The sequence below is a fragment of the Somniosus microcephalus genome, unplaced genomic scaffold (genome assembly GCF_052327205.1).
Source record: "Somniosus microcephalus isolate GS21.2 unplaced genomic scaffold, FLI_Smic_1.0 unresolved_chr6, whole genome shotgun sequence".
NCBI classification, from domain to species: Eukaryota; Metazoa; Chordata; class Chondrichthyes; order Squaliformes; family Somniosidae; genus Somniosus; species Somniosus microcephalus.
The window spans coordinates 14,331,914-14,404,002 of NW_028225184.1; positions in this window are offsets into that span (position 1 = coordinate 14,331,914).

Sequence of the window (72,089 nt, forward strand, 5' to 3'; positions counted from 1 at the left end):
GAGCCTGCCTCTGCCTTTAACCCTTGCAGCGCCGGGACAGTGTCGAGGGAGCCTGCCTCTCTCTTTAACCCTTGCAGCGCCGGGACAGTGTCGAGGGAGCCTGCCTCTGCCTTTAACCCTTGCAGCGCCAGGACAGTGTCGAGGGAGCCTGCCTCTCTCTTTAACCCTTGCAGCGACGGGACAGTGTCGAGGGAGCCTGCCTCTCTCTATAACCCTTGCAGCGCCGGGACAGTGTCGAGGGAGCCTGCCTCTCTCTTTAACCTTTACATCGCCGGGACAGTGTCGAGGGAGCCTGCCTCTGCCTTTAACCCTTGCAGCGCCGGGACAGTGTCGAGGGAGCCTGCCTCTCTCTTTAACCCTTGCAGTGCCGGGACAGTGTCGAGGGAGCCTGCCTCTGCCTTTAACCCTTGCAGCGCCAGGACAGTGTCGAGGGAGCCTGCCTCTCTCTTCAACCCTTGCAGCGCCGGGACAGTGTCGAGGGAGCCTGCCTCTCTCTTTAACCCTTGCAGCGCCGGGACAGTGTCGAGGGAGCCTGCCTCTCTCTTTAACTCTTGCAGTGCCGGGACAGTGTCGAGGGAGCCTGCCTCTCTCTTTAACCCTTGCAGTGCCGGGACAGTGTCGAGGGAGCCTGCCTCTGCCTTTAACCCTTGCAGCGCCGGGACAGTGTCGAGGGAGCCTGCTTCTCTCTTTAACCCTTGCAGCGCCGGGACAGTGTCGAGGGAGCCTGCCTCTCTCTTTAACCCTTGCAGCGCCGGGACAGTGTCGAGGGAGCCTGCCTCTCTCTTTAACCCTTGCAGCGCCGGGACAGTGTCGAGGGAGCCTGCCTCTCTCTTTAACCCTTGCAGCGCCGGGACAGTGTCGCGGGAGCCTGCCTCTGCCTTTAACCCTTGCAGTGCCGGGACAGTGTCGAGGGAGCCCCCCTCTCTCTTTAACACTGGCAGCGCCAGGACAGTGTCGAGGGAGCCTGCCTCTCTCTTTAACCCTTGCAGTGCGGGGCAGTGTCGAGGGAGCCTGCCTCTCTCTTTAACCCTTGCAGCGCCGGGACAGTGTCGAGGGAGCCTGCCTCTGCCTTTAACCCTTGCAGCGCCGGGACAGTGTCAAGGGAGCCTGCCTCTGCCTTTAACCCTTGCAGCACCGGGACAGTGTCGAGGGAGCCTGCCTCTCTCTTTAACCCTTGCAGCGCTGGGACAGTGTTGAGGGAGCCCCCCTCTCTCTTTAACACTTGCAGTGCCGGGACAGTGCCGAGGGAGCCCCCCTCTGCCTTTAACCCTTGCAGCGCCGGGACAGTGTCGAGGGAGCCCCCCTCTCTCTTTAACCCTTGCAGTGCCGGGACAGTGCCGAGGGAGCCCCCCTCTGCCTTTAACCCTTGCAGCGCCGGGACAGTATCGATGGAGCCCCCCTCTCTCTTTAACCCTTGCAGCGCCGGGACAGTGTCGAGGGAGCCTGCCTCTGCCTTTAACCCTTGCAGCGCCGGGACAGTGTCGAGGGAGCCCCCCTCTCTCTTTAACCCTTGCAGCGCCGGGACAGTGTCGAGGGAGCCTGCCTCTCTCTTTAACCCTTGCAGCGCCGGGACAGTGTCGAGGGAGCCTGCCTCTCTCTTTAACCCTTGCAGCGCCGGGACAGCCTTAATGAACAAATTACGTAGCTCGTCCATTCGGTCTTTGAATGTTTGCCATCGCCTATCCACCGTCAACCCTTTGAGTGCCATTCCCCAATCAATCCTACCCAACTCGCAACTCAGACCATTGTAGTTTCCTTTATTTAAATCGAGGACCCTAGTCTCGGAGTTAAATTCCATCAGTCGCTTGTGTTCCCATTCTGCGAGCTTTTCTATGCCCTGTTGCAGTCGATTGGTATCATCCTCACTCTTTGCCACAGATTTGGTGTTATCGACAAATTGAGGAATTTTACTTTGTCTTCCAATATCCAGGTCATTTAAATGTATCATAAAAGCAGTGGCCCCGTCACTGACTACCGGGGAACACCACTGTCTAACATCCTCCAGTCTGAAAAGCAGCCATTTGATAAAACTCGCTGTTTTCTGTCATTAAGCCAGTTCCATACCCAAGATGCCACTGATCCACCTAGTCCACGAACCTCGATTTGGTTAACCAGCCTTCTACACGGTACTTTGTCAAACGCCTTCCTAAAACGCATACAGGCAGTATCCATTCCAATTCCTTTCGTCGATCTTCCCTGTCACTTCCTCAAAACATTCAATTCGATCAGTCAAACACGATCTGCCTTTTACAAATCCGTGTTGGCTTTCCTGAATTAGCTTAAACCTCACCGAGCACCCATTAATTTCTTCCTCGATTATTGTTTCTAATATTTGACCCATCCCTGATGTTAAACTGACCGGCCTGTAGTTACTTGGATTGCCCTTACACCATCTCTTGAAACACGCCGTCACATTTGGTACTTTCCAATCCTCGGCCATCTCCCCCGCGTCTCATAGAACCCTAGAAACATAGAAAGTTACAGCAGGGAAGGAGGCCATTTCACCCATTCTGTCTGTGCCAGCCAACTAAGAACTATCCTGCCCAATCCCACTTCCCAGCTCTCGGTACAAGTAATTTTAAAATGTAGTTAGGGTTCCTGCCTATACCAGCCTTTCAGGCAGTAGGTTTCAGACCCCCACAGCCATCTGGGTGAAGAAATGTCCCCTCGAATCCCCTCTAAAGCTTCCTACGATTACTTTAAATCTGCACCCCCTGGTTTCTGACCACGCTGCTGAGGGAAATAGACCCTTTCTATCCAATTTATCGAGGCACTTATAATTTTATTCACTTCGATAAGGTCTCCCCTCAGCCAAGGAAAACAGACCCAGCCTATCCAGTCTTTCCCCGTAGCGAAGATTCTCTCCTCCCGGCAACATCTTTGTAAATCTCCTCTGCACCCTCTCTAGTGCAATCACATCTTTCCTCTAATGTGGTGACCAGAACTGCAGGCAGTACTCTAGCCGAGGCCAAAATAGTGTTTTATACAGTTGAAGCACGACCCCCACCTCCCCCCCCCCCGCTCTATATATTCTAAGCCACGGATAATAAAGTCTAGCATTTCGTATGCCTTCTTAACAACATTATCTACCCGACCTGTTACCTTCAGGGATCTGTGGACATGCTCTCCAAGGTCACTTTGTTCCACGACGCTACTCAGTGTTCTAAAATTTCAGGTCCATTCCCTTCCTCGTTAGCCCTCACCAAATGCAAGACCTCACACTGCTCCAGATTGCATTCCAATTGGCACTGCTCTGCCCACCTGACCAATTTATTGATAACTTCCTGCAGTCTACAGCTTCCTTCTTCAGTATCAACCACACAGCCGATTTGAGTATCACCTGCAAGCTTCTTAATCATTCCCCCTATATTCCAATCTAGATCATTGATGTATGCCACAGTAAGCAAGGGACCCAGTACCGAGCCCTGCGGAACCCCACTGGAAACAACCTTCCAGTCACAGAAACACCCATCGACCATGACCCTCTGCTTCCTGTCTCCGAGCCAGTTTGGAATCAATCTTGACACTTTGCCTTGGATCCCACGCACATTTAACTTTGTGACCCGTCTGCCATGTGGAACATTATCCAAAGCCTTGCTAAAGCCCATAGAAACTACATCAAACGCACTTCCCTCATCGACCCTCCTTGTGACCTCCTCCAAAAACTCGATCAAGTTTGTCAGACACGACCTTCCCTTAACAAATCCGTGCTGACTATCATTGTTTAATCCGTGGCTTTCTAAATGAAGATTTATCCTGTCCTTTAGAATTCGTTCCAATAATTTCCCCACCACCGAGGTTAGGCTGACTGGCCTGTAATTACTCGGTCTATCCATATCTCCCTTTTTAAACAAGGGCACCAGATTAACAATCCTCCAGTTCTCCGGCACCACACCTGAAGTCAGAAAGTATTGAAAAATGATGGTCAGTGCCTCTGCTATTTCCTCTTTTGCTTCGCTTAACAGCGTGGGGTACATTTCATCCGCGCCTGGGGAATTATCCACTTTTGAAGCTGTAAACAACTTAATACTTCCTCTCTCACTATGGTTATGTCATCTAATATCTCACACTCCTCCCCCCCCGATAGCAATGCCTGCTTCAGCCATCTCCTTTCTGAAAACAAGGTATTCATTAGGAAACCAACATACGTCTCCCGCCTCCACACACAGATTACCCGCATGATCGCTAATAGGCCCTACAATTTCTTTAGTTATCCTCTTAATATATTTATAGAACATCTCTGGGTTTTCATTGATATTACTTGCCTAGAGTTTTTGATGCACTCTCTCTCTTAGCTTTCCAAATATCCTTTTAAATTTTACCCCTGCACTTTCTGTACTCCTTAAATTATCTGGACTATTTACCCCGCGGTATCTGTCATACTCCCCCCATTTTTTTCATTATCTTATCCTCAATGTCCTTAGACATCTAGTGGGATCTAGGTTTGCAAGTCCAACCTTTTTATCTTTAATGGAACATATTTTATCTGAGCCCTCCGGAATTCTGCCTTGAATGCCTCCCACTGCTCTGACACTGATTTACCTTCAAGTAGCAGTTTCCTGTCCACTATTGCTTATTCCCCTCTGAGCTTAGCACCATTTGCTTTTCATCAAATTTCCCCAAATTTCCCCAAATTTCAAACATTCCAGCCAAATCGAATTGTACGTTATCACTTTAATCAAAGTATTTTCTGTGTCTCTCTCAATAAACAAAGAGTGGTTTCTTCTAAAGCAGCTTCCTGCAATTTTTGGTTGGGGTTTGATACAGGGCTATGGGGAGAGAGCAGGGCAGTGGGATTAGTTTGGATATAACACAGGGCTATGGGGAGAAAGCGGGGCAGTGGGCTTACGTTGGGGATTGATGCAGGGCTATGGGGAGAGAGCGGGGCAGTGGGATTTGTTTGGGGATTGATACAGGGCTATGGGGAGAGCGCGGGGCAGTGGGATAGTTTGCAATTGATACAGGGCTATCGGGAGGAAGTGGGTGATGTAAGAAAAAGGAGACTTACCATCAAGTAACTTTAAAGTAAGCTTTAAGTAACTTATAAACACACTATATACACGAGAGGTCTTTACCATGCCTCTGCTAGAAGCCTCTTACAATACTGAACAGACCAGTATTTATACCAGTCCAACAGGAAGTGACATATGACAGGAAGTGAGGTATGTACACAGTTCATAGTTCATAGTTCATAGTTCACAGGAAGTGATGACATTACTTTCCGGAAGTTATCATTTTTATCACATTCTTCCCTCCTGCAGGATTCGGAGGCTGTGGTCTACCTTTTGGTCCGCAGCCGCCGAACAAGGAAGAGTCGCACCCGTTTGGATTCCCGTCGTAGAGGGTCGCTGGTCCGCTTACATGCGGTTGGCCATTGGTCAGAGTCTGTGTGGCCTGGATTGCCCTGTGAAGGGTCGGGGAGATCATGGCTTCGAGTACGAGCCCCAATAGGTTCAAAGTCGGACTGCCTCTGTTCAGAGGGAGGTGCAGAGCTGGTCTGTGGCAGATCAGTACTTTCATGCGCGGTACTGGGAGGGTCGCAACCTTGAGCACGGGGTTCTACCGGCACCAAGCTAGTTGGTATCCGATCAGGATCCTGGAGAGGGGTACCCGATAGGTCCCAAGAGTTTCCTGGTGAAATGCCATCACCCGATGTCCCACTAGGTCCTGGTGGGCAGGGAGCCAGATCCCGTAATGATACGGTAGATTCTCAGCCGTCGGAATATCGTATGTTTGCATAGGTGGGGTTGGCATCGGTTAGTTCGACCTCGTCTACAAGAGGGTCATTTTTAGACGTCCGAACGTAACTTCGGTGTAATACAGGTCCAGGAGTAGTTAGCCATGATGGGAGTGATGTCCCATGAGATGAGCGACGCTGGAATCCAAAGAACCGCTCATGAGGTGTAGTATTTGTGGCTGTAGAAAGCAGGGACCGTATAGAGTGCAATGCATCCGGAAGCACTGTTTCCCATTGCTGGTCTGGTAGGCCCCGAGATCTTAAAACGAGACGTACGGAATTCCAGATGATACCGTTATACCTCTCTACCTGCCCATTTCCGATGGGATGGTATGGTGTTGTTTTGCTTGTAGCAATTCCCCGTTCTGAGAGGTAGTCCTTGAGTTCCCTTGACATAAAGGATGGACCCCGATCTGAGTGAATATAAGCCGGCATGCCACAGAGAGAAAATACCTGCTCAAGGCAGCAGATTACTGTGGACGCCAGCATATTGGAGCAGGGGAAGGCAAACGGAAAACGTGAATATTCGTCGATCATGGTGAGCAAATATGTGTTCCGAGTTGAAGAGGGCACTGGGCCCTTAAAATCGATGCTAAGTCGTTGCATCGGTTGGGTTGCATGTATGATTATACCATCTGAGGGGCGGAAGAACTGAGGTTTTAATTCCGCACAAAGCCGGCATTCTGAGCATATTTTCTTCACATCTCCAGTGGAAAAAGGGAGATTCCGTGATCGTACGAAATGTAGCATGCGCGTAACGCCAGGATGACACAAACCATTGTGGACATCCATGAGAGTGGAGGATGACATAGTGGAGCAGAATGCCCGTGTGAGGGTGTCCGGGGCCACATTCTCCTTGCCAGGCCGATAGAGAATGGTATAACCAAAAGAGGCCAGTTCCATCCTCCAAAGTTGTATTTTATTATTCTTAATTTTGGTTCGTTTTCGATTATCGAGCATGAAGGCGACTGATCATTGGTCCGTGATCAATGTAAAGTGCTGGCGAGCTAGAAAATGGTTCCACTTCCGTACTGCCTCTATGATGGCTGTGGCTTCTTTCTCAACCGGAGGATAATGTAGCTCGGCACCTTGTAAGGTCCTGGACATAAATGCTACAGGACGACCTTCCTGATTCAGAGTAGCCGAGATCGCCACCTCCGAGGCATCACATTCAACCACGAAAGGGAGATTCTCATCAATGGAGTGAAGAGCCGCTTTCTCCAACTGTTTTTTGAGAAGGTTAAAGGCTGCAACAGCCGCTGTTCCCAGTGGAAATGATCTAGCATGCAGCAAGGTTTGGATTTTGTCCAAAAAATGAGGAATCCATTTAGCGTAGTATGCAAACAGACCGAGAGCCCGACGTAAAGAAGCCGGATTCTTAGGTGACGGGAGCTCTTGGTGCGGGCGAAGTCTTTCTGGGTCTGGCTTAATGATACCATTGCCTACGCAGTAGCCAAGGATGTTGATGGTCGGTTGCGACTCAACAGATTTGAATTCATTCAGGGTCAAATTACGGCGATGGAGGGCATCCCGAAATTTTTGGAGGTTGGAGTCGTGTTCCTGTTGATCGTGACCTGCAATGGTAATGTTATCAAGATAGGGAAAAGTGTCCCTTAGGTTTTCCTGCTTAACCAGGCCATCCATTGCCCGTTGAATGACAGCCACTCCATTAGTAACCCCAAATGGGAGGTGACGAAATTGGTACAGCCGTCCATTGGCCTCAAAGGCTGTGTACTGTTTATCGGAGACCTTCAAGGGTAACTAATGATAGGCACTTTTTAAATCGTAAGTTGAGAACACTTTGTATTCGGCCAGTTTATTAACCATATCATCAATGCGTGGCAATGGGTAGGCGTCCAAGTCGGTATATTGATTGATGGTTTGCGAATAATCGATGCATAGTCGCTGTTTGTGAGGTTTTAGAGGGTTCTTGACCATGACGACTTGAGCCCGCCAGGGCGACGAACATGGTTCAATGATATCCTCTGCTAGAAGTCGAGAGATTTCAGCCGCAATAAAAGATTGGTCTTCCTGATTAAAGCGCCGCGATTTTGTTATTATCGGTTTGCATTGAGGCGGAATACTGGCAAATAATGAGGGTTCATCAAGTGAAGCTGCTGATAATGCACAAAATGGTAATTTAGACGGTATATTAGAAATAGTAAGTCCGGGTTTGGATCCACCAAACTCAATGGTGAGTTTCTTATGCTGTTTTTGGAAGTCCAGCCCTAAGAGGAGATCACTACATAAGTCCTTGAGCACCGAAAGTCGGGTGGAGGGATACATACGACCATGAAGTGTCATATCAACAACACAAAAGCCGGAGATTCTGCTATTAAGTGATGACTGGGCCATCGCAATTGCCTGGTCCGAAGGGAAGACATGTAGTTTCAATTTCGCAACAATCTGTTCCTTAATGAAACTATCAGTACTTCCTGAGTCAATTAAGGCATCTAAGGTATGCCCTTTAATTGAAATTTTTGTGGCTGCATGAGACAGGTTCTGTGGGCAAGCAGCTGTAATTGGTGTCGTTGCACAGAGAGTGGCAAAAACTCTCGGTGTGCTTCTTCGGGAGAGAGCTCGAGAGGAAGCTTGATAGGTCCTAGCTGGAGCATCTTGATAGGCCCTAATTTGGGCAGTTCGGTAGGCCTTAGCTGGATTGGCCCTCGTAGAGGCCGTTGATAGGCAAACTTTAGCAAAGTGTCCTTTTTTCCCGCAATAACTGCAGATTGCATTGCGAGCAGGGCAGGTTTTCCTAGGGTGAAAAGCATCTCCACAAAAGAAGCATTCCTTCCTAGATTGCCAAGAGGCTGCTAAAGTGGGGTCGTCCTCCTCTTCTTCATCAGAATTATCAGAATTAGATTCCCCCATGATAGGGTTCACCTGAGACCGCTTGAATTGTCTGGTTGCAGCTACAGCAGCAGATCGAGATCTGGGCAGCTGATAGAGGTCTGCATTTCTCTTTGCCAAATCCAGTGAACAAGCTAGGTCATAAGCTTTTTGTAGCTCAAGTGTTTTACTTTCTAGTAGACGCTGGCGTATAAATGGAGAGGCAATCCCGCAGATGAAAGCATCACGAATCATTTCTTGGCGGTACAGCTCAGCTGAGGCTGCCTGAAAGTTACAATCTACGCTGAGCCTGCGAAGTTCTTGCAGGAATTCGTCAATTGATTCCCCGGGCCCTTGTCGGGCTGTGGCCAGTAGATGTCTAGCATAGACCTCATTTGGGGTCTTCGCATACAGTTTCTTAAGTGCCCGAATCACCTCTTCGTAATTATCCCATTCATCAACATATTCGAACACTTTTGGGGTCACATAATTGACAAGTATCTTCAATTTAGCAGGAGCATCCGCTTTACATTCAGCCAGAAAATTCTCAAAAGTACGATACCAATGCTTCCATACCCTGCCAGCTGCTGGTGTATTCGGGTCCAAGTCCAGACGAATAGGTCTAAGGATTTTCTCCATGATGGGTGGTTCCCTGGATCCTTAACTTCCGAGTTTGTCTGAAGGTCTAGTATTTGTCAGTGTAAATACTAAGTTACTTAAATTGATGTAAGAAAAAGGAGACTTACCATCAAGTAACTTTAAAGTAAGCTTTAAGTAACTTATAAACACACTATATACACGAGAGGTCTTTACCATGCCTCTGGTAGAAGCCTCTTACAATACTGAACAGACCAGTATTTATACGAGTCCAACAGGAAGTGACATATGACAGGAAGTGAGGTATGTACACAGTTCATAGTTCATAGTTCATAGTTCACAGGAAGTGATGACATAACTTTCCGGAAGTTATCATTTTTATCACAGTGGGTCTTTGGGATTAGTTTGGGATTGATACAGGGCTATCGGGAGAGAGCAGGACAGTGGGATTAGTTTGGGATTGATACAGGGCTATCGGGAGAGATCGGGGTAGTGTGATTAGTTTGGGATTCATACAGCGCTATGGGTAGAGAGTGGGGCTGTGGGATTAGTTTGGGGATTGATACAGGGCTATGGGGAGAGAGCGGGGCAGTGGGATTAGTTTGGGGATTGATACAGGGCCATCGGGAGAGATCGGGGCAGTGGGATTAGTTTGAAATTGACACAGGGCTATCAGGAGAGAGCAAGGCATTGGGAATAGTTTGGGAGAGATACAGGGCTATCGGGAGAGATCGGGGCAGTGTGATTCGTTTGGGATTGATACAGGGCTATGGGGAGAGAACGGGGTTTTGGAATTAGTTTGGGATTGATACAGGGCTATCGGGAGAGAGCGGGGCAGTGGGATTAGTTTGGGGATTGATGCAGGGCTATGGGGAGAGAGCGGGGCAGTGTGATTAGTTTGGGGATTGATACAGGGCTATGGGGAGAGAGCGGGGCAGTGGGATTAGTTTAGGATTGATACAAGTCTATGGGGAGAGAGCGGGGCAGTGGGATTAGTTTAGGATTGATACAGGACTATGCAGAGAGATCGGGGCAGTGCGATGAGTTTGGGGATTGATACAGGGCTTTGGGGAGAGAGTGGGGCAGAGGGATTAGCTTGGGATTGATGCAGGACTATGGGGAGAGATCGGGGCAGTGGGATTAGTTTGGGATTGATGCAGGCCTATGGGGAGAGAGCGGGGCAGTGGGATTAGTTTGGGATTGATACAGGGCTACAGGGAGAGAGCGGGGCAGTAGGATTAGTTTGGGATTGATACAGGGCTATCGGGAGAGAGCGGGACAGTGGGATTAGTTTGAGAGTGATACAGGGCTATCAGGAGAGAGAGAGCCATTTGGAATAGTTTGGGATTGAAACAGGACTATCGGGAGAGATCGGGGCAGTGTGATTATTTTGGGATTGATACAGGACTATGGGGAGAGAGCGGGCCAGTGGGATTAGTTTGGGATTGATACAAGGCTATGGGGAGTGAGCAGGGCAGTGGGATTTGTTTGGGGATTGATACAGGGCTATGGGGAGTGAGCGGGGCAGTGGGATTAGTTTGGGATTGATACAGGGCTATGGGGAGTGACCGGGGCAATGTGATTAGTTTGGGATTGATACAGGGCTATGGGGAGAGAGCGGGGCAGTGGAATTAGTTTGGGATTGATACAGGGCTATGGGTTAAGAGCAGGGCAGTGTGATTTGTTTGGGATTGATACAGGGCTATGGGGAGAGGGCGGGGAAGTGGGATTAGTTTGGGATTGATACAGGACTATGGGGAGAGAGCGGGGCAGTGGGATTAGTTTGGGGATTGATACTGGGTTTTGAGGAGAATGCGGGGCAGTGGGATTAGTTTGGGGATTGATACAGGGCGATGGGGTGAGAGCGGGGCAGTGTGATTAGTTTGGGATACAGGGCTATGGGAAGAGAGCGGGGCAGTGTGATTAGCTTGGGATTGCTACAGGGATATCGGGAGAGATCGGGGCAGTGTGATTCATTTGGGATTAATGCAGGGCTATGGGGAGAGAGCGTGGCAGTGGAATTAGTTTGGGATTTATACAGGGCTATGGGGAGAGAGCGGGGCAGTGGGATTATTTTGGAGATTGGTACAGGGCTATGGGGGGAGAGTGGGGCAGTGGGATTAGTTTGGGATTGATACAGGCCTATCGGGGGAGAGCGAGGCAGTGTGATTAGTTTGGGATTGATACAGGACTATGGGGAGAGAGCGGGGTAGTGGGATTAATTTGGGATTGATACACAGAAATGGGGAGAGTGCGGGGCAGTGGGAATAGTTTGGGATTGATACAGGGCTATGGGGAGAGAGCGGGGCAGTGGGATTAGTTTGGGACTGATACAGGGCTATGGGGAGAGAGCAGGGCAGTGTGATTAGTTTGGGATTGATACAGGGCTATGGGGAGACACGGGGGCAGTGGGATTAGTTTGGGATTGATGCAGGACTATCGGGAGAACGAGGCAGTGGTATCAGTTTGGGATTGATGCAGGACTATGGGAAGGGAGCAGGGCAGTGGGATTAGTTTGGAATTGATGCAGGGCTATGGGGGGAGAGCGGGGCAGTGGGATTAATTTGGGGTTGATACAGGGCTATGGGGAGAGAGCGGTGCAGTAAGATTAGTTTGGGATTGATACAGGGCAATCAGGATAGATCGGGGCAGTGGGATTATGTTTGAGATTGATACAGGGCTATCGGGAGAGAGCGAGGCATTGGGAATAGTTTGGGATTGATACAGGGCTACCGGGAGAGATCGGGGAAGTGTGATTAGTTTGGAATTGATACAGGGCTATCGGGAGAGATCGGGGCAGTGGGATTCGTTTGAAATTGACACAGGGCTATCAGGATCTCTCCTTGCTCTCGCAAGGCATTGGGAATAGTTTGGGAGAGATACAGGGCTATCGGGAGAGATCGGGACAGTGTGATTAGTTTGGGGATTGATGCAGGGCTATGGGGAGAGAGCGGGGCAGTGGGATTAGTTTGGGGATTGATGCAGGGCTATGGGGAGAGAGCGGGGCAGTGTGATTAGTTTGGGATTGATACAGGGCTATGGGGAGAGAGCGGCGCAGTGGGATTAGTTTAGGATTGATACAGGGCTATGCAGAGAGATTGGGGCAGTGCGATTAGTTTGGGGATTGATACAGGGCTTTGGGGAGAGAGTGAGGCAGTGGGATTAGCTTGGGATTGATGCAGGACTATGGGGAGAGATCGGGGCAGTGGGATTAGTTTGGGATTGATGCAGGCCTATGGGGAGAGAGCGGGGCAGTGGGATTAGTTTGGGATTGATACAGAGCTACAGGGAGAGAGCGGGGCAGTAGGATTAGTTTGGGATTGATACAGGGCTATGGGGAGAGAGCGGGGCAGTGTGATTAGTTTGGGATTGATACAGGGCTATCGGGAGAGAGCGGGACAGTGGGATTAGTTTGAGAGTGATACAGGGCTATCAGGAGAGAGAGAGCCATTTGGAATAGTTTGGGATTGAAACAGGACTCTAGGGAGAGATCGGGGCAGTGTGATTAGTTTGGGATTGATACAGGACTATGGGGAGAGAGTGGGCCAGTGGGATTAGTTTGGGATTGATACAAGGCTATGGGGAGTGAGCAGGGCAGTGGGATTTGTTTGGGGATTGCTACAGGGCTATGGGGAGTGAGCGGGGCAGTGGGAATAGTTTGGGATTGATACAGGGCTATGGGGAGAGAGCGGGGCAATGTGATTAGTTTGGGATTGATACAGGGCTATGGGGAGAGAGCGGGGCAGTGGAATTAGTTTGTGATTGATACAGGGCTATGGGTTAAGAGCGGGGCAGTGTGATTTGTTTGGGATTGATACAGGGCTATGGGCAGAGGGCGGGGAAGTGGGATTAGTTTGGGATTGATACAGGACTATGGGAAGAGAGTGGGGCAGTGGGATTAGTTTGGGGACTGCTACTGGGCTATGGGGAGAATGCGGGGCAGTGGGATTAGTTTGGGGATTGATACAGGGCGATGGGGTGAGAGCGGGGCAGTGTGATTAGTTTGGGATACAGGGATATGGCAAGAGAGCGGGGCAGTGTGATTAGCTTGGGATTGCTACAGGGCTATCGGGAGAGATCGGGGCAGTGTGATTCATTTGGGATTAATGAAGGCTATGGGGAGAGAGCGTGGCAGTGGAATTAGTTTGGGATTTATACAGGGCTATGGGGAGAGAGCGGGGCAGTGGGATTATTTTGGGGATTGGTACAGGGCTATGGGGGGAGAGTGGGGCAATGGGATTAGTTTGGGATTGATACAGGCCTATCGGGAGAGAGCGAGGCAGTGTGATTAGTTTGGGATTGATACAGGACTATGGGGAGAGAGCGGGGTAGTGTGATTAATTTGGAATTGATACACGGATATGGGGAGAGTGCGGGGCAGTGAGAATAGTTTGGGATTGATACAGGGCTATGGGGAGAGAGCGGGGCAGTGGGATTAGTTTGGGACTGATACAGGGCTATGGGGAGAGAGCGGGGCAGTGTGATTAGTTTGGGATTGATACAGGACTATGGGGAGAGAGCGACGCAGTGGGAGTAGTTTGGGATTGATACAGGGCTATCGGGAGAGATTGGGGCAGTGTGATTAGTTTGGAGATTGATACAGGGCTATGGGGAGAGAGCGGGGCAGTGGGATTAGTTTCAGATTGATACAGGGCTATCGGGAGAGAGCGAGGCATTGGGAATAGTTTGGGGATTGATACAGGGCTATGGGGAGAGAGCGGGGCAGTGTGATTAGTTTGGGATTCATACAGGGCTATGGGGAGACACGGGGGCAGTGGGATCAGTTTGGGATTGATGCAGGACTATCAGGAGAACGAGGCAGTGGGATTAGTTTGGGATTGATGCAGGACTATGGGAAGAGAGCAGGGCAGTGGGATTAGTTTGGAATTGATGCAGGGCTATGGGGGGAGAGCGGGGCAGTGGGATTAATTTGGGGTTGATACAGGGCTATGGGGAGAGAGCGGTGCAGTAAGATTAGTTTGGGATTGATACAGGGCAATCAGGATAGATCGGGGCAGTGGGATTATGTTTGAGATTGATACAGGGCTATCGGGAGAGAGCGAGGCTTTGGGAATAGTTTGGGATTGATACAGGGCTATCGGGAGAGATCGGGGAAGTGTGATTAGTTTGGGATTGATACAGGGCTATGGGGAGAGAGCGGGGCAGTGGGATTAGTTTGGGATTGATACAGGGCTATGGGGAGAGAGCGGGGCAGTGGGATTAGTTTGGGGATTGATACAGGGCTATGGGGAGAGAGCGGGGCAGTGTGATTAGTTTGGGATTGATACAGGGCTATGGGGAGAGATCGGGGCATTGGGATTAGTTTGTGATTGATACAGGGCTATCGGGAGAAAGCGGGCATTTGGGTTTAGTTTGGGATTGATACAGGGCTATCACGAGAGAGCGGGACAGTGGGATTAGTTTGGGATAGATACAGGGCTATCGGGAGTGAGCGGGGCAGTGGCATTAGTTTGTGAATTGATACAGGGCTATCGGGAGAGAGCGAGGCTTTGGGAATAGTTTGGGGATTGATACAGGGCTTTGGGGTGAGAGCGGGGCAATGGGATTAGTTTGGGAATTAATACAGGGATATGGGGAGAGAGCGAGGCAGTGTGATTAGTTTGGGATTGATACAGGGTTATAGGGAGACACGGGGGCATTGGGATTAGTTTGGGATTGATGCAGGACTCTGGGGAGAGCGAGGCAGTGGGATTAGTTTGGGATTGATGCAGGACTATGGGAAGAGAGCAGGGCAGTGGGATTAATTTGGGATTGATACAGGGCTATCAGGAGAGAGCAAGGCATTGGGAATAGTTTGGGATTGATACAGGGCTATGGGGTTTTGTTTTTTCCACATGTCCTGTGCTTGAAGTCTCTGACATTGGCCAGACATTGTTTCAGCATTTCATTGTCTTGGTCTGTTTACTATGAACACCTTTACCTGTTTCTGATCAACACAGGATGCAACAGTTCAGAAAAACCTCCATTCAACAATGCCTCTGCAAAGACATCATACTGTTCCACAATGCAGGAATGTCGCAAACAGTCTTTGATCCCATAAGCTGAGATCAACTTTAAACATTCAAATCTTTCAGGTAAAGAAGCTTCTAGATTCCGAGCCACAAATTGAATCATTTAAGACAGAAAGAATGTCACAGAAATGTGATTTATTGCTGTTATTTTACAATTTACAAATATACACACAATTTGTGTCACTGAATTATAAACAAAAAGCAGGCAAAGCTATGACTTAACAGAAATAAACACTTGTTTTTCTTCCTGGACAGCAAAATCAGTCAGACTGACTTGCAAATGTTTACTGATATGTTGACGTAAAGATTTATAATTTACCAATTTCGCTTCTAATGTTTTTCTCTCAAACATTCTCCACAATATTAATCCCTGCTCTTGTCACAAGGAGTGTTGAATTATTTTAGGTACTTCGCAATTAAAAGCAGGAAACAAACGTCATTATACTCACAAATTTTAATCTCCTATTTCAAACATTCAAACCAAATCGAATTGTACGTTATCACTTTAATCAAAGTATTTTCTTTGTCTCTCTCAATAAACAAAGAGTGGTTTCTTCTAAAGTAGCTTCCTGCAATTTTTATACATCATTACATAACTCTTGCTTCAATTAACACTCCACTAAATGTTTAAGAGGAAATGTATATTTACATTATTCCTGCGACTTGTTAGGACTATCGAACGACAGACATTATAAAATGGTTTGTGTTTTTCCCCTCTCGTGGTTCTCTTCCAAAATGTCTTAATGGTGTATTTTTTAAAGCAATTAAAAAGTAATATGTAACTCCTACAAATCCTCCCCTACCTTCCCCCTCCTCAACACCATGGTTGCGTGTTTGTGTAAAGCTACTCACTTCAGTCAATCACTCAAAATCAAATCTTGAGATATTTCAATTTTAAAACATTTTAACCATTTCAGAGCTCTTTAAAAGCATTTGAACTTCAAGACCTGGTTGAAATTGTTTAGGTGAGGGGAAAATTGGCTTTTGCTTCAGTCTCTTCCAAAATCATGTTCGAAACATAGGGGGAAAAAGTGTTTTTTACGCTCATTTATGGTGAAAGGTTCATTAAAAATCTTTAAATTCTTTCAAGTCTCACTGGAGCTTTGACAAAAGAAGTTGCTCCAAGTTTCTCCTTCCCCCTTCAATGCTGTCGTCAAACATCCGACAAAATGAAGTCTAATTCCAAACGGAGCTCCAATCAGAAAGTGAATAAAGTGGTTAAACTTCCTAAGAAGGCGGCGAGGTTATCTATCCGCAGCCTTGGCGATGAGTTGGGATCAGTTTTTGGAGATGTTGTTTCCTCTTTTTCTGTTGCCGTTCCCTCCGTCTCTCAGACTCTGAGGTACAAACGGAGGACAAACTATTTCCATTTCTCGCAACATGATTTAAATAACCCTGGCTGATTTCCCTCTCTCTCTAACCCAGGGGTCACTGGACAGTAATCAGGAGCAGGAACCCTGGCTGATTTCCCCTCTCTCTCTAACCCAGGGGTCACTGGGCACTGATCAGGAGCAGGAACCCTGGCTGATTTCCCTCTCTCTCTAACCCAGGGGTCACTGGACAGTGATCAGGAGCAGGAACCCTGGCTGATTTCCCCTCTATCTAACCCAGGGGTCACTGGGCAGTGATCAGGAGCAGGAACGCTCGCTGATTTCCCCTCTCTCTAACCCAGGGGTCACTGGGCACTGATCAGGAGCATGAACCATGGCTGATTTCCCCTCTCTCTCTAACCCAGGGGTCACTGGACAGTGATCAGGAGCAGGAACCCTATCTGATTTCCCCTCTCTCTCTAACCCAGGGGTCACTGGACTGTGATCAGGAGCAGGAACCCTGGCTGATTTCCTTCTCTCTCTAACCCAGGATCACTGGGCAGTGATCAGGAGCAGGAACCCTGGCTGATTTCCCTCTCTCTCTAACCCAGGGGTCACTGGGCAGTGATCAGGAGCAGGAACCCTGGCTGATTTCCCCTCTCTCTAACCCAGGGTCACTGGACAGTGATCAGGAGCAGGAACCCTGGCTGATTTCCCCTCTCTCTAACCCAGGGGTAACTGGGCAGTGATCAGGAGCAGGAACCCTGGCTGATTTCCCCTCTCGAAGGGGAGAGAGCGGGGCAGTGGAATTAGTTTGGGATTGATACAGGGCTAATCGGGAGAGAGCGAGGCATTGGGAAAAGTTTGGGATTGATGCAGGGCTATGGGGTGAGAGCGGGGGTGTGGGATTAGTTTGGGATTGATGAAGGGCTATGGGGGAGATCGAGGCAGTGGGATTAATTTGGGACTGAGACAGAGGGTTGTCAAGTAGCTTTTCCCAGTCCACTTTGGACAGATCCTGCCTTATCATATTAAAATCGGCCTGTTGTTTGCTAAATTTCCCCACTAAACTCATTGTTAATCTGCTTTATCAGAACGTGCCTGGATCTCCTGGTATATTTCAATACTGAACCTCGGTAGATTAAATAAAAGTGTTACCGTGATTTGATTTAAATGCAGAGGAGGGATTCACATGCGGTTGAATGTTGGTCTGCAGATATCTGGGTTCACCTTAGAAAAATGAAGCAAATAAAAGACAATTAAAGTCTGTTCTGGGCATTCTTACTGAGATTTGAATGAATTTTAGGCCGTGAGACTCACTGTCTTATATACAGGAGTGAAGGATTACATCAAACAAAGATAATGGCCCTGAAATCATGGTCTCCATAATGACGACTTAGGCCTTGGTAGAGGCCCCGCAAGTTCCGTGTTTCCGTCTGCGCTGTGTATGCGCTGAATCCCCGGACTTCCAATCTGTCAAGGTTTGCTACAGAATCGATAGAGTAAAGCTCTCTTTAAACCAGCCCATCGAAAACTCACAGGGTAGGAAAAACACGGGTTAGATACAGAGTGAAGCTCCCTCTACACTGTCCCATCAAACACTCCCAAGGCAAGTACAGCACGGGTTAGATACAGAGTAAAGCTCCCTCTACACTGTCCCATCAAACACTCCCAGGGCAGGTACAGCACGGGTTAGATACAGAGTAAAGCTCCCTCTACACTGTCCCATCAAACACTCCCAGGGCAGATACAGCACGGGTTAGATACAGAGTAAAGCTCCCTCTACACTGTCCCATCAAACACTCCCAGGTAAGGTACAGCACGGGTTAGATACAGAGTAAAGCTCCCTCTACACTGTCCCATCAAACACTCCCAGGGCAGGTACAGCACGGGTTAGATACAGAGTAAAGCTCCCTCTACACTGTCCCATCAAACACTCCCAGGGCAGATACAGCACGGGTTAGATACAGAGTAAAGCTCCCTCTACACTGTCCCATCAAACACTCCCAGGGCAGGTACAGCACGGGTTAGATACAGAGTAAAGCTCCCTCTACACTGTCCCATCAAACACTCCCAGGGCAGGTACAGCGCGGGGTTAGATACAGAGTAAAGCTCCCTCTACACTGTTCCATCAAACACTCCCAGGGCAGGTACAGGGCAGCCAGGGTATCCCTGCATCAGCCAGAGTCGGCCAATCGGCCCCTCGAGCCTGCTCCGCCATTCAATAAGATCATGGCTGATCTGATCCTAACCGCCAATCCACTATCACAGAACCATCTCCTGAATCTAACAGAATTAGACACACAAAATAGGAGCAGGATCAGGCTACACGACCCCTGGGCCTGCTCCGCTACCCACAGGGCCATGACCGATCCGAACCTAGACTCATGCCAAATTCCTGCCCGCTCCCCGTAACCCTTAATTCCCTTTACTTCTAGGAAACTTTCTATTTCTGTTTTAAATTTATGTAATGATGTAGCTTCTACAGCTTTTTGGGGCAGCATCTTCCATGGACCTACCACCCTCTGAGTGAAGTAGTTCCTCCTCATCTCAGTTTTGAAAGAGCAGCCCCTTATTCTAAGACTATGCCCCCTAGCTCTAGTTTCACCCATCATCGAGAACATCTTCCCCGCATCCACCCGATCCAACCCCTTCACAATCTTATATGTTTCAATAAGATCGCCTCTCATTCTTCTGAACTCCAATGAGTAGAGTCCCAATCTACTCAACCTCTCCTCATATGTCCAACCCCCATCCCCGGGATTAACCGAGTGAACCTTCTTTGTACTGACTCGAGAGCAAGTATGTCCTTTCTTAAGTATGGACACCTCTCTCCTGAGGTTTATATCCATCAATGTTAAAATAGGGAGAGCTGTGAAATGGGAGGCTGATTCACAATCACCCGGTTTGTTCTATAGCGCCAAGTCAAAACCTACACCAGTGTTATTTCCCTCTATGTCTCTGCCTCTGTCCTGTGGGTAAATGGAGTCGAGGTGCAGATCAGCCACAATCCAACATTGTTGGGACAGGCTCGATGGGCTGAATGGCCTCCTATGTCAACCAATGTTTGTCTCTTTTCTCTGTTCAGGGTTCAGGGACACACAGCTCAGGTTTTGTTTCCCAGTACACTGATGGGGGTTGGAGGGGGGGGGGGGGAACATCTTCCTGCAGTGAGGAATACGGCTGGAGCTGGGATCGTACTGTGCGTAAAGGTTGGGAATGCCAGTCAACCTCGGCATGTCTCCATGTCTGACCCTCTGATCTCTAATGTCACCCATCTCACTCACCATCCTGTATCCCCAGGCTTCTCAATCTCTCTCCAATTAGGTTCCAGACACTCATTATACAGTGAGCGGCGGCAGCCATTTTGTGCTCGGTGCGGGGTGGTGTGGAGTGTTACAGAGTTTGTGTTTGTCTGGACATGAATTAAACTAAATTAAAGAGTGTCATGAGTTGGATCCACACCAGGTAAGTGAGCCACACGAGGGGCAAAATAAAGTTTCACCAGCAGTGGGGAGGGAGATTGACAGGGCGGGGCGGGGGGATTATACAGGGATGGAGATATATGGGGGTCTTATACAGTGGGGGGGCTGTGGAGTTTCACCAAGGGGAGGAGGGAAGGAGTTTCACAGAGGAGAGAGATACAGGGGGGAGTGTACAGGGAGATGGGTGAATTATACAGGGGGGAGTTATTGTACAGGAGTGGCGTACGGGTGGATTATACAGCAGGTGGGGGCAGGAGAGTTTCAAGGTGGGGGAGCTTCACGAAGGTTTAGTAGGCAGGGTTATTTAGGGGGGTTGGGGGATTTTAATGGTGCGGGGGGGGAAACAGCGGGGGGGAAACAGCGGGGGGGGAACAGCGGGGGGGGAACAGTGGGGTTTCTTTGATGTAATGTTTTCCTGACTAACCTGTTTGGACACCATTCACACCTTGATTGCTGTGATTATCTCTCTGCCGAGGTGTGATAAATGGCAGTTCGAAAGGTTACCTGTAAACATCTGACATTATTCTCTGACTATATAAGCTGTGTTTTTATGCATATCTCCACTTCACCTGACGAAGGAGCAGCGCTCTGAAAGCTTGTGATTTCAAATAAAACTGTTGGACTATAACCTGGTGTTGTGTTACTTCTTACCTCTGCTAAGGGAAATAGATCCTTCCTAACTACTCTCACTCGGCCCCTCATAATTTTATACACCTCAATTAAATTTTTCCTCAGCCTTCACTGTTCCGAGGAAAACTACCCCAGCCTATTCAATCCTTCCACATAGCTAAGTTTTTCCATTCCTGGCAAGATCCTCGTAAATCTCCTCTGCACCCTCTCCAGTGCAACCACATCCTTCCTGTAATATGGTGACCAGAACTGCACGTAGTATTCAAGCTGTGGCCTAAACATTGTTGTATGCAGTTTTAGCATAACATGCCTGCTCTTATATTCTATGCCTCCGCTAATGAAGGAAATATTCTGTACAACTTTTTAACTACTTTTTTGACATATCAACGTACCTTTAAGGATCTGTGGACATACATTCCAAGGTCCGCCTGTTCCTCTTCACGTCTCAGTATCCTCCCATTAATTGTGAATTCCCTTGCCTCGTTGCCCCTCCCCAAATGCATTACCTCACACTTTTCCGGATTGAATTCCATTTGCCACTTTTCTGCCCAACTGACCAGTTCATCGATATCTCCCTGCAGTCTAAAGCCTTCCTCCTCACTGTCAACCAGACGGCCAATTATTGTATCATCTGCAAATTTCTTTATTATCCCATCTGCAATTAACTCTATATAGAAACATAGAAAATAGGAGCAGGAGTAGGCCATTCGTCCCCTCTAGCCTGCTCCGCCATTCAATGCAATCATGGCTGATCATCCAAGTTCAGTACCCGGTCCCTGATTTCTCCCCATACCCCTTGATCTCTTTAGCCTCAAGAAATATATCCAACTCCTTCTTGAATATATTTAATGAATTGGCCTCTACTGCCTTCTGTGGTAGAGAATTCCACAGGTTCACCACTCTCTGGGTGAAGAAATTCCTCCTCATTTCTGTCCTAAATGGCTTACCCCTTATCCTTAGACTGTGACCCCTGGTTCTGGATTCCCCGACCATCGGGAACATCCTCCCTGCATCTAGTCTGTCCAGTCCTGCCAGTATTTTATAAGTTTCAACGAGATCCCCTCTCAATCTTCTAAACTCCAGCGAGTACAAGCCCAATCGACACAATCTCTCCTCATACTTCATTCCTGCCATCCCAGGTATCAGCCTGGTGAATCTTCACTGAACTCCTTCCATGGAAAGAGTATCCTTCCTCAGATAGGGCGGCCAAAACTGCACACAATACTCAAGATGTGGCCTCACCAAGGCCCTGTACAACTGCAGCAAAGCATCCTTGTTCCTGTACTCAAACCCTCTCGCTACAAAGGCCAACATACCATTTGCCTTCTTAACCGCCTGCTGCACCTGCATGCTTACCTTCAGCGACTGGTGCACAAGGACACCCAGGTCTCGTTGCACTTCCCCTTCTCCCAATCTATTGCCATTCAGATAATAATCTGCTTTCCTGTTTTTGAAACCAAAGTGGATAACCTCATATTTATCCACGTTATATTGCATCTGCCATGCGTCTGCCCAATCACCCAACCTGTCCAAATCACCCTATATTTTCTCAGCATCCTCCTCACAGCACACAAGCCCACCCAGCTTTGTGCCGTCTGCAAATTTGGAGATATTACATCTGGTTCCCTTGTATAGATCATTAATATATATTGTGAATAGCTGGGGTCCAAGGACTGATCCCTGCGGTAACCCACTAGTCACTGCCTGCCACTCGGAAAATGACCCATTTATTCCAACTCTTTGCTTTCTATCTGCCAACCAGTTCTCTATCCAAGTCAATACCTTGCCCCCAATCCCATGTGCATTAATTTTACACGCTAATCTCTTATGCGGGACCTTATCGAAAGCCTTCTGAAAGTCCAAATACACCACATCCACTGGTTCTCCCTTACCTATTTTACGAGTTATATCCTCAAAAAATTCCAGTAGATTAGTCAAGCACGATTTACTTTTTGTAAATCCATGTTGACTTTGTCCGATCCTGTCACTGTTTTCCAAGTGCTCTGCTATTATATCTTTTATAATGGACTCTAGCATTTTCCCCACTATTGATGTCAGGCTTACTGGTCTGTAATTCCCTGTTTTCTCTCGACCACCTTTTTTGAATAGTGGGGTAACATTAGCTACCCTCCAATCCATGGGTACTGTTCCAGATTCCATCGAATGTTGGAAGATCATCAGCAATGCATCTACTATTTCTTGGGGCACTTCCTTAAGTACCCTAGGATGTAGATTATCAGGCTCTGGGGATTTATCGGCCTTCAATCCCATCAATTTCCCTAACACCATTTCCCTACAAATATTAATATATAATACAAAAGAATGGGACCATGTAGTGAGCCCTTTGGAGCACCACTGGAAACAGCCGTCCAGTCGCAAAAGCTTCCCTCAACTATGAGTATATCATTTAATTGTAGTGTAATTAGTGGTATTGAATTGATTTAAATTAATTTGAATTAATTAAAGGGTAATTCATGGCAGGACAGCTCGGCGCCATGGCATGCTCTTCCTGCGCTATGTGGGAAGTCAGGGACACTTCCTGTGTCCCTGACGACCATGTGTGCGGGAAGTGTATCCAGCTGCAGCTACGGACAGACCGCATTGCGGCGCTGGAGCTGCCGTTGGATACATACTGGAGATTTCGCAATGCTGAGGACATCATGGATAGCTGGTTTAGGGATTTGGATACACTGCAGGTAAAGTTTGCACAGGCAGAAACGGAATGCGTGACCACCAGTCAGATTAGTAGGTGCAGGTGGGGTGTGCAGGGGACCCCTGTGGCCATCCCCCTCTCAAACAGATATACCACTGGGAGAGCGATAGTGATAGGGGAACTATTGTAAGTGTAATAGATAGGATTTTCTGCGGCCACCAAGGAGACTCCCAGCATGTTATGTTGCCTCCCTGGTGCAATGGTCAATGATGTCTCGGGGCGGCTGCAGGGCATTCTGGAGGGGGAGGGTGAACAGCCAGTTGTCGTGGTGCATATAGGTACCAAAGAAATAGGTAACAAACGGGATGAGTTATTAAAGCTGAAAATAGTGAGTAAGGAGGTAAATTAAAAAATAGAACCTCAAAGGTAGTAATCTCAGGATTGCGACTAGTGCCACGAGCAAGTCAGAGCAGAAATAGAAGGATATTTCAGATGAATACGTGGCTAGAGGAATGGAGCAAGGGGGAGTGATTCAATTTCCTGGGACATTGGAACCGGTTCTGGGGGACTTGGGACCAGTACAATATGGAAAGTTTGCACCTGGGCGGTAACGGGACCAATGTTATAGGGGGAGTGTTTGCTAGTGCCGTTGTTGAGGTTTTAAACTAAGAGAGCAGGTGTGTGGGAACATCTGTAGGGAGACAGAGGGAAGTGAAGCAAGGATAGAAACAAAATGCAGCAAGGAGCAAAGCAAAAGTGGAAGGCAGAGAAATCAAGGGTGTAAATCAAACAGGGCGACAGTAAATAATAATTCTAAAAGGATTAAGAGTGTTATAAAATCAAGCCTGAAGGTGTGTCTTAATGCGAGGAGCGTTCCTAATAAGGTGGATGATTTAGCTGCGCAAATAGATGTAAACGGATATGATGTAATTGGAATTACGGAGACATGGCTCCAGGGTTACACAGGCTGGAAATGCAACATCTAGGGTTATTCAATATTCAGGAAGGACAGGCAAAAATCTAAAGTAGGTGGGGTAGCATTGCTGGTTAAAGAGCAGTATAACACAATAGTAAGGAAGGATGTTAGCTCTGATGATGTGGAATCTGTATGGGTAGAGCTGAGAAGTACCAAGGGGCAGAAAACGCTAGTGGGAGATGCATACAGACCTCCAAACAGTAATGCTGAGTTTGGGGATGGCATTAAATGGGAAATTAGAGATGTACAATAAGGGCAAAGCAGTTATCATGGGTGACTTTAATGTACATATAGATTGGGCTAACCAAATAAGTAACAATACTGTGGAGGAGGAATTTCTAGAGTATAGATGGCTCCCGGGACCAATATGTCGAGGAACCAACTAGAGATCAGGCCATCTTAGACTGGGTATTATGTAATGAGAAAGGATTAATTAGCAATGTTTTTGTGTGAAGCCCCTTGGGTCGGAGAGATCATAACATGAAATAATTCGTCATTAAGATGGAGAGTGAAGTAGTTGAATCAGAGACTAGGGTCCTGAATTTAAATAAAGGAATGTACGATGGTATGAGGCCCAAGTTGGCTAGGATGGATTGGGTAACGTTACGTAAAGGGTTGACGGTCGATTGGCAATGGCAATCATTTAAAGATCGCATGGATAAACTACAGAATTTCTTCATCCCTGTTTGGCATGAAAATAAAACAAAAATGTGACTCAACCGTGGCTAACAAGGGAAATTAGGGATAGCATAACATCCAAGTAGAGGACATATAAATTGGACAGGAAAAGCAGCAGAATCGAGGATTGGGAAGAGTTAGGGATTCAGCAAAGGAGGACAATGGGATTAATTAAGAGGGGGGAAATAAAATATGAGACTAAGCTTGCAGGGAACAGAAAAACTGACTGTAAAAGCTTCTATATATATGTGGAGGGTAAAAGATTGGTGAAGTCAAGCGTAGGTCCCTTGCAGTCAGAATCAGGAGACTTTATAAAGGGGAACAAAGAAATGGCAGGCCAATTAAATACATACTTTGGATCTGTCTTCACAAAGGAGGACACAAATAACCTTCCAGAGATTTCGGGGAACATCGGGTCTAATTAGAGGGAGGAATTGAATGAAATCATTATTTGTAGGGAAATGGTGTTAGGGAAATTGACGGGATTGAAGGCCGATAAATCCCCAGGGCCTGATAATCTACATCCTAGGGTACTTAGGGAATTGGCCCAGAAATGGTAGATGCATTGCTGGTCATCTTCCAGAATTCGATAGACTCTAGAATAGTACCAATGGATTGGAGGGTAGCTAATGTTACCCCACTATTCAAAAAAGGTGGTCAAGAGAAAAGCCTCACATTGGTATTGGGGTAAATGCTAGAGCCATTATAAAAGATGTAATAGCAGAGCACTTGGAAAACAGTGACAAGATCGGACAAAGTCAACATGGATTTTCAAAAGGTAAAGCATGCTTGACTAATCTACTGGAATTTTTTGATGATGTAACTCGTAGAATAGATAAGGGAGAACCAGTGGATGTGGTGTATTTGGACTTTCAGAAGGCATTCGATATGATCCCGCATAAGGGATTAGACTGTAAAGTTAAAGCACATGGGATTGGGGGTAAGGTACTGACTTGGATAGATTACTGGTTGGCAGATAGGAAGCAAATAATTGGAATAAAAGTGTCTTTTTCCCGAGTGGCAGGCAGTGACTAGTGGGGTACCGCAGGGATCAGTGCTAGGACCCCAGCTATTCACAATATATATTATTGATCTAGACGAGGGAACTAGATGTAATATCTCCAAATGTGCAGACGACACACAGCTGGGTGGGTGTGTATGTGGTGAGGAGCATGCAGAGAAACTCCATTATGATTTGGACAGGTTGGGTGATTGGGCAGATGCAAGGCAGATGCAGTATAATGTGGATAAATGTGAGGTTATCCACTTTGTTGGCAAAAACAGGAAGACAGATTAATATCTGAATGGCAATAGATTGCGAAAAGGGGAAGTGCAACGAGACCTGGGCGCCCTTGTGCACCAGTTGCTGACAGTAAGCATGCAGGTGCAGCAGGCGGTTAAGAAGGCAAATGGTATGTTGGCCTTCGTAGCGAGAGGGTTTGAGAACAGGAACAAGGATGTCTTGTTGCACTTGTACAGGGCCTTGGTGAGACAACACCTTGAGTATTGTGTGCAGTTTTGGTCACCTTATCCGAGGAAGGATGTTCTTGCCATGGAGTGGGTGCAGCGAAGGTTCACCAGACGGATACCTGGGATGGCAGGAATGATGTATGAAGAGAGATTGAGTCGATTAGGCTTATATTCGCTAGAGTTTAGAAGAATGAGAGGGGATCTTATTGAAACCTATAACATTCTAACAGGACTAGACACACTACATGAAGGAAGGATGTTCACGATGGAGGGGGAGTCCAGCACCAGGGGTCACACACTAAGGATAAGGGGTAAGCCATTTACGACTGAGATGAGGAGGAATTTCTTCACCCAGAGAGCGGTGAACCTGTGGAACTCTCTACCACAGAAGGCAGTTGAGGCCAATTCATTAAATATATTCAAGAAGGAGTTAGATATATTTCTTAAGGCTAAAGGGATATGGGGAGAAGGCAGGGACAGGGTACTGAATTTGGATGATCAGCCATGATCTCATTAAATGGCGGATTGGGCTCGAGGGGCCGAATGGCCTACTCCTGCTCCTAACTTCTTTGTTTCTATGTTTCTAATACCCTTTGCTTCCTGACACTGAGCCAATTATGGATCCAATTTGATACTCTCTATTTACATTTTTGATGAGCCTGCAATGTGGGACCTCGACAAAGGCCTTGCTTAAATCCATGTAGATTACATCAAACGCACTGCCCTCATCGGCCTTCCATGTTACCTCATGAAAGAATTCAATCAAGTAAGTCAGACACGGCCTTCCCTTCACAACACCATGCTGACTGTTCTTGATTACCTACACGTGTACAGGTCAAACCAATTTTAAAATGCTCATGAACTTTAACAGTATTTGTTGTATCCGTGTGTTAATGGAGACACGGAATGCAGGAGTTGGTTTAACAGGTGTTTACTGGACAAAGTCTGGAGGTGAACTAACAGATACAAGACACTATACAGGCTTATATACCCGAGTGGCCACTACCGGCATTACAGTACACAGGGGCTCTTAAAGGCACATTCACCACAGTATTTAATACATTATCAGTTCTGTATTGTCCTGTAAAAATAATTCAAAAACACAACTATTTCATTTACATAAATTATCAAGGACAGGGGCCATTGGCGAGCGGGGTACGAAGCGGAACATTTGTCCATATATTTCATGGAAAGTGGAGGACTGGGTTCCAGGAAATAGGAGACTGGGGAAGTACAGTCTAGTGGTGGTGAAGGGGGCAGAGGGGGTCTGATGGCTGAGGCACAGATCTCAGTTGAACAGCATGCTGAGGTTGTGTACAGTCAGATTAAAACTGAGCCAGCAGCCACGGGAAAGAAGGGAGTCCGGGGCTGATTATGGAGAGTTCCTCCAGACCCAGAAAATGATGGGATGGGATGGGTCTATGCCTTTGTCAATGGGAGGAAATTCTGGATCGTCTGCGATTGAACGTTACTCGCAGTCTGGGAGCACAGCCGTGGCGCAGTGGTAATGGGGTAGGCAAAACAACAACAACAGCAACCTACATTTATATTGGGCCTTTAATGGAGCTAAACGGTGTCATAGACAATGCACTGGGAGTTGATCGTGTCCACACATCATGTCGCCGAGTGGCAGTGTACAGATTCGAAAGAGCAGGGACTGAGGGTATATCCTCATGAAATTCCACAGAAGATCAGGTGAGTGCTGGAGGATGAGCAACTGTTGGAGGTGCATTGAACAGGATGGCGATTCTACAATCCCAATATCCATCTCCTGTTGGTAAAATCCGCCACATTACCAGCTTATCCAGACCCGCAATCTCCCCGACCATTGCTCCTCCATCTCTTAGCAGTCGTACTCCCATTGTGGCTAATTTTCTACTGTTTATATACTTCATAGAATGGTTTGTCAGTGCCATTTATGTTGCTCATTCCTCCCCTGTTGTATCTTAAAGGTTATAACCTCCCTTTAATCCACCCATGAAAAGAAAGTTTCCATAGCAGAACCCATAAATGCCAAGTGTTGGCCTTTCCTATGCTCTCTCACATGTTTCACAATAATACATTTATTATATATCACAGAATCATAGAATGATACCACACAGAGCAAGTTATTATCTTAATGGCAAGAAACTGGAAAGTGCTGAAGTACAAGGGGATCTGGGGGTCCTGGTGCTCGAAACTCAAAAGGTTAGTATGCAGGTGCAGCAAGTGATTAAGAAGGCCAATGGAATGTTGGCTTTCATTGCTAGGGGGATAGAATATAAAAACAGGGAGGTATTGCTTCAGTTGTACAAGGTCTTTGTGAGACCGCACCTGGAATACTGCGTACAGTTTTGGTGTCCATGCTTAAGAAAGGACATACTTGCTCTCGAGTCAGTACAAAGAAGGTTCACTCGGTTAATCCCGGGGATGAGGGGATGGGCATATGAGGAGAGGTTGAGTAGATTGGGACTCTACTCATTGGAGTTCAGAAGAATGAGAGGCGATCTTATTGAAATATATAAGATTGTGAAGGGGTTGGATTGGGTGGATGCGGGGAGGATGATCCCGATGATGGGTGAAACTAGAACTAGGGGACATAGTCTTAGAATAAGGGGCTGCTCTTTCAAAACTGAGATGAGGAGGAACTACTTCACTCAGAGGGTGGTAGGTCCATGGAAGATGCTGCCCCAAAAAGCTGTAGAATCTACATCATTACATAAATTTAAAACATAAATAGACAGTTTCCTAGAAGTAAAGGGAATTAAGGGTTACGGGGAGCGGGCAGGAATTTGGACATGAGTCTAGGTTCGGATCGGTCATGGCCCTATGGGTAGCGGAGCGGGCCCAGGGGCCGTGTAGCCTGATCCTGCTCCTATTTCGTGTGTCTAATTCTGTTAGATTCAGGAGATGTTTCTGTGATAGTAGATTGGCGATTAGGATCAGATCAGCCGTGATCTTATTGAATGGCGGAGCAGGCTCGAGGGGCCGATTGGCCTACTCCTGCTCCTATTTCTTATGTTCTTAGAAGGTGCTAATTCGGCTCATCCTGTCTATGCCTTAAGCACAAGTCTATATTAATTCACCTAATAAATAGCTACTGTATAAAGACAACTCTTTACTTTGTTAATCTATGTCTTTCCACAGTTCCAAGTTACAGTCTGCAGCTAACATCATTACCCTGTTCCCTTTCATCCATCCAAGAATCTACTCACATCCTGTTAAATGGATTTTAAATCAGCTGTGAGTTTCATCATTTGTAATCTGTGCTACTTCAATATTATTTACCTCAATAAAGAATCTAATAAATAGGTCAACTCCTTGCTGCTCGAGTTCACATGATTAAGAGGGCAATAGAGTGAGGAAGCTCAATGTCCTTTCGAGGTTCCATGTAATAATGAGCACCGTTTATTTTCTAAACAGATCGATAATCCAGTCAGCTTGTTAATGTCGGTACTGTTCTCATAGTTCTGTGGATGTGGCTGACGCCGATCCCTAGTTTCCTGGGAATGGGCTGTTGACCATTAGCCTCGGACCATTGCCGTTCCTGTACTGATGGTGCTCACAGGATCCCGCAAGGTCGGGAATTCATAATCATAATCATAATCATCTTTATTGTCATTGTTAGTGCACAAGTGCAGTACAACAAAATGTAGGCTTGCGGCTCCCGAGAGTGTACATTTAGGTTAAGACATTTAAACATTCAACATTCATTTGGCTTGTAATACGTTAACATAAACATAATAAAGTGCATTGACAGAGGTGCAGGCATTAGAGTTTATTTGTGGAGTTCAGTAGGATGACAGCCCTGGGAAAGAAGCTGTTCCTAAATCTGGTCGTACGGGTGCGAATGCATCTGTAGCGTCTCCCAGATGACAGGGGGGCGAACAAACTGTGGCTGGGGTGGGTAGGGTCTTTGATGATGGTCCGTGACCTCTGTAAACAGCGTTTCTGGTATATGTGCTCGGTAGCCGGGTGCCGGTAATGCGTTGGGCAGTTTTGACTACCCACTGCAGGGCTTTCCGGTCATAGGAGCTACAGCTGCCATACCATACTGTGATACAGTTCGTCAGGATGCTCTCTATTGTGCAGCGGTAACAGTTAGAGAGGATCAGGGGTGACAGGTTACATCCCTTCAGCCTCCTTAGGAAATATAGGCGCTGCTGGGCCTTCTTCACCAGAGAGGAGGTATTGAGGGACCAGGAGAGGTCTTCCGTGATGTGGACTCCGAGGAACTTAAAGCTGTCCACCCTTTCCACCACAGCCCCATGGATGTGGATGGGGGTGTGACTTCCGCCTTTAGACTTCCTGAAGTCCACAATGATTCCTTTGGTTTTCTTGATGTTAAGGGCCAGGTTGTTATCGGCGCACCACTTCACGAGATGCTGGACCTCCTCTCTGTAGGCTGACTCATCGTTGTCGGTGCATCAGTGAGGGTGACGGGACGACCGTGTGCATGTTCAGGTCAGGACGGTTGGTGAGTTGGAGATAAATGTGCGACCACGACATTGCTGCTCTTGTCGTTCTCGGTGAAGTGGGGGGGCAGGGGTTGGAGCCGCGGGCCAATAACTTTGGTCCAGTTACTGCAGAACTTCCTGTAGACCGGAGTTACAGCAGTCACAGGGCACATGTGCAGCAGGCGATGCAGCAAACAGGCCGACACTCACCACTGGAACTAATGTAATATTCGACAATTCCAGCGGTTTAGTTTATTGAAATAAGTTGCATAAAACACGACAAGTTTAGACACGCTTGACCTTAATTTGTTTGTTTAAAGGACTGTAACAAATTCCACTCCCACAGCACATTAGCTGCATCCCGGGAGATTCCCTTTTTGGTACAAATAACGGCGGCTCTGGGTGAATATTGTCTGTCTCACTACCACAATCGGGACTGCCCACTTGCCATTGCTCCCTGCTCCCAGAAAATGGAAATACCAGTCATCCTGCAGATAGTCTTCAGCTACTATCACGTCCTTGCGTTCTTTGGACTTCCTGGTGAGATTTCAAACCAGATGTGTTGTTTTCTGTTTGACTGCCGGGTTGTTCTTTTTGTCTGCCTGATATTGTAACGTGGGTTCTTTTCTCCTCTGGTGCAGTTCATGATTCCTTTTATTATTCTAATAAGGAGAGTGGCTCCATTGATCATATTTATGGTTTATGATGTCCTTTTTGCATCTAGATTATGTTCTGAGCTCCGAGGGAATCATTTTATTCTGAATATATTCCTCCTGATTCAGGACCCCGCAGAATTCAAGGTGGTAGCTCCGATTGCTGATCTGTTCGATGATCGCTATTCTTGGGCACGACAACAGGGCAGTAAAGTTGTGAATGTAGAATATATACTGAAGCTATAGGGTCCTCAATGCTCACTGTATTGTCATTGTTAGTGCACGAGTGCAGTACAACGAAATGTAGGCTTGCGGCTCCCGAGAGTGTACATTTAGAGTAAGACATTTTTAGTGAAATATTTCCGATCAGCCTCCACTCCTGACTGACGGAGCATTTAGTCGCCCCCTCCGAGAGCGGTACCTCAGTCTTTGCTGGGCTGGGACTTCCTCGCACACAGAGTGTTGTTGGCCACCAAGAGACAGGCTGGACTCAGTCATTCAGTGAGATCAGTCAACGTGCCAAGAGTTAAAAGTCTCTTTGGTTTGAAGGCTAGTACCAGTTTGGCCAGGGAAGCAGACTGCCGTGAGCTTTCAATACGTGAACTTCCAAAAGTGCTTCGAGTTGATAAAGGCAGCGCATTGCTCAAGGTTTTTATATGTGTACGTTTGGAGGAAATTTACCTAAGCTTTGTTAAATTATGCTGTCTGTTCAAATATGTGTGGATGAGGGTAACGCAGTGGATGTGGTATACATGGATTTCAGTAAGGCCTTCGATAAAGTCCCGCACAGGAGACTGGTCAAGAAGGTAAGAGCCCATGGAATCCAGGGTGCCTTGGCACATTGCCTTCTGCCACTAAGCCAGTTTTGTATCCAGAGGGTGATGGTCGAAGGTTGCTTTTGTGACTGGAAGCCTGTGGCCAGTGGGGTACCACAGGGATCGGTGCTGGGTCCCTTGCTGTTTGTGGTCTACATTAATGACTTGGATATGAATGTAAAAGGTATGATCAGTAAGTTCGCGGATGATACAAAAATTGGTAGGGTGCTAAATAGCGAGGAGGGTAGTCTCAGTCTGCAGGACGATATAGATGGGTTGGTCAGATGGGCGGAACAGTGGCAAATGGAATTAACCCGGAAAAGTGCGAGGTGATGCACTTTGGGGGGACTAACAAGGCAAGGGAATACACAATGAATGGTAAGACCCTAGGCAAGACGGAGGGTCAGAGGGATCTAGGTGTGCAAGTACACAGATCCCTGAAGGCGGCGGAACAGGTGGATAAGGTGGTAAAAAAGGCATATGGGATACTGGCCTTCATTAGCCGAGGCATAGAATATAAGAGCAAGGAGGTTATGATGGAGCTGTATAAAACACTGGTTAGGCCACAGCTGGAATACTGTGTGCAGTTCTGGTCGCCACACTACAGGAAGGATGTGATAGCTTTGGAGAGGGTGCAGAGGAGGTTCACCAGGATGTTACCAGGGCTGGAGCGCTTCAGCTATGAAGAGAGACTGGGCAGATTGGGTTTGTTTTCCTTGGAGCAGAGGAGGCTGAGTGAGGGACATGATTGAGGTGTACAAAATTATGAGGGGCATAGGTAGGATGGACACTAAGGAGCTTTTTCCCTTAGTAGAAGGGTCAATAACTAGGGGGCATAGATTCAAGGTAAAAAGGCGGGAGGTTTCGAGGGGATTTGAGAAAGAGCTTTTTCACCCAGAGGGTGGTTGGAATCTGGAACTCACTGCCTGAAAGGGTTGTGGAGGCTGGAACCCTCACAACATTCAAGAAGCATTTGGATGAGCACTTGAAATGCCATAGCATACAAGGCTATGGACCAAATGCTGGACTATGGGATTAGATTAGACAGGGCTTGATGGACGGCGCAGACACGATGGGCCTCTATCCGTGCTGTATAACTCTATGACTCTATGAACTTTAGATTCACTTATTTACTGTTCCGAAACCCATGAGTTCTTGTCCAATCATCTCTTTGCAGAGAGAGAGAGGTATCACGGACAGCATGGAAGGAAGTGCACCCTCTTATCTACACTGGGGTCTTCACACACACCCTGCTGTGATAAATAGCCTGCCTGGCATCGCTCTTGTCTCTCACTAGTGTGTTTAAAAGCTTCTGTATTAGATCATTCTGCATAATGTCAATGAGCTATTTCTGTTGAATAATCTATACATGCTTACCCTTACACACTCCATGTTCTAATGGTCCCGTGTGTGAAATGAGCCGACTGACTCCACCTTCAATCTTGTATTTACTGAGTCCTAATGACCTGATTGACAAACTGTTAGCAACAAGCACGTATTATTGAAATTCTCAGATTCATTCATAATTAACCTAATTTCTTACTGTAAATGTTAAATCGAGATATAAAGGCTCAGATTTACCATTAAATATTTCTCAGCATGTGTCAGTGTTTCGTCGTGCTCAACCTATCCCATACTGACCCATTCACCCCATCTATTCCCATTCTCCTCATCCTATCCCATTCTCCACATCCTGCCCCATTCTCCTCACCCTGTCCCATTCTCCCCATCCTGCCCCATTCTCCTCACCCTGTCCCTAGCCCCCATCCTGTCCCATTCTCCCCATCCTGCTCCATTCACCCCGGCCCTGTCCCATTAACCCCATCATGCCACAACCTGCTCCACTCTGCCCACGCTGTCGATTCTGTCACATCCTGAACCAGGCGATGCACAAATATCAACATCTTAAACTGATCCCCATTTGCAAACATTAGTTACTGCTTCACAGATGGAGTATTACTCCTTCAACCACGCTGCCCTGTTACTAATCGAGTTCTCAATTCATTGCGGCATTTTGTTATCTATCCTATTAAAGTGTAACCTTGCTCCTGATTTTTGCCATCTTTCTCTTTCCTCTACAGCGAATTTACTGACGATCGTTGTTCTCTTCAGAGGCAACTGTGGTCTTTCTAAAGGTGTCACTCTCTACCTATTGGCCATGACCACAGCGGATCTGCTGGTTATCGTTTCTAATGTAATGGTCGGTTTTATTCTTCGTTACTATTTCCCATTTTCATTCCTGCACTACACAGCCGTGCGTTCCTTGAACGAAGTTATCAACTATGTGTCCATTGACTGCTCTGTCTGGTTCACGGTCGCTTTCACTTTTGATCGATTTGTGGCCATTTGTTGGCAGAAGCTGAAACCTAATTATTGCACTGAGAAAGCGGCGGCGGTGGTTATATGCACCTTGTGCGTTGTGTTCTGTTTAAAAAACCTCCCCTTGTACTTTGCCTTTCAGCCAGTCTCTATAATTAATGACACAGAGTGGGGAGCCGGCTTCAAACCCAGCTACCACGAGCAACCTGGCTGGCTGGCGTTTGACTGGCTCGACACAATCCTCTGCCCACTGCTGCCGTATTTTCTGATTTGATTCTTCAATGCTCTGACCATAAGGCATGTTTTGCTGGCCAATGCAATCCGTCGGGCCCTTCGGGGGCAGTGCTCGAGTGGTAATGACAGTGATCTAGAGACCCAGAGCCGAAGAAAATCCATCATTTTACTCTTCACCATTTCTGGCAGTTTCATCGTGTTGTGGATGCCTTATGTTACGTTTTTCCTGGTTTCCCGGATCATATTGAAGCATTACAACCCTAGAGATTACAACGACCCTTTCTTTATCGCTGATCACACCGGTGAAATGTTTCAACTGCTTAGCTCCTGTACAAACACATGTATTTATGCGCTGGCTCAGACTAAATTCAGAAAAGAGTTGCTTAAGGTGGTAAAATATCCATTTACTCTAATTGTTAAGTTGATCAAATAAGAAAGGACACTTTCTGCTGTCAGTGTTGAAATGGACTTCCAGGGTGTCGCGTCAATCCTGCACTCATCTCTCACTTGGAGCCAGATGGATGATGAGGCACCACCCTCTGAGTGCCACTGGTTTATAGAGTCAATGCGGCACAGAAGGAGGCCACTCGGCCCTTCGAGTCCATGTCGGCTCTCTGTAAAGATACCCAGTCAGTCCCATTCCCCCGCTCTATCCCCGTAGCCCTGTAAGATTATTCCCCTCGGGTGCCTTTCCAATCTCCCTTTGACAATAGTGATTGTCTCCGCTTCCACCACTTCTGTGGGCAGCGAGTTCCAGGTCCTCACCACTCGCTGTGTAAATATGTTTTTCCTCACTATCTCATGCACAGAATCTGAAATCTGTGTACCCTAAACCCTTAAACTACTCTCTCAATATGTCCTGCCACCATCAGGGACCTAGGCACATGTCCCTCTGTCCCTGCACACTCTTTGAAACTGACCATTAAGTGTATATTGCCTCTCCGTATTCCTTCTGCGAAAATGCATCACCTCACACTTCTCTGTATTAACTTCCATCTGCTCCAAGTCTTCCCATTCTGCTAGCCTTTCTATGTCCTGTTGCAGTCGATCGGTATCATCAACACTGTTTCTCCAATATCGCAATTTTCCAAATGAAATGTTTATACTAAAATAAATAACTCATTGTTATTTAGTTAGTACCTTTTTTCCAGCTCAGGACATCCCCAATGCGATTTGAAGCCAAGTTCGGGGTCACAGGCGGCACGAGCCGAGCGTGGGGATGGAGCCGAAGACATCAGAAACTATCAGTCGCGGTCACTGAGACGTGCACAAGTACTGTGGCATTACCCACTGCAGGACAAAGGGCAAAGGCGGGTGGCTAGTGTAATGATCAATAACATGTCATTCTATAGTGGACACTAGGTGGAGCCATAGAGCTGTATATAGCTGTATGTATAAGACTACACTACCCAGCTGTATGCATATTAAGACTACATTACCCATGAGGCACTAGGCTACCCACAAGGCAGCAGTCAAGATGGATGCCTCTACAGATACTGTACCTAGTCCACATGTGCTCAATGAAAGTGTCTAGCAAAAGCTAGCTGTGTTTATAATAAGAATGTCTACTTATTAATGAACATAAGGGCTATATTTGTGTGAAGTCAGGTCGGCCATGTTTGTCTGACTTACTGTGTGTCGACCACGATTGTGTGCTGTGTGATGCGGCGGCCATGATTTCCTGAAATTTTCGACCGTGTTTGATTGACATCAGGTCGGCTATGTTTGTATGCCTTGCGTTGGGTCACCCATGATTGTGTGATGTACGATGTATCGGCCATGTTTGTGTGACGTGTGGTCTAAATAGTACGAAGCAGTACATAATATTTACAGCAGACTAACTGAATGTGCAACCCATATGGTCTGTGCTGGAGTTTATGCTCTACACGAGCCTCCTCCCACCCCTCTAACACCCAATTGAGATCCTACATGCAGAATTCTGTAAAAGTATCCTCCGGACTCAAAGGAAAACAGTAAACAATGCATGCAGGGCAGAACTAGGCCAATATCCATTAATAATCACTATCCAAAAAAGAGCCACCAAATTTTGGAAACACCTAGAAATGAGCAACCCCCAATGCTATCACTACGACGCCCTGAAATGCCAAGAGATGACCATAAAGAAGAATACCCTCAGTCAACTAGTCCTGGGACTCAGTGAAGTAACTACTAACACTACTAACAATAACCAGCCCCAGGACAGTGACAGCGTAACACAAAGTATTCGACCCAACACAATCGTCGCTAAGCAAAAGGAAAAATATCTGACATATTGGACAGAAACGACAAAAACCCAAAGCAAACTCAATTGCTACTTGGCCCTAAACAGACAATACAACATAGCTGATTACCTGACCATGGTAAAGGACAGCAAACTGAGAAAAATCTTGACAATGTGCAGACTTAGCGAACATAGCCTGGCGATCGAAAATGGTAGACACAGGCAGACCCGGCTACCAAGAGAGGACAGGATATGCTCTCACTGCAGTCAGGGAATGGTGGAGACAGAGACGCACTTCCTCACAGCTTGTAGAAAATATCAGGGCATAAGCTAGAATTTCTACCCAAAATTCACAAAAATATGCCCGGAATTCAGACATTTGAATGACGACCAAAAACTCCCATACCTACTAGGGGAAGAGAGAGATTGCATAACACTAGCGGCACACTATGTTACAGCTTGCCATAAACAGAGGGACAACCACTAAATATAAGAGTATATATAAATTATATGAAAGTATATTTATACATTCATATGTTTATACACTGTACGGATAGATCTGTATTTTTGTGAACAAACATGAATGTTTTCCGATGCTTTGGCAACATAAGATGTAACTTGTCATGCCAATAAAGCGATTTGAATTGAATTGAATTGAATACATCCTTCCATTCATTCTTACTCATGTGCTTATCTAGTATAAACTTAAATGCATCTTTGGTATTCGCCCCAACTGATCCCTGTGTTATCCACTTCCACAATCTAACCACTCTCTGGGTTAAGAAGTCGCTCCTGAATTCCATTTGGTATTAATAAGGGACTATTTTATATTTCTGGCCCTACAGTCGCTCCCTATCAAACACTTTCATTATCGGTGTTCTCTTTGCTCCAACCTGATGAGCTTTTCTTGATAGTTAGAAACTCTCACTTCTGGTATCATACTAATAAATCGACCTTGCACCTTGTCCAGTTCCTATATGTAATTTTTATAATATACAGACCAGAACTGTTCACAGAACTCCAAGCGTCTGAGGCTGCAGCGGGTGATTGGCGAGAGCGGGTGGAACAGGCGGCCAGAATGCCGTTGCTTTTCACCACCTTCTCACTCCAGGAGACGAGGAACAGCGAGACACTGACGGGTTTGTCGCTGTGGCTGAAATGCTGCTTCGAACTGTCGCTATTCGTGGGAGGTAGTATAGATGCATAGAAGCATAGAAGACAGGAGCAGGAGTAGGCCGTTCGGCCCCTCGAGCCTGCTCCGCCATTCAATGAGATCGCGGCTGATCATCCAAATTCAGTGCCCTGTCCCTGCCTTCTCCCCATGTCCCTTGATCCCTTTAGCCTCAAGAAATATATCCAACTCTTTCTTGAATATACTTAATGAACTGGCCTCCACTGCCTTCTGTGGTAGAGAATTCCACAGGTTCACCACTCTCTGGGTGAAGAAATTCCTCCTCATTTCGGTCCTAAATGGCTTACCCCTTATCCTTAGACTATGACTCCTGGTTCTGGACTCCCCGGCCATCATAAGCATCCTTCCTGCATCTAGTCGGTCCAGGCCTGACAGAATTTTATAGGTTTCGATGAGAGCCACTCTCAATCTTCTAAACTCCAGTGAGTATAATCCCAATCGACACAATCTCACCTCATACGTCATTCCTGCCATCCCAGGTATCAGCCTGGTGAATCTTCGCTGCACTCCCTCCATGGCAAGAACGTTCTTCCTCAGGTAAGGTGACCAAAGCTGCACACAATACTTAAGGTGCGGTCTCACCGAGGCCCTGCACAACTGTAGCAAGACATCCTTGTTCCTGTACACGAACCCTCTTGCTACGAAAGCCAACATACCATTTGCCTTCTTAACCGCCTGCTGCACCTGCATGCTTACCTTCAGCAACTGGTGCACAAGAACACCCAGGTCTCTTTGCACTTCCCCTTCTCCCAATCTATTGCCATTCAAATAATAATCGGCCTTCCTGTTTTTGCCACCAATGTGGATAACCTCACATTTATCCACGTTATAGTGCATTGGCCATGTTTCTGCCCAATCACCCAATCAGTCCAAATGGTAGTGGATACAGGACCCTTTAATGATTTCTCCTAAATCCACTGAAACCCGTCGGAAATCAAATCAAATCAACATTCATCATCATCGTTAGCGCACGAGTGCAGTGCAACGAAATGTAGGCTCACGGCTCCCGAGAGTGGACATTTAGATTAAGACATTTCAACGTTCGACATTCACTTGGCTTGCAATACATTAACGCCAACATAGCCGTGATAAAGCGCATCGGCAGATGTGCAGGCTTTAGAGTTTATTTGTGGAGTTCATTAGGACGACAGCCCCGGGAAAGAAGCCGTTCCTAAATCTGGTCGTACGGGTGCGAATGCATCCGTAGCGTCTCCCAGACGGCAGGAGGGCGAACAGACCGTGGCTGGGGTGGGCAGCATAGTGTCCGTGTGTAGATAAAGACACTGAAGAAAGGAGTTGGTTCATAGGTATTTACTAAGCAAGTCTGTGGTGGGGGGGGGTTTCTAAAGGATATACACAATACACAGGCTTATATAGCCAAGTGGCAATTACCGGCATTACGCACACCTGAGGCTCTTAAAGGCACATACACCACAATTCCTCCCCTTCTAGCTAACTAGTACATCATATTTTAAGTAATTATTAATTACATGTTATATGCAAAATAATATACATTGCTGTATTAATTAATTATAAGTTAGTCTCTCAGGAGGCTTCCTGACTCGGTCTGGATAACGCCTCGGGGGTGTAGTAGTTTCTGGTGGTGTAGTAGGTTCTTCTGGCAAGGCTGAGTCAGCTTGAAGGCCAGTGTCGGGTTCATCGGGCTCCAGTATCACCGGATCGGAGGTAGATATGGGTATCTCTACTTCATCGTTAGATGTATAGAGTGGTGGTGTAGGTTGTCCCTTTTCGGATGACTTGATGATTTGGTCAGCATGGCGCCTTATTATGCTGTCTCCAATGTCCACGGTATACATCAGTGGTCCTAATCGTGTGCAGATAGTTCCAGGCTGCCATTTCTCGGTACGGTAGTCCCGGGCCAAAACCGGTTGGCCTATCTGGAAGGCCCTAGTTGGCCTTTCATTCATGCCCTGAAACTGCCGGTTCTCCACGTCCCTTCGGATGTTGGGCTTGACCAAATCCAGCTGGCATCTTAGGTTTCTATTGTCGAACATCATGGCGGGAGTTTGGTTAGTAATCATATGCGTTGCATTCCTATATGCAAATAAGAAGTTATCCACCTTGTGCTGAAGTTTTATGTCTTCATTACCAATGGCCTTGATGGCCTTCTTGAAGGTCTGGACAAACCTTTCAGCCAATCCATTGGTGGCGGGATGGTATGGGGCGGACGTGTAGTGCTTTACCCCATTGTTCTTTAAGAACTTTCTGAATTCTTCGGACACAAATTGCGGTCCATTATCAGAACATATCTGCTCCGGCAGCCCATTCCTGGCAAATATGGTCCTTAATACTGTGATGGTTTTTTCCATGGTGGTGGAGGACATCTTTATTACCTCCGGCCACTTGGAGTGTGCATCAACTGCGATTAAGAACATCGAGTCCATAAATGGACCAGCAAAGTCGATGTGCACCCTTTGCCAGGGAGATGAGGGCCACTCCCATGGATGTAGAGGGGCCTGTGGCGGAGCATTTTGGACCTTCTGGCATCCTAGGCAGCTCTTGGTCATGTCTTCGATGTCTCCATCGATACCTGGCCGCCATACAAACGTCCTAGCTAGGTTCTTCATTTTCACTCCACCCAGATGCCCCTCGTGAAGCTCCTTTAGTACTTTATCCTGGAGTTTGGGTGGAATCACCACATCAAGGTTCCTCGGCACAGTGACAGCTGTTCTCTTCTTTGCGAGAATGCTGGCAACAGTGGTTCGCCATGTGCTGGCCATCCCTTCACTGTTAAATCGTAGACCCGTGAGAGAGTAGGGTCATTTCTTGTCTCCCTTTCAATGGCAGAATTTGTCACCGGTAGACATTCCACTATGGTAGAGTGGAATATCTCTACTGGGCCTACTGTAGGTGCCTCTTCTATCATTGGCAACGGTAGGCGTGATAAACCGTCAGCATTCCCATGCTGTTTTGACCCTTTGTATTCAATGTTGTATTGGTGTGCCCCTAGAAAAAGGGACCACCTCTGTAGTCTTTGTGCCGTCATAATGGGGACACCTTTTTTAGGGTTGAATATGGAGATGAGGGGTTGATGGTCAGTCAGCAAGGTAAATTTTTGTCCGTGTAGGTAATGGTTGAATTTCTTCACTCCCCATACCAGGCTGAGTGTTTCCCTGTCTATCTGGGCATAGTTACGCTCAGCTGAGTTCAATGAGCGTGAAGCAAAAGCTATCGGTCGTTCCGAGCCATCAGGGAATCTATGGGACAATACTGCTCCTATGCTGTAAGGGGATGCATCGCACGCCAGTCTGATTGGTAGTGATGGGTTGTAATGAGCCAAAATTTTCTCGGATGTGATTAAGTCTTTACATTTATGGAAGGCACGTTTACAGTCTTCGTTCCATTTCCAAATCACTCCTGTCTGTAGAAGATCATTCACAGGGTGTAGAATAGTTGATATGTTCGGTAAAAATTTATGATAGTAATTTATTAATCCCAGGAATGACCTTAATTGTGAAACATTCAGGTGCTGGGGCTTTTATAACTGCTTCAATTTTTTCAGGTGACTTATGCAACCCTTCCTTATTAATTATGTGGCCACAATATGATATGATTTTGGAAAAATTCGCACTTGGGGCGATTTGCTCGTAGGCCCCGTTGTTTCAGCCTAGTGAGCACATGCTCCAAATTGGCAAGGTGCTCTTTGTCGTTTTCTCCTGTTATAAGGATGTCGTCTAGGTAGCATTGAGTCCCCGGAATCCCTTGCAGGACTTGCTCCATAGCTCTTTGCCAGATAGCTGGAGCTGATGCTATTCCAAAAACCAGTCGATTGTACTGGTACAGGCCTTTGTGTGTGTTTATTGTGAGATACTTTTTAGAGGTCTCCTCAACCTCCATCTGTAGATATGCCTGTGCCAAGTCAATGTTTGTGAAACGTTTCCCTCCGGATAGTGAGGCGAAAATACCTTCTATCCTCGGAAGAGGATACTGTACCGTGTGAAGGACCGGGTTTACAGTCACCTTAAAGTCCCCACAGATGCGAATTTTTTTCTGTTCCTCAGAGTTATTTTTCAATGTTTTTTTCATGACTGGAACGATGGGTGTTGCCCATTCGCTCCAATCTATTTTGGATAATACGCCTGCCTTTTCCAAATTCTTCAGCTCTGCCTCGACTGCCGGACGTATTGCGTATGGCACCGGTCTTGCCTTAAAAAATTTTGGAGTTGCTGTATCTTCCACTTTTATTGAGGCGGTGATGCCTTTCAAGGTTCCTAGTTTCTCTTGAAACACTTCTTTGGCGTTGGCCAAGATGTCTTTTAATCGTTCTGGTATGATGTCATCATTGTTTTTTTCCTTACTGGTCACCGTCAGTGCCTGAATGGAGTGCCAGTCTAAACGTATCTTCCTCATCCATTCACGTCCCAACAACGGTGGACCACCATCTTGTAGAATGTATAAATACAACTTTTGTATTTCTTTGCCGTTGTATACCACAGGCACCCTTATTTTTCCTTTGGGGTAGACTTTCTGCCCCGTATATGTTTTTAAGATAATGGATGTGTCTTTTAGAGGTATATGCGAAAATAGCCTCTCGTAATCTCGTCGATTTATTACGGTTAGAGCTGATCCTGTATCTAGCTCCATTTTAACTGGGGACCCTGCTATTGTGAGGGTAACCCAAATGGTTTGGTAATCCTCTTTGGCAAGTACATTATGTAATTTGAGACAGCTTAGTCTCTTGTTTCCGGAGTCGCTATCGTTATTCTGGTCTTCGGAGCTATTGCCCGTCATCATTTGTACCTTCCTGTACTTTTCTTTATTGATTTTTTGTTTTCTGTCAGTGGATTTATTTTGTCCAGATTGGCATACCCGTGCAATGTGTCCAATCTTACCACATTGCCTGCATGCTTTGCCCTTGAACCAGCAGTCCCTCTGGTTATGGGTGGATCTGCCGCAGCGATAACATCTTCCGAACTCCTGTGTCATTTTATGGGTGCCGAAGTCCTGTGTCTCTTGTTGTATCTCTGCAGCTCCTTTTGCTGCTGCTTCGTATGATACAGCCATACTGAAAGCTTTGTCCAATGTTAAATCTTTTTCAGAAAGCAGTCTTTTTTGTGTTCCTTCACTTAAGAGACCGCAAACAAATTTGTCTCGAAGATAATCCGATAGTCCTGCTCCGAATTGGCAGTACTTTTATAGCTTTCTTAATTCGTTTAGGTAATCAGCGTTACTTTCATTCTTGTGTTGATTTCTCTTGAAGAACTTGAATCGTTCCGCTATCAGCAGCGGTGTTGGGTTTAAATGCTCCTGCAGGGTATCAACAATTTCTTTAAAAAAGTCTTGTCCTTTGGTTTGGCTGGAGTGATTAAATTTCGTAACAGCCCGTATGTCTTCGCGCCAATTAAGTTCAGAAGTACTGAAGCTTTTTTTTCATCTGTTATTCCATTTGCAGTGCAATAAACCTCTACTCTTTCCACGTATGTGGTCCAATCTTCTATTTCGCCATCAAAAGCCTCAATATTACCAGATTTAGGCATTTCAGAAAAGATATGGTGCTTCCCGCGCTTTTTTTTTTCTCTCTCTGTCGCAACAATATGGCGCTTCCCACTCTTTCCCGCCGCTGCTACCGATAACAACGCTGTTTTACTGTGGTTTCCGTTTATTCACTGTTGGAGACTCGTTCCCGACGGAGGTCTAAATGTTGACCTGCTTGCTGCGCCGGCCGTCTCTCGAGTGCACCCTCCCAGTCCGTTATTGCTTGCCTCCGATTTCGCTGCCTGTCTCAGCTGTAGAGCCCGCCGCTGGAGCTCCAGCCTGACGCCCAGGAAGGATTAGCGCAGTGCCTGTCACCAGCTTGGCCAGCTGGTGAAACCACAGTTTCTCTTACTTCCTTGAGTCTTCTGGACGCTGGAGGGATCGACGTCCTTGAGGTACTGCCGAATTGCAGGTAAGTCCGTTTCCACTTCGTCGCCACTGTAGTGTCCGTGTGTAGATAAAGACACTGAAGACAGGAGTTGGTTCATAGGTATTTACTAAGCAAGTCTGGGCGGGGGGGGGTTTCTAAATGATACACACTATACACAGGCTTATATAGCCAAGTGGCAATTACCGGCATTACGCAAACCTGGGGCTCTTAAAGGCACATACACCATAGTTGCTCTTAAAGGCACATACACCACAGGCAGGGTCTTTGACGACGGACCGCGACCTCCGTAAACAGTGTTTCTGGTATATGCGCTCTGCGGTCGGCAGCCGGGTGCCGGTAATGCGTCGGGCAGTTTTGACTACCCGCTGCGGGGCTTTCCGGTCACGGTAGCTACAGCTGCCGTACCACACCGTGAGACGGTTCGTCAGGATGCTCTCTATTGCGCAGCGGTAAAAGTTAGAGAGGATCAGGGGCGACAGGTTACATCCCTTCAGCCTCCTTAGGAAGGACCGCCATCATTCATCCCCTTCAGCCTCCTGGAGGCGATGGGCATGAACGACGGTAGTCCTTTCTCCTGGGTGGAGAAGACGACCCAGTTAGCAGGGGAGACCCCGCAGGCTTTCGCAGACAGGTTGTGGCCTGTGTACAGGAGCGCCCGTAATGGGGATCTCGACCGGGCTAACACGAACCAGGACGAGCCGGTGAGCCGGCTCGCCACCTCCGGAGTCCGGCGGCAGACAGCTCGCCACGGTTCAGAGCCGAGGCCGAGCTGCGGTTCGACCCAAAGGGCCCCCCCGAGTCACCGAGGAGACAGCGGTCAGACAACTGACCCCGGCATACGGCGACGGTAGAGGGGCAGAAGAACCGCAAACAAAAGGAAAGGCTCACGAGTTAAAACCCAGCCGGCATAAGCAGGAACGGCGCCAGGAAGGGGATCACCCTTCCGACACGAGGCGTCACTGCTTCGGGCGTGGGAAAAGAGGGCATCGGACGAGACTCGAAAACAGGCTGCCGGTCACATTGTCCGGCGTAAACTGTTTAAACCCGAGAAAGGGGAACGGCCAGCAAAGGCCGACCATGTTCAAACTAGAGAATGTCAGCCTGCGGCCGTGGCAGACTCGCAGACCGCAAAGGCGGGGGCGGCGGCTCGCGTCACCGGCGAGGCCCTCCCGCCAATTACTTGGGACACGTCCCCAGTGGCCAGAGCCCTAAGGAGGTTCTAATGCTCATTAATAACGAGACATTCTTATTATGAACACAGCTAGCTTCTAGCTAGTCATTTATTCGGTCCACGTTCTCCGGGTACAGTATCTGTAGAGATGTAGCACGTGTGCTCCTGTGTGCAGGCTGCCATCTTGACTGTTGCCTTGTGGGTAGCCTAGCCTCATGGGTAACGTAGTCTTAATATAATATACAGCTGGGTAGCGTAGTCTTATACATTCAGCTCTACAGCTCCACCTAGTGTCCACTATAGAACGACATGCTATCGATCACGACAGAGGTCTCCCGGCATACCACCGCAGAAACTCCCATGGTCACCCGAGTGTCAATTTAAATGGATCCAGCCGCAGGAGAGCCCTTAACAGAAAGGGAAAAGCCAAAGGCCAGGGACCAGTCTAAGGACACAGATCCCCAGCCTACAGCCTCCAAAGGTGAGGGACTCACAGGAGAGGTAGCGTCGGGCAGAGAGAGAGAGAGAGAGAGTGAGAGAGAGAGAGAGAGAGGAGGGTCCCCAGCCTTTATCCCAACTCTCTGCCTTATCTTAGATAGCCGAGCCTCCACCCGCGCCAGAAGATGAGCCCAATCCCGTGATTTTTGTCATCCGGAGCGAGAATCTTTGGCGCGGCACCTCGTCAAATGCCCTTTCGGAAGTATAAAGACACGACGTCCACCGGTTCCCCTCTCTCCACCCTGTACGTTACTTCCTCCAAAAACTCCAGCAAATTTGTCAAACACGACTTCCCCTTCGTGAAACCGCGCCGAGTTTGTCCTATTAAATGACGTGGATCCAAACGTCCCGTTACTGTCTCCTTAATAATGGACTCTAACATTTGACCGACCGCAGATGTCAGGCTAACAGGTCTACAGTTACCAGCCTTCTGCCTACGACCCTTTTTAAATAAAGGGTGTCACATTAGCAGTTTTCCAATCTGCCGGCACCTTTGCTCAGTCCAGTGAGTTTGGGACATTTATGACCAACGCATCCGCAATGCCTACCGCCACTTCCCTCAAGACCCTAGGACGCAAGCCATCAGGTCCAGGGGATTTATCCGCCTCGAGTCCCATTATTTGACCGAGTACCACTTCCTCAGTGATCTTCAGCGTATTGAGTTCCTCCCCCCCTAGAGCCCCCTGTTTGTCCAGTGTTGGGATCTTCTTCGTGTCCTCTACTGTAAAGACTGGAGACAAAATCATCGTTCAGTGATTTTGCCATCTCCATGTTTCCCACCATTAATTTCCCGGTCTCATCCTCTAAGGGACCAACATTGACTCGAGCCACCTTTTGTCTTTTGATATAACTGTAGAAACTTGGACTGTCTGTTTTGATCTTTTGGCCTAATTTACTTTCATCATCTATCTTCCCTTTCTTAATCAATCTTTTAGTTCTTTTTTGCTGTCTTTTAAAGGCTTCCCAATCCTCTATCCTCCCACTAGATTTGGCGACCTTATTGTAATGATATCAGCAAATAGTGATGTTATTTGCCTGTTCGACGACGATGCCTCAATAGCATGACGATTGCAGGTATCGACGACTTATGCCTGACCGGCAGAGGTCACGTGACCGCGAGACGCCAGGCAGAGAGTTTCACTTTCAGTTTCATTCTCGATGCATCACAGCACGGTGTGTTCTGTAAAGGCTGTTCCAAAGAGTCGAATAGACTTTAGATTAAAAAGACATCTCTTTCAGAAATGAGTCGCTATTGAACCCACAAAGAAATCAAGACACTTACATGCCCTTGTTTTGAGTCGAATACTAGCCTTCATTTCTGGACTTAGCCACAGATGGCTGTCTTTTCTCGGACACCCCTTTCTTCTCAGCGGAAGAGATTTGTTTGGCAAGTTGTCAAATAACTCCTTCGGTGGACACCGCCGATCTGCCACCGTTCCGCCCGTCTGGACGACCCGTCTATCTCGTCCTGCACGCCAAGGCTACCCTCCTCGCTATCGACCGCCCGAAATAAAGAAGAGATTGGCCTTTCTAATCTAGGCTCGATTAACTTGAACAAATCCAGTAGCACATCTTTCAACACCCAGGCTCCGAGCATGACTGGAGAGAACCGAATTGAAGACGGCCACCACAAATCACCTGACATGAACTACCAATGAGTTGACAGCATATATCTCAAGGTGGAAACAAACAACCAATTACCAGACTTCTTACTAACACAGAGAACAACCACCACATTCACCAATCACAAGACTTCTTATTAAACATAGGAATAATCACCACACCACCCTGCCGATTTCGGCATCATCCGCGAACTTACCGATCGGACCTTTGACATTCACATCCGAGTCGTTAACGTAGACCACAGACAGATAGCCGGCGACTCGATATCTTCCCATCACAATCGCAAGGCTCGACTTTTCTCGTCAAGCTCGACCGAAAGACTCTCGTCGTAAAACTGAAAAAGACAACACAGAAACGGAAGCACACATTAGTATACAAGCGCATCACTGATACGCGTACACAAATCGAGGCATGCCCGAGCGACACAGTACATTTGGCACGTCAATGAGCAAACACGTGCAAACACAGCTTACTGCGAAGATACATTGAGCAAACCGGAAGGCATTCTCTTTCAATTAGCCCTGGAGAGAGTGCCTCAAAAGACAGCTACTAGTTAACCGGCCAGACAGAGAGCGAGCACTTCACGGCTAGCCGTGTAAGTTTGCTTACAGAGAAAAGTGACAAACTCAACATTTCCTGCAACATACAGTGTACACTAATCATTAATAACATTCTCAAGTCCTTACAGACAAAGAATATCCAGGACTCGGGCACGGGAACCAGACAACTTCCCGGAGCACGTGCCGCCGTAGGTCTGCAGTTTACTCGACCGCACCGACGTAAGGATTTCGGGGGCTTCTTTAAACCGGTTTAAAGTAATTGTCCTGCTCTTGCAGCCTTTGCCTGCACATCAGACAAATTCCAATAAAACCACTTTGAAAACAGCGGTTTGGAATCGCGACCCCTCCTTTAGTTCCGAGCGGAGGAACTAATAATTAATGATATGAAAATGGAACAAGCGGTTTGGACGAGAGCCAGAAATCAAGCTTCATTAACTGAAAGAAACTACCATCACACTATCAAACTAGCCCACACGAACACAGTAAAATGGTAAAACTATATAACAAGGGGGTACACACGGCAAAAAGGAGGGATACAATGGCTACAATGTTATTTAAACAATCTTAGCAATTCCCTTAAATCACCATCCCCCCTTTACTCCTGCTAGGTTGCCTTGTGTGGAGTCAGAAACTCTGCTCACATGTTGAGAGAGAGAGAGAGAGAGCTCACCTATGGTCCCAGGAAGTCAAGAGAGCGAGCTGGCTTCTCAGCCCTATCTTGATATCTGGCGAGCCCCCCCTGCCGTTCTGCCTCGCAAGGGCTGCGTGCAAAAATTCCCCACCCAAAAGGGTCGAAAGCTGTGATAGGCTAGCTCAAAGTGGTTAGATTGAGTGAATGCGATTTGCAGAGCTCCCTGTGCTGAAACAAAAAAGGGAGATACAGCTGCTCTATTGTCCAGCACTGGGTGATTGGAAACCCATTGCAATGTGAACGCTTCCCATTCAAGGTGCAAAAGTCTCTTCTGCAGTTTCAGGTGTATCTAAACAAATGCTAATAGCATTCAGTTGCTTTGTAAACAAAGCATTGTCCTTTGTCTTCATTGAACCTTACTTCCAGACACAGGAAGCTACATTCCAAGCCTTTTTGTCTCGGCCACGTGGCGACTACCATTCGATCCCTGGAAATTTAAAAGCACATCGCCCAGGGATACTTTAATCCAAAAAAAGGAATCTTCGGAACTGTCAATTATTGTGAAGTCTTACACATACTGCGCTCGACAGCACTCGACTGCACTTTGACCGCAGTCGCTAGGTACCAAAGAGCCAGCGGGTGGCAGCGCACAATGGGAATCGACCCAACTTACTGCAACCCCTGAATTCACTGGAAAACTCACATCAATCGCTACAGAGAAACAGCACACCAGGAGTAATGCAGAGATGACAACCTTGGAGGTGCTGCTCTTTAATCTTCTACCTAGCTCCCTCAATTCTTGCCACAGGACCTCATCCCCAAATTCCCACACAGAGCGAGAGGAGCACGTCGCGGGGCTGGGCTCTCCCGGCACGGCCCACCCCTGGAATCCGCTTCAATTCAATTCATTCAATCCCACCAGTAAAGTCAGTCTCACCTGGTCTCCGGAGCCCCTCGCAGGCCCGCTGTGCCGCCGAAGCTCCTCGCCCTCGCCTCCCCTAACTCCCCCAACTGCCGGCACTCTGTTCGAACCCACACTCCCTGCAGAACGCACTGGCGAGCCTCTCTTTATAGGCCCTGCAAGCCAGACATGCTGAGCCCGACTGCAGGAGAAGCAGCTTCATCAGATGACTGCCCTCGCCCTTGTTAACTGCCTTCAGCTGCACTGAGTTGCTTGCCTCTAGATTTAACCCTTGCAGCGCCGGGACAGTGTCGAGGGAGCCTCCCTCTGCCTTTAACCCTTGCAGCGCCTGCCCCCCGGGCGCGATCGACTTCCCTCTGCCTTTAACCCTTGCTGCGCCTGCCCTGGGAGTGTTGGACGGGACAGTGTAGAGGGAGCTTCGCTCTAGATTTAACCCTTGCTGTACCTGCCTTGGGCGTGATTGACGGGACAGTGTAGAGGCGGCGATGGGGGCTCTCTCTCTCTCTCTCACACACAGAGAGTGGGTACAGGGGGCGACGGGAGCTCTCGCTCTCTCTCTCTCTGAGAGTGGGTACAGGGAGCGATGGGAGAGAGGGACTGAGTGACACGAGTGAGTTTACAGATATCTTGCTGAAAGAGGGACTGAGAGACTCCAATCAGTGGACAGATCTCGCCCCGAGAGAGAGAGGGGCCGAGAGACACCGGTCAGCGGACAGATATCTCCCTGAGAGAGAGCGACCGAGAGACACCAGTCAGCGGACAGATATCTCCCTGAGAGCGAGCGACCGAGAGACACCAGTCAGCGGACAGATATCTCCCTGAGAGAGGGCGACCGAGAGACACCAGTCAGCGGACAGATATCTCTCCGAGGAAGAGGGACCGAGAGACAAGCATTCTGCACCCGCTAAGCCTTTCGCACTGACTATCCCGATTCATCTTGGGGAAGTGGAAATCCCCCACTATTATGGCCTTCTTCTTTTCGCACTTCTGAGATTTGCCTACATCTCTGTTCCTCCGTCTCCCCCTGACTGCCTGGGGACCTACAGTACACGCCCAGCAAAGTGCTCGCCCCCTTTTTGTTTTGAAGTTCGACCCAGACGGCCTCATTAGAGGAACCCGCTAATATATCACCCCTCCTCACAGCAGTCATCGACTCCTTCGTTAATCTCGCGACACCCCCTCCCCTTTTGCAGCCCCCTCTGTCTCGGCCGAAGATTCTAGACCCCGGAATACGGAGCCGCCAGTCCTGACCCTCCCTCGACCCCGTCTCCGTGATAGCGGCAAGATCGTACACCCACGTGTTCGACAACAACTTCAGTTCATCCACATTATTCGCAAGACTCCTTGCATTCAAATAAATGCCTTCCAGCCTTGCCGTATTCCCTTTTGCCTTCATATATTTGCTCCGCCTTCCCAGCCGACTTGTTTTTTCCTCCCTCTTTGGCTGGAAATCACCCCCTACCATAGCTCCACTCTGTATCCCATTGGTCGCTCCCTTTTAACCTCCGCTGCTTCTCCGGTCTCGGTTTGTGGAATTCGCTGCCCCAGGAAGCTGTGGAAGCTACATCATTCAATAAATTTAAAACAGAAAAAGAGATAGTTTCCTAGAAGGAAAGGCAATTAAGGGTTACGGGGAGCGGGCAGGAAATCGGACACGAGTCTAGGTTCGGGATGGTCACGGCCCTCTGGGTAGTGGAGTGGGCCCAGGGGCTGTGTAGCCTGATCCTGCTCCTACACGTGTTCTAATTCGGTGTTAGCTTTCAGGAGATGGTTTTATTCCTGTTCCTGGCTGGGGTGGAGATCGCCTTGACAGAAGGTAAGTACGATAGAAAATACAGGCACAGAGTGAGCTCCTGGAAGAATGTCGATCGCCTAGATGGCTCGGAGAGGAATCGCCCAGATTTCTGTCTCCCAAATTGGCCATTGGCTCTTTATCTGGTTTTTCGCCTCTCCCGGGAGATCACATGGGTTCGGCTGGATGCACAGTGATACGAGATTTGAGGTTAGGATCAGATCAGCCGTGATCTTATTGAACGGTGGAGCAGGCTCGAGGGGCCGATCGGCCTGCTCCTGCTCCTATTTCTGACGTTCTTATGTCAGTAGCTGCAGCCGGATGCATTTCTGGCACACGTCTCTGTCAGGGACACGGACTTGGACCCATCCTCTTTCAGAGCATTCACAGTCAAACCACAAACAACACTGTCAGATCACAGTCAAATTACTATGTCTCTTAAAAAGACAGAAACAAACAACACAGAAACACAACCCAGTAAACCGCACAACACCAAAACATCATACAGATGGGCCAAAAACGACACGGAAAAAGACCAGAAAGCAATTAGCAATGAATCAACTCAAGCTCTCTCGGACACCTTTCCGGATAACATATACACTCACAATAAAGAAGGCGTAAACCGGGCACTGAATAACCTCAGCAATATTTTGGATCATTTGGCAACAAGGTCAAACTTGAAAGCTCGCAAGAACAAACCCAAAACAAAAAACTATGAAAAATGCTTTGACCCAGATTGCCATAACATGAGGAAAAAACTTGGAAAAATATCAAACCAAAAACAGACATCCAGAAAACGAGGAATTACACCTTACTTATTGTCAGACACTAACACAATACAGAAACACACTCAGAACCCAAAAAGAGCAAGATGTTCAGAATACACTCAGCTCCATTGAGGAATCCATTGATTCCAATGGTTTCTGGGACAACTGGAAGACATTACACAGAAAACAACACGACGAATTGGCCATTCAAAATGGATACACGTGGGAAAACCACTTGGAAAAATGAGAGCAGAAAAACACACTGAGGCCAGAGCGACACCAAATATGCAAAAAACTGGAAAAGCTAGAAATGGCCAGAAAAGATAACCAAAACCCGCTAGGCTCCATAATAACAAAAAAAGAACTTTTTGAAAAACTCAAGGACCTGCGACCAGGAAAAGCTTGCGGGCCAGATGGCATACTAAACGAGATGATTAAACACACAGACGATAAAATGAAACTGGCTATCCTGAAACTCTTCAACTTGGTTCTGAGTTGTCGGTGACTTCCCTGATATCTGGAACAAAGGACTCATAACGCCCATAGACAAAAGTGGGGACAAAGTCGACCCAAATAACTATCGAGGCATCTGTGTAAACAGTCACCTGGGAAGGTATTCTGTAGCATCATAAACAAAAGACTGATAAACTTCCTTGAGGAGCACAATGTCTGGAGTAAAAGCCAAATTGGATTCCTGCCAAACTATAGAACATCAGATCATATCTTGACCCTACAGACCCTCATCGACAAACACGTTCATTCAAACAAAAGCAAAATCTATGCATGCTTTATAGATTTCCAGAAGGCTTTCGACTCCACCCGGCATGACGGTTTATTCCTGAAACTTCTCGAAAGCAGGGTAGGGGGAAAAACATACGATGTCATTAAATCAATGTATACAAACAACAAACGTGCAGTTAAAATTGCAGGCAAACAAACAAAAGACTTCCCACAGGGGCGGGGGGTGACGCAGGGCTCGGCAATCTCACCGACACTCTTTAATATTTACATGAGCAGCACGGTGGCATAGTGGTTAGCACTGTTGCCTCACAGTGCCAGGGACCCGGGTTCGAATCCGGCCTCGGGCGACTGTCTATGTGGAGTTTGCACATTCTCCCCGTGTTTGCGTGGGTTTACTCCGGGTGCTCCGGTTTCCTCCCACAGTCCAAAGATGTGCAGGTTAGGTTGATTGGCTATGATAAATTGACCCTTAGTTTTAGGTGGATTAAATACGTGGGGTTACGGGGATAGGGTGGGATATGTGTTGGTGTAGGGGTTACGGGGATCGGGTGGGATATGTGTCGGTGCAGGCTCGATGGGCCGAAATGGCCTCTATCTGCACTGTGGGGTTTTCTGTGATTCTGTGATTTCTGTGATAAATGAATTGGCAAAACTACTTGAACAATCTACAGCACCCGGCCTCACCCTGTATGAATCCAAGGTTAAATTCCTCCTCTATGCAGACGACCTGGTTCTGTTGTCACCAACTAAGGAGGGTCTACAGCAGCACCCGGATCTGCTGGAGTCATACTGCCAGACTTGGGCCATGACAAGAAATCCCAAAAAACCAAAGTCCTTGTGTTCCAGCAAAGATCCAGACATCAGGGACCCAAAATAAATATCACACTAGGAACAACCAAAATTGAACAAACCACTAACTACACATGCTTGGGCTTAAAAATCAGTTCGACGGGAAATTTCAAACTGGCTGCGAATGAACTGAAAGAGAAAGCAAGAAGGGCTTTCTATGCCATTCAAAAATCAATCCAAATAGAAATCCCAATGAGCATTTGGCTCCAAATTTTCAAATCAGTCATTGAACCAATTGCACTCTATGGCAGTGAGGTGTGGCGACCGCTAACACCACAAGAATTTGCAACATGGGACAAACACCCAATTGAGATCCTACATGCAGAATTCTGTAAAAGTATACTCCGGACTCAAAGGAAAACCGTCAACAATGCATGCAGGGCAGAACTGGGCCAATATCCATTAATAATCACTATCCAAAAAAGAGCCACCACATTTTGGAGACACCTAGAAATGAGCAACCCCCAATGCTATCACTACGAAGCCCTGAAATGCCAAGACAGGACCATAAAGAAGAATACCCTCAGTCAACTAGTCCTGGGACTCAGTGAAGTAACTACTAACAATACTAACAATAACCAGCCCCAGGACAGTGACAGCGTAACACAAAGAATTCGAGCCAACACAATCGTCGCTAAGCAAAAGGAAAAATGATCTGTCATATTGGGCAGAAACAACAAAACCCAAAGCAAACTCAATTGCTACTTGGCCCTAAACAGACAATACAACATGGCTGATTGCCTGAGCATGGTAAAGGATAGCAAACTGAGAAAAACTTTGACAATGTACAGACTTAGTGAACATAGCCTGGCGATCGAAAAAGGTAGACACAGACAGACCTGGCTACCAAGAGAGGACAGGATATGCTCTCACTGCAGTCAGGGAGTGGTGGAGACAGAGACGCACTTCCTCACAGCTTGTAGAAAAGATCAGGGCATAAGGGAGACTTTCGACCCAAAATTCACAAAAAGATGCCCGGAATTCAGAAATTTGAATGACGACCAAAAACTCCCATACCTACCAGGGAAAGAGAGAAATGGTGTAACACCAGCGGCACACTATGTTACAGCTTGCCATAAACAGAGGGACAACCACTAAATATAAGATAAGTGTATCTATCAATTCTGTGAAAGTATATTTATACACTCAGGGATATATCTGTTTATACACTGCACGGATAGATCGCTCTTTTTGTGAACAACCATGAATGTTTCCCGACGCTTCGGCAACATAAGATGTCACTTGTCCTGCCAATAAAGCGGTTTGATTTGAATTGAATGGACTTGAATTCCCACACAGAGCGAGAGGAGCACGTCGCGGGGCTGGGCTCTCCCGGCATGACCCACCCCTTTAATCCACTTCAATTCAATTCATTCAATAGCACCAGTCAAGTAAGCCTCACCCGGTCTACGGAGCCCCTCGTAGGCCCGCTCTGCGGCCGAAGCTCCTCGCCCCGGCCTCCCCCGACTCCCCCGACTCCCCGCACTCTCGCCGTCACACTGTTCAAGCCCCGCACACCGTGCAAGCTCGCACTTGCGAGCCTGTTTTTATAGGCCCTGAAAGAATGACTTGCTGAGCCCAACTGCAAGAAAAGCAGCTTCATCAGATGACTGCACTCGCCCTTGTTAACTGCCTTCAGCTACACGGAGTGGCTTCCCTCTAGATTTAACCCTTGCAGCGCCGGGGGAGCCCCCCTCTGCCTTTAACCCTTGCAGCGCCAGGACAGTGCCGAGGGAGCCCCCCTTCTGCCTTTAACCCTTGCAGCGCCGGGACAGTGCCGAGGGAGCCCCCCTCTGCCTTTAACCCTTGCAGCGCCGGGACAGTGCCGGGGGAGCCCCCCTCTGCCTTTAACCCTTGCAGCGCCGGGACAGTGCCAAGGGAGCCCCCCTCTGCCTTTAACCCTTGCAGCGCCTGCCCCCCCGGGCGCGATCGACTTCCCTCTGCCTTTAACCCTTGCAGCGCCAGGACAGTGCCGAGGGAGCCCCCCTCTGCCTTTAACCCTTGCAGCGCCGGGACAGTGCCGGGGGAGCCCCCCTCTGCCTTTAACCCTTGCAGCGCCGGGACAGTGCCGAGGGAGACCCCTCTGCCTTTAACCCTTGCAGCGCCAGGACAGTGCCGAGGGAGCCCCCCTTTGCCTTTAACACTTGCCGCGCCTGCCCCCGGGCGCGATCGACTTCACTCTGCCTTTAACCCTTGCAGCGCCTGCCCCCCGGGCGCAAGTGACTTCCCTCTGCCTTTAACCCTTGCAGCGCCTGCCCCCGGGCGCGATCGACTTCCCTCTGCCTTTAACCCTGGCAGCGCCGGGGGAGCCTCCCTCGGCCTTTAACCCTTGCAGTGCCGGCACAGTGCCGAGGGAGCCTCCCTCTGCCTTTAACCCTTGCAGCGCCGGGGCAGTGCCGAGGGAGCCTCCCTCTGCCTTTAACCCTTGCCGCGCCTGCCCCCCGGGCGCGATTGACTTCCCTCTGCCTTTAACCCTTGCTGCGCCTGCCCCAGGCATCATTGATCAGGACGGCGGAGAGAAGGCGACGGGGGCTCTCTCTCTCTCTCTCTCTCTGAGAGTGGGTACAGGGGGCGATGGGAGAGAGGGACCGAGTGACACGAGTGAGTTGACAGATATCTCGCTGAAAGAGGGACCGAGAGACTCCAGTCAGTGGACAGATATCTCCCTGGCAGAGAGGGGCCGAGAGACACCAGTCAGTGGACAGATATCTCCCTGAGAGAGAGAGGGACCGAGAGACACCACTCAGTGGACAGATATCTCCCTGGCAGAGAGGGGGGCCGAGAGACACCAGTCAGCAGACAGATATCTCGCTGAGAGAGAGGGACTGAGAGACACCGGTCAGTGTACAGATATTTCCCTGAGGGAGAGAGGGACCGAGAGACACCAGTCAGTGGACAAATATCTCCCCGAGAGAGAGGGGCCGAGAGACCCCAGTCAGCGGACAGATATCTCCCTGAGAGAGAGCGACCGAGAGACACCGGTCAGTGAACAGATATCTCCCCGAGAGAGAGAGGGGCCAAGAGACACCGGTCAGTGGACAGATATCTCCCTCAGGGAGAGGGACCGAGAGACACCAGTCAGTGTACAGATATCTCTCTGGGTGAAGAAGTTCCTCCTCATTTCGGTCCTAAATGGCTTACCCCTTATCATTAGACCGCGACCCCTGGTTCTGGACTCCCCGGCCACCGGGAACATCCTTCCTGCAACTAGTCTGTCCAGGCCTGACAGAATTTTATAGGTTTCGATGAGATCCCCTCTCAATCTTCTAAACTCCAGTGAGTATAATCCCAATCGAACCAATCTCTCCTCGTACGTCATTCCTGCCGTCCCAGGTGTCAGCCTGGTGAATCTTCGCCGCACTCCTTCCACGGCAAGAACGTCCTTCCTCGGGCAAGGCGACCAAAACTGCACACAATACTCGAGGCGCAGTCTCACCAAGGCCCCGCACAACCCTAGCAAGACATCCTCGCTCCTGTACTCGAACCCACTCGCTACGAAGGCCAACGCACCATTTGCCTTCTCGACCACCTGCTGCACCTGCATGCGTACCTTCAGCGACCGGTGCACAAGAACACCCAGGTCTCTTTGCACTTCCCCTTCTCCCAATCTATTGCCATTCAAATAATAATCCGCCTTCCTGTTTTTGCCACCAAAGTGGATAACCTCACATTTATCCACGTCACAGTGCGTTCGCCACGTTTCTGCCCAATCACCCAACCTGTCCAAATCGTACTGGAGTTTCGCGACATCCTCCTCGCAGCATACCCTCCCACCCAGCTTTGTGTCATCTTTGACTCATTTTTAACGGAGGGCGTTTCAACATGTTCTCGTCGGTTTGGTACCGCGGACCTTTCCCACGTCAGACAAATACGATAACGGTCATACTACGGAAACCACCGGGGCATTTTTTTAAATGTCAGCGTGACAACCTAAGAAATAGCCGCAGCAGTTAACCATTCGGCCCCTCGAGCCTGCTCCGCCGTTCAAGATGGTCACGGCTGATCTGACCTTCGCCTCAACTCCACTTTCCCGCCTGTTCACCATAACGCGGGGCTCCCCCGAAGCTCAAATATCGGTCTATCTCCACCTCGACTACATTCAATGAGTCCTACTCCACAGCGCTCCGGGGGAGCGAAGCCCAAACTCAGAAGGGAACTGCGGTCAGCAAATCAGCTTTGACAAAACAGTTTTGGTATTAATTATGCAAAACTCGCTCAACACTAAAACGAAGAGAAAAATTTCTGTGTTCGCCATTAATTAACCAATCACTTTCAGTGTCCGTCGGAAAGATGTACCAACATGGTCAACACATTAAGTTTTTTGTGTTTTGCATCAGCTGACTTGTCATTCCCTCTCAGTTTACAGACTGTTTAAAATTATTCAGCGCTTATGAAAACAGGAATTTGAGGCAGTCTTATTTAAAAGTTAAGGCTGCAACACAGATCCCTGCGGGACACCACTGGCCACATCCTGCCCGTTAGAGTGCCGACCATTATCCCTACACCCTGTCTCCTGCTGCTCAGACAGTTTCCTAACCAGGTCATTAAATTGCCCTCAATTCCACGGGTGTCTACCTCAGGTAACCGTATCTTATGTGGAACTTCATCAAATGCCTACTGGAGGGCGATATAAATAACATCCGTCGACATTCCCCTGTCGAATACTTCAGTCACCTCTTCAAATAATTCAGTCAGGTTTGTCAGACATAACCTGCCGTTCACAAATCTATGCTGCCTCTCTCTGATCAACTGCAACATTTCGAGGTGATCAGTCACTCTCTCCTTAATTAGACATTCTAGCAACTTCCCTACAACAGTCGTTAGGCTAACTGATCTATGATTCCCTGTTTTCCCTCTCTCACCATTGGTAAACAGCAGAGAGACACGCACAATATTCCAATCTGAAGGAACAGTTACTGAATCTACAGAACTTTGGAAGTTTATCGTTGGGACATCTGCAATGTGCTCACCTATTTCCTTTAAACCCCTGGGATGGAAACGAACTGGCCCTGGGGATTTGTCACTCGTCACTGCCGTTATTTTCTTCTTATTGTTATTTTGCTTACGTTAATTTGATCGAGTCCCTGTCACTGATTCAATATTACGTTCCTTGGGATTTCCGGCACGCTGTCCACTTCCGCTGCTGTAAATAACGACGCCAAGTAACTATTCAAAATGTCTACCATTTTCTTGTTACCATTAACAATATCACCGCGTTCAGTTTTGAAGGGGCCAACATTGCCCCCGACTACCCCCTTTCCCCAAATGTAATTTTAAACATTCTTCTCATTGATTCCGAGATCCCTCGCAAGTGTCGTTTCGTGCTCCCTTTTTGCAGCTCTTACTGTCTGTTTTGTGATCCTTTGATGTTCTTTGTGTCTTTCCCATTCGCCAGGATCCGTGCTATTTTTTTCATTTTTGTGTGCATTTTTTATTTCGTTTTATGCTGTCCCTTACCTTTGTACTGGTCCATGACATTGTTTTGGCCAGTAGAACTCTTGCCCCTCAGGGTTATGACCTGGTTTTTATAACACGTTAAATTCTTTTTTGCACATCTTCCACCGATCTTCTGCAGATTTACCCATTAAGAGATTAGCCCAGTTTACTGCGGACAGTCCTGTTGAAGTTGCTCTTTCCTCAATCGAAAACCTTAGCAGCCGATTCGCCTTTCTTCCATTCAAAAGCGACGTGGAACTCGATCACGTCACGATCGAAATTGGACAGACGTTCACCCAAAATTAGGCCGTTGACTAAATCTGCTCCGTAATAAATCTAACGTGGCTTGCCCCCTTTTTGTGCCTGGAACATAATTGCCCGGAATTTTCGTTCGGATGCTTCCTGTGTACGGACGCCTCCGATCTGGGAAACATCGACGAAATTATCCGCAGGCTCCGTGGGTCTCAACATTTCCTCTCCTGGGGCTCTCCTGGTGTGTGTGCGCAGAGGTCTCCGTATCCCAGGGGCAAAAACAATGAATAGGGATCACTCCAAAACACACTAAAACATTAAAGATTGTTTTTAAAATCACATCTTTCAAATTAGTGGAATTTACATTAAATTAATTATCTGAAACAAAAACTTAATGTTTTGAAAAAAGCTTACTTTGATTTTTGAAGCATTTTAACAATTACAAATGAGTGAAAAAAACATGTTTCGATTTTTTTTGAACTCTTACGCCGGTAAAACACAGAAACATAGAAGATAGGAGCAGGAGTAGGCCATTCGGCCCCTCGAGCCTGCTCCGCCATTTAATGAGATCATGGATGATCATCCAAATTCAGTAGCCTGTCCCTGCCTTCTCCCCGATATCCCTCGATCCCTGCAGCCTAAATGAACAAATGATGTAGCTCATCCATTCGGTCTTTGAATGTTTGCCATTGCCTATCCACCGTCAACCCTTTGAGTGCCATTCCCCAATCAATCCTACCCAACTCGCAACACAGACCATTGTAGTTTCCTTTATTTAAATCGAGGACCCTAGTCTCGGAGTTAAATTCCATCAGTCGCTTGTGTTCCCATTCTGCGAGCTTATCTATGCCCTGTTGCAGTCGATTGGTATCATCCTCACTCTTTGCCACAAATTTGGTGTTATCGACAAATTGAGGAATTTTACTTTGTCTTCCAATATCCAGGTCATTTAAATGTATCAAAAAAGCAGTGGCCCCGTCACTGACTATCGGGGAACACCACTGTCTACCATCCTCCAGTCTGAAAAGCAGCCATTTGATAAAACTCGCTGTTTTCTGTCATTAAGACAATTCCATACCCAAGATGCCACTGATCCACCTAGTCCACGAACCTCGATTTGGTTAACCAGCCTTCTACGCGGTACTTTGTCAAACGCCTTCCTAAAACGCATACAGGCAGCATCCATTCTAATTCCTTTCATCGATCTTCCCCATCACTTCCTCAAAACATTCAATCCGATCAGTCAAACACGATCTGCCTTTTACAAATCCGTGTTGGCTTTCCTGAATTAGCTTAAACCTCACCAAGCGCCCGTTAATTTCTTCCTCGATTATAGTTTCTAATATTTGACCCATCCCTGATGTTAAACTGAGTGGCCTGTAGTTACTTGGATTGCCCTTACACCACCTCTTGAAACACGCCGTCACATTTGGTACTTTCCAATCCTCGGGCATCTCCCCCGTGTCTCATAGAACCCTAGAAACATAGAAAGTTACAGCAGGGAAGGAGGCCATTTCACCCATTCTGTCTGCGCCGGCGAACAAAGGGCTATCCTGCCCAATCCCACTTCCCAGCTCTTGGTACAAGTAATTTTAAAATGTAGTTAGGGTTCCTGCCTATACCAGCCTTTCAGGCAGTAGGTTTCAGACCCCCACAGCCATCTGGGTGAAGAAATGTCCCCTCGAATCCCCTCTAAAGCTTCCTCCGATTACTTTAAATCTGCGCCCCCTGGTTTCTGACCGCGCTGCTGAGGGAAATAGATCCTTTCTATCCAATTTATCGAGGCACTTATAATTTTATACACTTCGATAAGGCCTCCCCTCAGCCTCCTCTGTTCCAAGGAAAACAGACCCAGCCTATCCAGTCTTTCCCCATAGTGAAGATTCTCTCCTCCCGGCAACATCCTTGTAAATCTCCTCTGCACCCTCTCTAGTGCAATCACATCTTTCCTCTAATGTGGTGACCAGAACTGCAGGCAGTACTCTAGCCGAGGCCAAAATAGTGTTTTATACAGTTGAAGCATAACCCCCACCTCCCCCCCCCGCTCTTATATTCTAAGCCACGGATAATAAAGTCTAGCATTTCGTATGCCTTCTTAACAACATTATCTACCCGACCTGTTGCCTTCAGGGATCTGTGGACATGCTCTCCAAGGTCACTTTGTTCCACTACGCTACTCAGTGTCCTAAAATTTCAGGTCTATTCCCTTTCTCGTTAGCCCTCCCCAAATGCAAGACCTCACACTGCTCCAGATTGCATTCCAATTGCCACTGTTCTGCCCACCTGACCAATTTATTGATAACTTCCTGCAGTCTACAGCTTCCTTCTTCAGTATCAACCACGCAGCCGATTTGGGTATCACCTGCAAGCTTCTTAATCATTCCCCCTATATTCCAATCTAGATCATTGATATATGCCACAGTAAGCAAGGGACCCAGTACTGAGCCCTGCGGAACCCCGCTGGAAACAGCCTTCCAGTCACAAAAACACCCGTCGACCATGACCCTCTGCTTCCTGTCTCCGAGCCAGTTTGGAATCAATCTTGACACTTTGCCTTGGATCCCATGCACTTTTAACTTTGTGACCCGTCTGCCATGTGGAACATTATCCAAAGCCTTGCTAAAGCCCATAGAAACTAAATCAAATGCACTTCCCTCATCGACCCTCCTTGTGACCTCCTCAAAAAACTCAATCAAGTTTGTCAGACACGACCTTCCCTTAACAAATCCGTGCTGACTGTCGTCGTTTAATCCGTGGCTTTCTAAATGAAGATTTATCCTGTCCTTTAGAATTCATTCCAATAATTTTCCCACCACCGAGGTTAGGCTGACTGGCCTGTAATTACTCGGTCTATCCATATCTCCCTTTTTAAACAAGGGCACCAGATTAACAATCCTCCAGTTCTCCGGTACCACACCTAAAGTCAGAAAGTATTGAAAAATTATGGTCAATGCCTCTGCTATTTCCTCTTTTGCTTCGCTTAACAGCGTGGGGTACATTTCATCCGCACCTGGGGAATTATCCACTTTTGAAGCTGTAAACAACTTAATACTTCCTCTCTCACTATGGTTATGTCATCTAATATCTCACACTCCTCCCCCCCCGATGGCAATGCCTGCTTCAGCCACCTCCTTTCTGAAAACAAGGTATTCATTAGGAAACCAACATACGTCTCCCGCCTCCACACACACATTACCCGCATGATCGCTAATAGGCCCTACAATTTCTTTAGTTATCCTCTTAATATATTTATAGAACATCTCTGGGTTTGCCTTGATATTACTTGCCTAGAGTTTTTGATGCACTCTCTCTCTTAGCTTTCCAAATATCCTTTTTAATTTTACCCCTGCACTTTCTGTACTCCTTAAATTATCTGGACTATTTACCCCGCGGTATCTGTCATACTCCCCCCATTTTTTTCATTATCTTGTCCTCAATGTCCTTAGACATCTAGTGGGATCTAGATTTGCAAGTCCAACCTTTTTATCTTTAATGGAACAGATTTTATCTGAGCCCTCCGGAATTCTGCCTTGAATGCCTCCCACTGCTCTGACACTGATTTACCTTCAAGTAGCAGTTTCCTGTCCACTATTGCTTATTCCGCTCTGAGCTTAGCACCATTTGCTTTTCCTCAAATTTCCCCAAATTTCCCCAAATTTCAAACATTCAAACCAAATCGAATTGTACGTTATCACTTTAATCAAAGTATTTTCTGTGTCTCTCTCAATAAACAAAGAGTGGTTTCTTCTAAAGTAGCTTCCTGCAATTTTTGGTTGGGGTTTGATACAGGGCTATGGGGAGAGAGCAGGGCAGTGGGATTTGTTTGGATATAACACAGGGCTATGGGGAGAAAGCGGGGCAGTGGGCTTACGTTGGGGATTGATGCAGGGCTATGGGGAGAGAGCGGGGCAGTGGGATTTGTTTGGGGATTGATACAGGGCTATGGGGAGAGCGTGGGGCAGTGGGATTAGTTTGGATATAACACAGGGCTATGGGGAGAAAGCGGAGCAGTGGGCTTACGTTGGGGATTGATACAGGGCTATGGGGAGAGAGCAGGGCAGTGGGATTTCTTTGGATATAACACAGGGCTATGGGGAGAAAGCGGAGCAGTGGGCTTACGTTGGGGATTGATACAGGGCTATGGGGAGAGAGCGGGGCAGTGGGATTTGTTTGGGGATTGATACAGTGCTATGGGGAGAGCGCGGTGCAGTGGGATTAGTTTGCAATTGATTCAGGGCTATCAGGAGGAAGCGGGTCTTTGGGATTAGTTTGGGATTGATACAGGGCTATCGGGAGAGAGCGGGATAGTGGGATTAGTTTGGGATTGATACAGGGCTATCGGGAGAGATCGGGGTAGTGTGATTAGTTTGGGATTCATACAGCGCTATGGGGAGAGAGTGGGGCAGTGGGATTAGTTTGAAATTGATACAGGGCTATCAGGAGAGATCGGGGCAGTGGGATTCGTTTGAAATTGATACAGGGCTATCAGGAGAGAGCAAGGCATTGGGAATAGTTTGGGAGAGATACAGGGCTATCGGGAGAGATCGGGGCAGTGTGATTCATTTGGGATTGATACAGGGCTATGCGGAGAGAGCGGGGCAGTGGGATTAGTTTGGGATTGATGCAGGGCTATGGGGAGAGAGCGGGGCAGTGTGATTAGTTTGGGATTGATACAGGGCTATGGGGAGAGAGCGGGGCAGTGTGATTAGTTTGGGATTGATGCAGGGCTATGGGGAGAGAGCGGGGCAGCGTGATTAGTTTGGGATTGATACAGGGCGATGCGGAGAGAGCGGGGCTTTGGGATTAGTTTGGGGATTGATACAGGGCTATGGGGAGAGAGCGGGGCAGTGTGATTAGTTTGGGGATTGATACAGGACTATGGGGAGAGAGCGGGGCAGTGTGATTAGTTTGGGCTTGATACAGGGCTATGCGGAGAGAGCGGGGCTTTGGGATTAGTTTGGGCTTGATACAGGGCTATCGGGAGAGAGAAGGGCAGTGGGATTAGTTTGGGATTGATGCAGGGCTATGGGGAGAGAGCGGGGCAGTGTGATTAGTTTGGGATTGATACAGGGCTATGGGGAGAGAGCAGGGCAGTAGGTTTAGTTTATGATTGATACAGGGCTATGGGGAGAGAGCGGGGCAGTGGGATTAGTTTATGATTGATACAGGGCTATGGGGAGAGAGCGGGGCAGTGGGATTAGTTTATGATTGATACAGGGCTATTGGGAGAGAGCGGGGCAGTGGGATTAGTTTGGGATTGATACAGGACTATGCAGAGAGATCGGGGTAGTGCGATTAGTTTGGGGATTGATACAGGGCTTTGGGGAGAGAGTGGGGCAGGGGGATTAGCTTGGGATTGATGCAGGGCTATGGTGAGAGATCGGGGCAGTGGGATTAGTTTGGGATTGATGCAGGGCTATGGGGAGAGAGCGGGGCAGTGGGATTAGTTTGGGATTGATACAGGGCTACAGGGAGAGAGCGGGGCAGTAGGATTAGTTTGGGATTGATACAGGGCTATCGGGAGAGAGCTGGAAAGTGGGATTAGTTTGTGAGTGATACAGGGCTATCATGAGAGAGCGAGCCATTTGGAATAGTTTGGGATTGATACAGGACTCTCAGGAGAGAACGGGGCAGTGTGATTCGTTTGGGATTGATACAGGACTATGGGGAGAGAGCGGGGCAGTGGGATTAGTTTGGGATTGATACAGGGCTATGGGGAGAGAGCGGGGCAATGAGATTAGTTTGGGATTGATACAGGGCTATGGGGAGAGAGCGGGGCAGTGGAATTAGTTTGGGATTGATACAGGGCTATGGGTTGAGAGCGGGGCAGTGTGATTTGTTTGGGATTGATACAGGGCTATGGGGAGAGAGCGGGGCAGTGGGATTAGTTTGGGATTGATACAAGACTATGGGGAGAGAGCGGGGCAGTGTGATTCGTTTGGGATACAGGGCTATGGGAAGAGAGCGGGGCAGTGTGATTAGCTTGGGATTGCTACAGGGCTATCGGGAGAGATCGGGGCATTGTGATTCGTTTGGGATTAATGCAGGGCTATGGGGAGAGAGCGGGGCAGTGGGATTATTTTGGGGATTGGTGCAGGGCTATGGGGGGAGAGTGGGGCAGTGGGATTAGTTTGGGATTGATACAGGCCTATCGGGAGAGAACGAGGCAGTGTGATTAGTTTGGGATAGATACAGGGCTATCGGGAGGGATTGGGGCAGTGGGATTAGTTTGAGATTGATGCAGGGCTATCGGGAGAGAGCGAGGCATTGGCAATAGTTTGGGTTTGATACAGGGCTATTGGGAGAGATCAGGTCAATGTTATTAGTTTGGGATTGATACAGGGCTATGGGGAGAGAGCAGGGCATAGGGATTATTTTACGATTGATACAGGGCTATGGGGAGAGAGCGGGGCAGTGGGATTAGTTTGGGGATTGATGCAGGGCTATGGGGAGAGAGAGGGGCAGTGGGATTAGTTTAGGATTGATACAGGGCTATCGGGAGAGAGCGGGGCAGTGGGATTAATTTGGGATTGATACAGGACTATGTGGAGAGATCGGGGCAGTGCGATTAGCTTGGGGATTGATACAGGTCTTTGGGGAGAGAGTGGGGCAGTAGGATTAGTTTAGGATTGATACAGGGCTATCGGGAGAGAGTGGGGCAGTGGGATTAATTTGGGATTGATACAGGACTATGCGGAGAGATCTGGGCAGTGCGATTAGCTTGGGGATTGATACAGGGCTTTGGGGAGAGAGTGGGGCAGTCGGATTAGTTTGGGATTGATGCAAGACTATGGGGAGAGATCGGGGCAGTGGGATTAGGTTGGCATTGATGCAGGGCTATGGGGGAGAGCGGTGCAGTGGGATTAGTTTGGGATTGATACAGGGCTGCCGGGAGAGAGCGGGGCAGTAGGATTAGTTTGAGATTGATGCAGGGCTATGGGGGGAGAGCGGGGCAGTGTGATTAATTTGGGATTGATGCAGGGCTATGGGGAGAGAGTGGGGCAGTGGGATTAGTTTGGGATTGATACAGGGCTATCGGGAGAGATTGGGGCAGTGGGATTGGTTGGGATTGATACAGGGCTATTGGGAGAGAGCAAGTCATTGGGAATAGTTTGGGAGAGATACAGGGCTATCGAAAGAGATTGGGGCAGTGTGATTCGTTTGGGATACAGGGCTATGGGAAGAGAGCGGGGCAGTGTGATTAGCTTTGTAATGATATCAGCAAATAGTGATGATATTTGTCTGTGTTTGATTACTTATGCCTTACAGCATATTTGTCTGTGTTTTTGATTACTTGTGCCTGACCAGCAGAGGTCATGTGAGAGACAAGCAGTCCAGGGGAGTTTTACTTTCAGTTTCTTTCCAGATGCATCACAGCATAGTGTGTTCTGTAAAAAGCTGTAGAAAGTCTTGAACAAGACTTTAGATTAAACAACATTCTCTTTCAGAAATGAGTCTTTATTGAACCCAAAAAGAAATCAAAACATGATGTCAGAAGTGGCTGAAAGAGAAAAAATCTGAAGTTAGCAACTTGATGGGACAGTGAAAGCAGTTGTGGCAAGTAAGCGAAATCAGCTCTCCACATATTAGCAAGCCAGAAGAGAACATCGTTGCTTACCATTAGAGAATAGCTAACGAAGTGAAAAAATGGAAGGTTTACACCCACCGGCGATGCTTCAATTAAGAGGTAATGTGGCTGAAAATTGGAGGCGATTCAAACAACGTGTCGGGTTGTATTTATCAGCAATCGGAGCTGACGATAAAAGTAATAAACAGAAATCATCCGTGTTTTTACATGTAGTGGGTGATGCAGCGCTGGAGGTGTATAATAATTTCATATTTGCTGTTGATGGAGACAAAATGAAGCTGGATAAAATAATGGAACAGTTTGAGGCCTACTGCATACCTAAACGCAACGTGACCTTTGAGAGGCACAAAATTTTCACATGTGTACAGAAAATCGGCTAGTCTATTGATCAGTATGTGACTGAACTGAGAAACCGGAGCAAATCGTGTGAATTTGGGGGACTCACAGACTCGCTGATAAAAGACAGACTGGTGTGTGGTATTCGAGATAATGGTCTAAGGGAAAGACTGCTAAGAGAGCAAGATCTCGACCTGGGAAAAGCCATAGCACTGTGTAGGGCTACAGAGACTGTGAAGTTGCAGGCAAAGGAGCTGTTCAGTGACAGTAGCTGCAACGTGGATGCAGTGAGAAAGAACGGATACAAACCGTTTAACAAAGTGAGCGCCAATGTGAAAAAAGAGGCGTGGCCAGCAAACGAAAATGAAAGAGACAATCGGAAGTCATGTAGTCGATGCGGTACACAGCATCCACCAAGAAAGTGTCCAGCATATGGTAAAACATGCAATAGATGGAACCAAAACAACCATTATGCCCGTTGCTGTAAGAACCAAGCGCAACAAAGCAAGGTCCATACAGTAGATGAAAGCGAGATAGAGGAATTCAATGTAGATGTTGTGTCTGAAAACAAAAAAGAAAGAGACTGGATGTTGACACTAAAAGTGAATGACATACACATTCCATTTAAATTGGATACTGGAGCACAAGTTAATGTGATATCAGAGACCGATTTTAAGAGAATTAGAGCCAGACCAAAGTTACATGGAATACAAGTGAAAGTGACCGGATACTTAGGTACTGATATACCAGTGAAAGGAAAATGCATTGTCAAAGTAACACACAAGGACAGAGAGCACACGCTAGCATTAATCGTGGTGCCAAAGGATGTGCAAGCCATACTAGGTTTAAAAGCCTGTGAGAGACTGAACCTGGTAAAGAGAGTCCTCGTTGTGGAAAGTGAAAGAGAGACAGTCTATGATGAACTGAATGTTGCGTACACACCGGGTCAGCTGATGTATACAGCAGACATGTTGTCCAGAGCTGTTGACCCAAGTGAGCCCGCAAACACCACAATGGATGAAAAAGTGAACGCCTACGTGGACATGATCACAAGTGCACTGCCCATAGCAGATGCAAAAATGGAGCTCATAAAGACTGAGACAAACAAAGGTGAAACAATGAGACGACTGAGGAAAAGCATCTTGGATGGATGGCCCAACATGAAGCAAGGCTGCTCACCTGATATAGCAGAGTACTGGAACTGCAGGGTGGAACTATCAGTGGTCGAAGACATCATCTACAAAGGAAGTAAAATAGTTATCCCAAAGAGACTGAGAAGAGAGATGCTAAAAAAGATCCATGGAGGACATCTGGGAATCGAAAAGTGAAAGAAAAGAGCACGAGAGGTGATGTACTGGCCACGAATCAACCAAGATGCGACAAATGAGGTGTCAAACTGCACAATCTGCCTGAAATATCGAGCAAGTAATCCGGTAGAACCACTAAAGCCACACCCAGCACCAGACAGACCTTACCAGAAGGTAGGCGCTGACCCATTCGTATGTCAAGGGAAGGACTATCTTGTCATCACAGACTATTACTCCCTGTATCCAGAGGTTTGTAGACTGTACACCACCACTGCAGAAGCTGTGATAAGAAGTATAAAAGCCATATTCTCCAGACATGGCGTGGCAAGCGAGGTCTTCACAGACAACGGACCCCAGTTTAACAATGCAAATTTCCGACACTTTGCCAAAGAGTGGGACTTTGTCCACACAACGTCAAGTCCTCACTATCCACAGTCCAATGGACTAGTGGAAAAATTGGTCCAGACAGTGAAAAGACTGATGTACAAGGCAAAAGACAGTGGAACTGACTTCTGCCAAAGCATGCTTGTATACCGCACAACGCCGCTCGAGTGTGGTATGTCACCAGCCCAACTCCTGATGGGACGTCGGCTAAGGTCAAACCTACCCATCCCGGAGAACCTCCTGAAAACAAAAGAGGGGGAGAAAGTGAGGAAGTTCAAAGAGCAACAGGAAGAAAAGCAAAAGTACTACTATGACAGAGGAACACAAAACCTACCTGAACTCCACACTGGTGACCAAGTAAGGTTGAAAGACAAAACAAACACACGGACTCAGAAGGGAACTGTCCTGAGTGAAGCTCAACCAAGATCATACACCATTCAGACAGATGAGGGTGCTGTTCTGAGAAGAAATCGTCGAGATCTTCTCATGGGACCAGCCACAGCAGGTCAAGAGACTGATACTGGTGAACAACCTGATCACACAGCTGAGAACCAATCATCTGAGGCAACAACTCAGATTCAAGGACAATCAATCAGAAAATCCTCAAGACACGTGAAGCCTCCTGAGAGACTCATTGAGCAAATTTAAGGACGAATGTTAAAGAAGGAAGTAATGTTATCTTATTCATTCTTCAAGTTCTAGTGTATTGACATATTTCATGTGAACACACAAAGCAAGGGTAAAAAAACCTTGATCATGATAATGATAATGTAAGTTCATTAAATGTTGTTAGTTAAAAGTAAAATACTTTTGTTTTAAGAAAGGGAGATGTAATGATATCAGCAAATAGTGATGATATTTGTCTGTGTTTGATTACTTATGCCTTACAGCATATTTGTCTGTGTTTTTGATTACTTGTGCCTGACCAGCAGAGGTCATGTGAGAGACAAGCAGTCCAGAGGAGTTTTACTTTCAGTTTCTTTCCAGATGCATCACAGCATAGTGTGTTCTGTAAAAAGCTGTAGAAAGTCTTGAACAAGACTTTAGATTAAACAACATTCTCTTTCAGAAATGAGTCTTTATTGAACCCAAAAAGAAATCAAAACAAGCTTGGGATTGCTACAGGGCTATCGGGAGAGATCGGGGCAGTGTGATTCATTTGGGATTAATGCAGGGCTATGGGGAGAGAGCGGGGCAGTGGAATTAGTTTGGGATTTATACAGGGCTATGGGGAGAGAGCGGGGCAGTGGGATTATTTTGGGGATTGGTACAGGGCTATGGGGGGAGAGTGGGGCAGTGGGATTAGTTTGGGATTGATACAGGCCAATCGGGAGAGAGCGAGGCAGTGTGATTAGTTTGGGATAGATACAGGGCTATCGGGAGAGATTGGGGCAGTGGGATTAGTTTGAGATTGATGCAGGGCTATCGGGAGAGAGTGAGGCATTGGCAATAGTTTGGGATTGATACAGGGCTATCGGGAGAGAGCGGGGTAGTAGGATTAGTTCGGGATTGATACAGGGCTATCGGGAGAGAGCGGGGCAGTAGGATTAGTTTGGGATTGATGCAGGGCTATCGGGAGAGAGTGAGGCATTTGGAATAGTTTGGGATTGATACAGGACTCTCGGGAGAGATCGGGGCAGTGTGATTAGTTTGGGATTGATACAGGACTATGGGGAGAGAGCGGGGCAGTGTGATTAGTTTGGGATTGATACAGGGCTATGGGGAGAGAGCGGGGCAGTGGGATTAGTTTGGGACTGATACTGGGCTATGGGGAGAGAGCGGGGCAGTGTGATTAGTTTGGGATTGATACAGGGCTATGTGGAGAGAGCGGGGCAGTGGGACTAGTTTGGGATTGATGCAGGACTATGGGGAGAGAGCGGGGCAGTGGGATTAGTTTGTGATTGATACACGGCTATGGGGAGAGAGCGGGGCAGTGGGATTAGTTTGTGATTGATGCAGGGCTATGGGGGGAGAGCGGGGCAGTGGGATTAATTTGGGATTGATACAGGGCTATGGGGAGAGAGCAGTGCAGTAAGATTAGTTTGGGATTGATACAGAGCAATCAGGATAGATCGGGGCATTGGGATTATGTTTGAGATTGATACAGGGCTATCGGGAGAGAGCGAGGCATTGGGAATAGTTTGGGATTGATACAGGGCTATCGGGAGAGATCGGGGCAGTGTGATTAGTTTGGGATTGATACAGGGCTATGGGGAGAGATCGGGGCGGTGGGATTAGTTTGAGATTGATACAGGGCTATCGGGAGAAAGAGGGCATTTGGGTTTAGTTTGGGATTGATACAGGGCTATCACGAGAGAGCGGGACAGTGGGATTAATTTGGGATAGATACAGGGCTATCGGGAGTGAGCAGGGCAGTGGCATTAGTTTGTGAATTGATACAGGGCTATCGGGAGAGTGCGAGGCATTGGGAATAGTTTGGGGATTGATATAGGGCTTTGGGGTGAGAGCGGGGCAATGGGATTAGTTTGGGGATTAATACAGGGCTATGGGGAGAGAGCGGGGCAGTGTGATTAGTTTGGGATTGATACAGGGTTATGGGGAGACACGCGGGCATTGGGATTAGTTTGGGATTGATGCAGGACTCTGGGGAGAGCGAGGCAGTGGGATTAGTTTGGGATTGATGCAGGACTATGGGAAGAGAGCAGGGCAGTGGGATTAATTTGCGATTGATACAGGGCTATCAGGAGAGATCGGGGCAGTGGGATTCGATTGACATTGATACAGGGCAATCAGGAGAGAGCAAGGCATTGGGAATAGTTTGGGATTGATGCAGGGCTATGGGGGGATAGCGGGGCAGTGTGATTAGTTTGGGATTGATACAGGCCTATGGGGAGAGAGCGGGGCAGTGGGATTAGTTTGGGATTGATAAAGGACTATGGGGAGAGAGCGAGGCAGTGGGAGTAGTTTGGGATTGATACAGGGCTATGGGGAGAGAGCGGGGCAGTGGGATTAGTTTCAGATTGATTCAGGGCTATCGGGAGAGAGCGAGGCATTGGGAATAGTTTGGGGATTGATACAGGGCTATGGGGAGAGAGCGGGGCAGTGTGATTAGTTTGG